This window comes from Neoarius graeffei, chromosome 7, assembly GCF_027579695.1.
Source record: "Neoarius graeffei isolate fNeoGra1 chromosome 7, fNeoGra1.pri, whole genome shotgun sequence".
NCBI lineage: Eukaryota > Metazoa > Chordata > Actinopteri > Siluriformes > Ariidae > Neoarius > Neoarius graeffei.
Genome location: NC_083575.1, coordinates 72,210,264 through 72,282,352, shown reverse-complemented (window position 1 = coordinate 72,282,352; position 72,089 = coordinate 72,210,264). Strand labels below are relative to the sequence as shown.

The 72,089-nt window shown below is 42.2% G+C and overlaps 1 protein-coding gene across 1 annotated transcript; it reads right to left on the bottom strand.

Annotated features, from left to right (window-relative positions):
* Window positions 1-28,131: 28,131 nt before the first annotated feature.
* Window positions 28,132-56,217, bottom strand: timm10 (translocase of inner mitochondrial membrane 10 homolog (yeast)). Its single transcript, XM_060924837.1, has 2 exons — window positions 56,007-56,217; window positions 28,132-28,835 (listed from the first exon to the last, which is right to left on the bottom strand). The coding sequence occupies exons 1-2, from the start codon at window positions 56,075-56,077 to the stop codon at window positions 28,640-28,642; spliced, it is 267 nt and encodes an 88-aa protein (XP_060780820.1). The 5' UTR covers window positions 56,078-56,217; the 3' UTR covers window positions 28,132-28,639.
* Window positions 56,218-72,089: the final 15,872 nt, after the last annotated feature.

Below are 72,089 nucleotides of genomic sequence, written 5' to 3'. Positions count from 1 at the left end.
GGGCAGACAATAAGAAAATAGTAGTAAACCCATGTAGGCAAATACAGTTAAAAGAGCTAGAAGAAATAATATTATTTGGTGTGGCGATTTTAATGCTCATAATACATTGTGGGGGGGAGATAGGATAGATAATAATGGGCAGGTGATTGAGGAGTTAATGGATGAGAAAAATTTAGTTTGTCTGAATGATGGTAAAGGTACTAGGTTTGATATTAGAACTGGGAAAGAGTCAGTACTAGATTTGACAATTATATCTAGCAGACTGGCATCAAAATGTGAGTGGGAAGTACATGGAGGAAATACTATGGGAAGTGATCACTACCCAATTATATGTAAGCTAGACATTGATGTAAGGATGAGTACAGACGACAGTCATGGGAGGTGGATTTTTAAAAAGGCAAACTGGGAGAAGTTTATGGAAACTAGTGATTTGCACATTAGTTCAGTCCAGTTAACAAATGATATAGAAAGGAATGAAATAGAGGTGCGTCAGAGTATTTATATGGCTTCAGTGACTGCAATACCAAAAAGTTCAGGAAAATTTATAAAAAGAGCAGTTCCATGGTGGAATACTGAATGTGAAGAGGTTGTGAGGGATAGGAACAGAGCCTTCAGGAGGTTAAAAAGAACACATAACTTTCAGCATCTAATTCAGTATAAGAAGTCCCAGGCAGTAGTTAAAAGGACGATAAGACAGAGGAAAAGAATATATTGGAGAGAGTATTGTAGTTCAATTGGAAGTAATGTTAGTATTAACGATGTATGGGGAATGATTAAAAAAATGGAGGGTAATAGGAGGGAGTAGAATTATCCTGTTCTTACAGATGGAGTTCAGTTGGCTATATCAAACCTGGAAAAAGCAGAAATGATGGTTAATACTCTGAGTAAGATACATAGTTCTATCAATTTATCAGAAGAAAGAAGGGGAAGGGAACAAACAAGGAGTATTTATGCTGGGGTTATACAAAAGAAAGGAAAATTAGAGGATAAATATAATGTTCCTTTTACAATAAGAGAGTTAAGAAATGCCTTGGATGGGTGTAAGAACTCAGCTCCTGGTAAAGATGAAGTGTGCTATAATATGTTAAGACATTTAAGTGATAAGGGAATTGAGGTTGTTTTAAAGATGTTTAATAAAGTTTGGGAGCAAGGAAAGATTCCTGCAGGATGGAAGGAGGCTGTTATTGTTCCAATTAGAAAACCAGGAAAAGATGCTAGTAATCCAGCAAATTATAGGCCTATAGCTTTAACTTCTCACTTAGGTAAATTGATGGAAAGAATGGTTAATTGTAGGTTAATGCACTTTATTGAAGAAAGGGGTTTGATGGTGAGCTGTCAGGGTGGTTTTAGGAAGGGGAGAAGTACTGTTGACTCAATCGTATGTCTTGAGGATGAAATAAGGAAAGCACAAGTAAAGAAAGAAACTGTTGTGGCAGTGTTTTTAGATGTAGAAAAGGCCTATGATATGCTTTGGGTGGAGGGACTTTTAATTAAAATGCATTTATTAAGGATTGGGGGAAACATGTTTAATTGGGTAATGGACTTTTTAACTAATAGAAGCATCCAGGTGAAAATAGGGAAAGATATGTCAAGAAGATGTTTGGTTGAAAATGGAACTCCACAAGGAAGTGTTATTAGTCCATTGTTATTTAATATAATGATTAATGATATTTTTTCTAATGTTCAGCCAGGGATAGGGAGATCTCTATTTGCTGATGATAGTAGCTTGTGGAAAAGGGGGAAAAATGTGAAGTACACCCTGAAGAAGGTTCAGGAAGCTTTAACCTTAGTAGAAGACTGGGGTAAGAGATGGGGTTTTAGATTCTCTATTGAAAAGACTAAAATAATGTTTTTTACTAGAAAGAAGGTACCTGAAAATATGCAACTACAGCTGTATGGTAGACCATTGGAAAGGTTTAAGAGTTTCAAATTTCTTGGTGTTATTTTTGATGTAAGACTTACCTGGAGAGATCATATTTCAAAAATAATAGACAAAAGTAAAAGAGTCATGAACTTAATGAGATGTCTTGCTGGAACAGAATGGGGAGCAGATGTAGCATCTTTGAAGCAGATTTATGTTTATTTAATTAGATCAAGAATTGATTATGGGTGTTTAGTGTATGGTTCTGCAGCCAAATCCGTTTTAGCTGGATTAGATGTAGTTCAAGCTAAGGCATTGAGAATATGCACGGGAGCTGTACGATCTTCTCCAGTGTGTTCGCTACAAGTGGAAACAGGTGAAATGCCACTTGGTTTAAGAAGAAGGCAGCTTCAAGCTAACTATTGGGTCAATTTGATGGGTCAGAGATGTGATCACCCTGTAAAATGTGTAATTGAACCATCATGGGAGAGGGAGGTGGCAAGACTCTCAAGTTTTGGGTGGTCTGGAGAAATCGTAGCACAGGAATTGAACATTCTTAATAAGAGCTTTTGTTCAGTAGTAATGTGGCCTTTAATTCCTGTATGGCAATTGGAGGGTCCAGAGATTGACTTGAAGTTGCTTGAAATTAAGATGAAAAATCCTGAGGTAGACTTGGCATTTGAATTTCAGTGTCATGTAAGAGAAAGATATAAGAACCATATATTAATTTTTACTGATGGGTCAAAAGACCAAGAAACAGGAGCTACAGGGTCAGCCTTTTTTGTTCAGAGTTTTAATTTTCAAGCTTTTAAAAGAACCTCAAATTTTTTAAGTGTATTTACTGTGGAGCTCTATGCAATCCTAATGGCAATACAGTGGGTTGAACAGATACAGAATCAGAAAGTACTGATATGTAGTGACTCTGTGTCAGCTATTAGTTGCATTGGAAAAGGTTCGTCAAAAAGCAGACAGGATCTCATTTATGAGATTTTACTGATAATTAGTGAGGTGAAAAGAAGAGGGATAGAGGTGTCGTTTATATGGGTCCCAGCTCATGTAGGTGTCACATCTAATGAAAAAGTGGATAAATTAGCCAAGAAAGCTTGTCAAAGAGAGTCCATAGATGTAAATATAAAGTTATCAAAATCAGAGGGCAAAAGTATTGTGTGGCAAGAAACAATTTTAAAATGGCAACAGAGTTGGCAACAAGAAACAAAGGGTAGGCATCTATTCTCAATTTCTAGTAGAGTAACTGACTCGGTTGTAAAAGAGGGAGTAATCGAAAGGAGGAAGTTATTTTTGCAAGGTTGAGAATTGGGCATACATTTTTAAATAGCACTTCGTTTTTATTGGGAAAGCATCAGAATGGTCTGTGTTCTTGTCAGGAATCTGAGACAGTTCATCATGTCATCCTCTTTTGCAGAAATTATGACAAAGACAGGAACTGCTCGCACAGTTGCGTGGACTTGGTTTGGAAGAGGTGACGTTGAAAAGCATTTTAGAAATAGGATCAAGTGGAAAGGGAAGACGATTTTTCTTAAGGTTTTTATTGGACACTGGGCTATATAGTAGGATATAGTGTAATTGGGCCTTAAGTAGGCATCAATCCTGTAGATGGCAGCAATGCAACTATTTGGATGCCGGATGCCGTAAAACTCCGAAGAAGAAGAAGAAGAACATGACTCTATGCAATTTCTTAGATAAACTATACAACATGGCAAACATGTTAGAGTTCTGTTATAATTACGTGAAAAGAAGCTGTTACGCAAATATCCAACTTTTAATTGCACAGCGCAAGAAAACTGGGCCCGTGGCTCGCGGCCATGCTGTGACGTCAGCGGAAGAACACGCTGCGGTTCACTGGCTGTTCTACTCAATGGAAATGGCGCATGAAAACGCCGGTGAACTCTCTAGTGCTAGCTCTTCCTCTGAACAAAAGAACAACCAAATACTGGTACTTTAAGCAGTGATCATGATGGCATGATTTTATCTGATTTTAAATATATGAGATTGATAATAATGTGAATGTTCACAACTAGTACATACAAACTCTGCAGCTTCTGATTCAGCAGCTGCGTCATACTCCGCAAAAACATCAGCAAGAACCTACAATATAAATGGAAATGCAATACACTAAGCTCAAATGACTTTTGGAAAGTATCATTTCTAAATTTTTTCTACATATTCTTGAAGTTGGTCATTGGGGTACTTGCTACTGTTCCCTAACAATGCATGGCAAAGGGTAAAGTGTAGTGTTGCTACGAGTACTTGCTAAAGCCTCCGGTGGAAGATCCTCGATGTGCTGATAAGACATACAGTTCTATATAACACACAAGTGTCACGATAATCACAAAACAGATGCAAATTGTTAAAATACCTAATTTTTAAGCAATCATGTGTTGATCTCTTCCGAATAGAATCTATGATAGCCTACCCTCTTTACCCTTTGCCTCTCGTTGCTAGGCGGCAGTTACATGAAAGCTGCAAGCTTTCACAAGCAAATACATGACTGATATCACGCCGACTTTATGATTACATTTACGATTATCATGAATGTGTACTCTATGATGTGTACTCTATGAGCGCTCTGGAGCGAGTCACTTCCAAGATGGCCGCGCAGACCGCATGGTTACTATTTTTAGCATCATGTCGGAGCACTCTATAGCTCTACGTACCTTTATCTTATGTTGTTTCTCAACACATGTTCTGACAGTTGGACTGTCTTTGGAGGAGTCGCCTTGTCCCAGGCGACTGCTGGATCCGGCATAGCTACTAGTAGACCCCCTCCGGAATACTGTAGGCACTGCTGATGGTAGCAACACACGTTTGTGCTGAACTGAACACCCAAGAGATTCTTTTAAGCTGGGAAAGGTGTCAAAACAATCCAAATCGAAGTGTTCAGAGCACAGGACGGATGTTGGTGAGGGCTCCCACTTGTCACGAGTGCGCCTGACTTGCTTCACCCACTTCACATGCAGCTCGGGATCTCTGGGAAACTTGAATAAACTTACCCCATCCTTGTGGGTTTTGGAGCAAAAGCCGGCAACACAACGCAAAGGCATAATAAATAAATAAATAAATAAATAAATAAATATATAATGATAAACTGAACACCTGTCGCATCAACAACAAACTGGTAAGTGAGGAGGAAGGTTCTTTCGCTGACGTCATATAGCCCCTCCTCCTAATTCGTCTCCTGGGTGCTGCAGCCCTGTCAAATTTGCCCAAATAGCCGTGTTTTTTATCATAACTTGTAAAATAGGCGCCTTCGTGAATTAATATATGAATCATCGGGAATTACTTTTTATGTTATAAAACATTGCCAAAGATGTCAAAAACGTGTCATCAGCCCTTTAAAGGAGATACGCAGACTCGACTCTTGTATGCTGCATAAATGGGAATAAAAACATATATATTTTTAAGAGTTAAAATCAACAGTGGGCGGCACGGTGGTGTAGTGGTTAGCGCTGTCGCCTCACAGCAAGAAGGTCCGGGTTTGAGCCCTGTGGCCGGCGAGGGCCTTTCTGTGTGGAGTTTGCATGTTCTCCCCATGTCCGCGTGGGTTTCCTCCGGGTGTTCCGGTTTCCCCCACAGTCCAAAGACATGCAGGTTAGGTTAACTGGTGACTCTAAATTGACCGTAGGTGTGAATGTGAGTGTGAATGGTTGTCTGTGTCTATGTGTCAGCCCTGTGATGACCTGGCGACTTGTCCAGGGTGGACCCCGCCTTTCGCCCGTAGTCAGCTGGGATAGGCTCCAGCTTGCCTGTGACCCTGTAGAACAGGATAAAGCGGCTAGAGATAATGAGATGAGATGAAAATCAACAGCAAAGCTGGCATTCGAGCTGCTGCACAGAGCCAGCCAGCCCTGAGTGGTTTTAAAATGCATATTCTGGACCAATTTCCTGTTTTTTTTATATGAAAGTATGTCCCTTTACACACTCATCCAGAAGGGTAATTTTGCACAAGGCCATCTGTCTACAGCAGAAAAAAATAAAATAACAAAACTCGTCTGGAAAAATCCCAAGGGAGTCTGGAGCCAGCTTCGTGACTTTACCTGCGGAAGCGCCAGCAGGCTGTGCGAGCTTTGCACGGTTTCAGTGCACAGCCTGTGTAGACCAAGCGCTCCCATTTCTCTCTCATTGTCCGGTCTTTTGGAAAACGATGAGTACTAATCCCATCAAGATTGGTGTTGCTACACCCTCCTACGATACATCTGTTAACCATTTTAATCATTACGTGATAACGTTGAAGAAATTTGCAGAAAACCACCAGGTGGTTTTCTCATAAACAAACCAGTGCTGACGTAGGATTCAGAGGGAAGCATCCCACACGCGACATCACGAAAATCAATGTTTCCCAGGAAATCCAAACGGCAAGTTTTTTCAGAGGCGGACCAATTCACCTCAAATGGCTTGATTTCTACTGAATTTTTCTGGTATTGCACAAGGTAAAAAAATTGCACAGAATGCAAAATGTGACAGATATTTGACTAAAGTTTAATATAAAATAGGAAAATTACATTGATCTTGCTCCTGAATTTACCCATGATATGCACTTTAAGGCCAAGGCCTTTTAGGGTAGTATCTCACTGGGCTGCGACAGCTTGCGAAAAATTGCGAACGTCATTCGCGAGAGAGTTTCAAAAGCGTCTTGAAACATTCACGGGGCTTCTCAATTTCCTCACATGAGTCGCAAAGTGTCGCTCCTTCATCGCTGAAATTTTGAACACATTCAAAAAAATTTGTGAGACAAAATTTCTCTCAAAATAGCCGCGAATGCATCGCTGGTGTCGTAAAGCCGTCACGGCCCCTTCTCAAGTCAGTTTCCGTGAGACAGGAAGTGCGAGTTGAGACAGGAAGTGCGAGTTGAGACAGGAAGTGCAAGCCAGTATCTTACTGGGCTGCGACAGCCTGCAACTAGTTGGAGACACAACAATTGCGGTAAAATATGCGAATATCAATTCAGTGTGATTCCAAGTGAAAATTGTCACTAAGTCGCATATTTTATCACAGTTGTTGGGTCTCCAACTAGTCGCAGCATGGTGAAAGTAAGAAATAGCATTACCGACTTGCTCAACTAAGACTGATTTGACTTCATTGATTGTGGGTTGACTCTCATAAAACAGGATGAGTGTTATAACTTCTGCGACGTACATGCATGCATTTTCACTGATAAAACGTAAAAGGCTAATTAAATAATCAGATGAACTGAGACAATCACATTCTGAAGCAAATTAAATAATCTTATACCGGTAACTTAAACACACAATACAAGTTATATGTATTAATCTAAATGCAGGTAAACAACGTGTTTGTTTGTTTTTTTATCCAAAGGAGAGTCGGAGCTTACCCATCTGTTTTCTCGCTTCTTGAAGGCCAATTGTTTTTGAAACAATCTGACTTTCAGTTGTTTGTTCAGTTCTCCGTTCATTCGCTTCTTCCATGTAAAAGCGAGATGGCAGTGATATCCAGTGGAGAAAATCAGACGGCTGCTACACTCATTCTCTCCATACTGTGTACTCTGCCATTACTTCTTGGCTCAGGCAATTACTAAAACCTGGTACAGAACGGGACGTCAACAGTTTTAGCAACAACCCTCGGCTCATGCTATGGGAGAACTGGTGCAACTGAACTCACTTTAAAAAAATAAAATAAATACTTTCCTTTTCTTGTTTTCTTTTCCTTTTAATTGTTGGTACTGCACTCTCTTTCAATACGGGCTTATAGCCAATGCTCCTCAACAGATCAGAGGTCTCGTATGAGTCCAGACCCGGCGGCAGAAGCAGTCTAGTAGCCGGGCATTGCACTGGCTGGGGGTGGGCACGCATCAGCGAACCCAATTTTACTAGGGGGGTCCGGGGGCATGCTCCCCCGGAAGAAATTTTTGAAAAAAACACTCTAAAATGGTGTATTTTGAGCTCTTCATACACCCTGTTCCGCTGCTATATTGTCCGTCACTGAGCGCATTTGCAGGGAATATTCCGTTTCATACGGAATATTGGCAGTATTCCGTTTGCGCACGAGTCATGTTGTAAACTCGTTCCAAATACCCAACACTGCATGCACAAACAGATGATTGTGATCAATGTTGACAGCAAATTAAGATTGATATTTACAATCAAGAGTGCGCAACAGAAGATTACATCACACTCATCCTCCCTGCACAAAGCTTAACTGCAGTAACTGAATCTCTTCTAAGTGAAACCATGTGCATTAAAAGTTTTATGTCTCAAATCTAGTTTTGTGAAGCATGACAACATTAATCTTTAATACAGATGTGTTTTGTAGGTTAACTGAAACGTCAAAACCAGTTTCTTACCTCCAGTGCTTAGTTTGCAAATCAAACGCCAAGTGCATGACAGCGCAGGGCTGACGAGATGGGCGCAGGCCGAAACGTTAAGAAAACAGTCTGTCATGTATACACATTTTAAATTAAGGACTTTTTCTTTAATATAATGCCCTTTTTAAAAAAAAAAAAGTGTTTAATTGTAGTAGCCTGCGATTCATTTATTTATTTAAAATATTGTGTTAAGCTGTTGGCCCTAGCCTATGACAGGGCGGGTCCACATGACTAAATGGGCGGGCCCGGCCCCCAAAGGCCCTCATCGCGCCGGGCCCGTATGAGTCTTCAGTAAAATGTGCAGAGCAGAGGAGATACCACTTCCTCGCTGTCCGGGCACCGTGAACTTCTCGCAAAATGTGTCCAAATCTTTGCAGTTTGAAAAACAAGGCATTTATAAATGAAAGTGAGGCCATGGCTCTGCGTATATGCTTTAAATCTGATCCACTGGAAATGTGTGGCTTTTAGAGAGATTGTATGGGGAGAAGCCTTCACGTGGTAGTCAAATTTTATTTTAAGATTTGCTACTATATCCATCCATCCATCCATCCATCCATCCATCCATCTATTTTCTATACCTCTTACCCTTCATGTGCAACCACATGACAAAATAGTGTGACGTATGCATCCACCACCATGTTGGATGATATATAAATCCAAAATGCTGTCTCGTGCAAACAATAACTGTGATGCATCTCTGACTTTCTTGAAATATGATTCTCTGGAGTTCTCTGCCAAGTCAAGATCCAGAGAAAAAGTTGAAATTTGTGGTTTTGACCTGTATATGTTAAAGCCAGGGTGGCACGATGGTGTAGTGGTTAACACTGTCGCCTCACAGCAAGAAGGTCCTGGGTTCAAGCCTAGCAGCCGACGAGAGCTTTTCTGTGTGGAGTTTGCATGTTCTCCCCGTATCAGTGTGGGTTTCCTCTGGGTTCTCCGGTTTCCCCCACAGTCCAAAGACATGCAGGTTAGGCTAATTGGTGGCTCTAAATTGACCGTAGGTGTGAATGTGAGTGTAATTGGTTGTTTGTGTCAGTCCTATGATGACCTGGCGACTTGTCCAGGGTGTACCCCACCTCTCGCCCAAAGTCAGCTGGGATAGGCTCCAGCTTGCTTGTGACACTGTACAGGATAAGCTGCTACAGATAATGGATGGATGTTAAAGTCGTTTGATTATACAGAGGATTTAGCCTCATTACCACCAATTGAATTCCCTTATATTGTGAATTATCTTGTTGTTTAAAAAAAAAAAGTGCATGAGTAAAACGAAGTTACTGGAACGGCATCACTAATATCTCACCTGGCAAAGTTGACCCACGTTGTTCTCCTTGTGTATCCAAACTCACTAAGGTTTGTGCTGCTTCTAATGTCTTTCTTGGCAGAGCTTTCATTTATCCTGTTGCTTCTTGATACTGTGAGATGAGCTTTCATCTTGATCTTATCGTGTCCTAATTTGAGTGTTGGTGCCCAATCTGGATTTGTTTTATTGCGTAGGTTTGCCGGTGCTCCTGCAAGGTGAGAAGCAGAGTGTTCACACTAAAGCTCAAAATTTCAATTTAATCGGCAGAAAACATAGCTTTAATTAGCAATGAACTCTTACCAGATATAAAGTGGTCACCACACACACACGTTGGTGTAATTAGCTTTTTCCACAGTTAAATTCTTACGATGTACGTTTTTGAACCACAGCGCATGGCATTCTCTGGACAGTTTATCTGTTTTGTTGCTGTTTTTAATTATTTTGGGAATTCTAAAGAACCGTTTCTCTTTGTCACGAGTAGCATTATTACCGCAATTATATCCCGCACACAAAGTAGGCATTGTCTTTCTTCAAAGGCAATGAAATCAAAAGAAAATCACGAAGCGTTGCAGCAGCTCACATGTGAAGCGCCGCTATCTTGGTTGTTGTTATCATCCAACATGGCAAATTTCCGGTTTGGAAAATAAGCGTGACGTCACATGCACACGAAGAATGCATTGTGACGAACACAGAACTGCATAGCTGTTCACACACGTTCACACCTATGAGCAATTTAGACTAGCTAGTTGACCAAATCCAGCCTCCCAAAGTCCAACAAAATCCAACCCCTCATCCAATGTCGTAGGAGAAGGAAACGGTCTGTCTGGGGGAGTCTTTTCCCAGGGCCGGCTCTAGGTCTTTGGCTGCCCTAGGCGAGATTGAGTTTTGGCACCCCCCCCCCAAGAAAAAAAACCCTCTTATAACATCTAAATAACACTTTAATCTAATCACTCTATTCTATAACTATTAAACAATGTACGGTGCATGGACAATAAACAAGAAGTAATTTTTATCTTTTTCATTATTGTTATTATTGTTATCATTAACAAGGGGCGGCATGGTGGTGTAGCGGTTAGCGCTGTTGCCTCAAAGCAAGAAGGTCCGGGTTTGAGCCCCGTGGCCGGCGAGGGCCTTTCTGTGTGGAGTTTGCATGTTCTCCCCGTGTCCGCGTGGGTTTCCTCCGGGTGCTCCGGTTTCCCCCACAGTCCAAAGACATGCAGGTTAGGTTAACTGGTGACTCTAAATTGACCGTAGGTGTGAATGTGAGTGTGAATGGTTGTCTGTGTCTATGTGTCAACCCTGTGATGACCTGGCGACATGTCCAGGGTGTACCCCGCCTTTCGCCCGTAGTCAGCTGGGATAGGCTCCAGCTTGCCTGACCCTGTAGAACAGGATAAAGCAGCTAGAGATAATGAGATGAGATGAGATTATTAACCAAGTGTCACAAAGTAAAATGACCACACAAATTCAATACATATCTCCATATAATGGGCAAAAACTCTTCCGCACCCTTTTCAAAGTATAGTGCATGGACAATAAACAAGAAATTATTTTTAGTTTCTTTTTTGCTATTAAAAGTTGAGTCATCTCTGAAGAATTAACAAATTAAATGAATAAAAAATTCTACATTTCTAAATTGTGCAAACTTAAGCACCCTGTTAGGACATCAATGGTGTGGGTGCAATCAGTTAATTATTGAAATTAAGTGATCAATCTCGTTAAATCAGTCTCATTAAATTTTGAAGGTCAATAATTAAAATGAATCAATCCCATTGAATCGTTTAATTTGACTCGTTTGAATTGAATCATACCATAGAATCAGTCTCATTCAGTGAATCATTTAGTGAATCGTTCAATGAACCGTTTAGTGAATCGTTCAATGAATCGTTTAGTGAATCATACCATTAATCCTGGTGCTTAATAATAAATTATCAAACAGCTAAATTATGGTATATTTCCTTATTATTACAATCACTTACCACATTACATAACTTTTATATGCATCCTTTTTGAATTCTTTGAGAAGATTGGGGACTTCAGATATTGTTGTTCACACAAATAAACACAGTTTGTTTAATAAATGAATTTATTATACAAAGATAAAAAGGTAAAATAAATCAATATATACAAGCAGTGAGGTGTGTGTGTGTGTGTGTGTGTGTGTGTGTGTGTGTGTGTGTGTGTGTGTGTGTGAAGGACTTGACCATGTGTTTAGCCTCGTGTAGCTAACTACACATGGTGGAGGCCTAGCTTGTTGGTAGCTAAACAAAAGAATGTTATCTAAACAGAACAAAGGATTAGCTCTGTGTTTAGCCTTGTGTTGCTAGTGTGAGTTTGCTAAAGGCCCTATGGCCTAGCTAAAGTGTGTTTGTTAGGCCTGGTGAGGCCTACTGAGCACGTGTTGCTAAAGACAAGGGTATTAGCCGTAGCCAACTAAAAGCTAGCTTGTGGATTTCTAGCTGAGGTGTGGTTTATCAGGCCTGATGGCCTGCTGAGCACATGGTAGGCCTTGATTAGCTTTGTGTTGCTAAGCAGACAAAAGGGAAGCTGTAGCTAACCCACTAGCTCATAACCATACTGAATCCACTGAAATCTTGAGATCAAGATGTATAATAAGAGAACTATATGTTAGTAGTAAAGAAAAGCATGCACAGCCTATCTATTAAAAAAAACAATTGAGAGAACATAGAACAAAATAAATCAACACGCTGCGTGTCTAACAGTGTAACATAAACCTGGGTTTAAATTCACACTATTTCAATAAAAGCAAATCCCTAAGACTATCCTAATTATGCCCAAATGCCAAAATCTTACTTAATCCTGCCTTTAGCAAGATATGAAGAACTATTCGCCGGTGTAGTTTCGGGCCTCGCCGTGGGAGCACGTGAGTCGCAGAGAACTTTCGGGTCCAGCGGAGCACTTGGGTGGTTCCCGTGGAAAGCAGAGGATTCTTGGTCCGAACCTCAGCGTTCGTGAGGAAAAGTCTCTGATCAGAATAAGATGCACAGCGCTTTGAGTTAAAAAGGATTCAATCGCTTCTTAACTTTTAACTGCCTGGGCTGCAGTCGTGACGTCACTTCTAATGCAAGTAAACCGGTTGTAACTCAGGTTGAGTTTAAAGATCGCGCGACTCTAGAGTTTACCTTTGCCAAGGGTAAGTAAGAAAATCGCGATGAGTGATGGATCTTGCAAGAAAGAAGACGTCTTTTGAGTGGAGAGCGCCTCTTTATACGTCCAGATTCATCGGAAGCCAGACGTGAGAGACAAGGATGGCGGAGCTTCCGCTTGGATTTATGCGTGCATGGCAGACTGACGTAGGTGATCCCGCCCACGCGTGACGTAGGTCACACGGAAGTTGCCTGGGAATTGTAGTTCTGACACAAGATGGCGGCATGATACCTACAATGGGCTGTATTTTCAAACAAAAGTGCTATTATGGGTACTTTGTTATTGAAGTCTATTGCTGTTTGCATCTAGTTAGCGAGGCAGACATTGATTCAGGCGTCTAAAATATTAATTTACCACTATAATGGTTGATATGAGAGATTAGATCAGACTTATGACTTCACTCTATTTGTTTCTTCCTGTAGCCTTCGTTTGCGCCCTTGCGCACCCGAGAGTTTGGATTTCTTCATTTAAGCACTTGTAGTCTGGGCTACTTTTTGCAGGATAGCCATTCTCATTCCCCGATGAACACCGCTCCCCCCGCCCCCCCTTATAGCATCATTGTGCATTTTTAGTAGGCATAAGGAAATCACCGACCACTACTGCGTAGGCTACACTTGTTTTTCAACCTTTTTGAGCCAGGGCGCACTTTTTTCAATGAAAAAATCTCAAGGCACATCACCAATAGAAAATGTTGACTGAAACTAAAACGCTGTTGCCAATATTTACAATATACAGTCATTCTATAATTTTCCACGGTACACTTGGTGATCTCTCACGGCACACTAGTGTTCCGCGGTACTAGAGTTCGGCAGCACAGTGGTTGAAAACACTGTACACCACTGATGCACTTGGTAACATCTCCATTCAATAACTCCATCCCTCCTTTTTGGTGGGGTTTTGGTCACCCTTGGCGCCCCTGGGCACACTTTGCACTTAGGCTATTACATGGCCAAAACAGAGAATAGCCGTGGATGCGCACTTGCGCGCCTGAAGACACACTATAGACAGGGCGAACCACTGTTGAGCGCTTATTGTTTCATGATTAACAACCACCACCACACCACACCCCGCTTTTTTTGACAAATCGCACCCTGACTACATGCTTTGCTGTACAATTAAATTAGGCTAAGACATTATAATGCTGACTCGTTTTCAGAATAGTGGAAGTCATAATTTTTCTCCCCCCGTTTCTGCGCCCCTGGATGGACGCAGCGCCCTTAGCATTTGCCTATATTGCCTATGCCATGGGCCGGCTCTGTCTTTTCCTTCCATGTTGCCGGCTAACAGGGCTCTGGTGAAACTTCAACAGGCCTAGCAAGCTGGAAGTGGATTCAAAATTGCTCTTGAAAATACAAGCAGAAAGATACTGACGGATCCAAATGGTAACTGGACTGGCTTTGGACACAGACAAAGAAAAGCTCATAAAAAGATAGGCACATGGAACATCTGCAGTCTAGGAAATAAAGAGATTGTCAATCCACCATCCAGAGCCTATAATATGAGAAGCTCAGAGACCCAAGCCTGAGGACGCCCTTGTAAATGCTGGATTAACGGCGTGAGAGAGACCCTCAGTATCCATCACCTGTCTGCTGTCAAAGCCACATACCGAGTCCTTGACTGGTGTCTCCATCTCCCCGCGACACCACCAAGTACAAGTGGAAGATAAAGTAAAGTTGATCTAATCTACATGTCTTTGGACTGTGTGAGTAAACCCACGCAGGCACATGAAGAACATGCAAACTCTACACAGAAAGGCCCCGGTTGGCTGGCAACTTGGCAGAACCAAGAACCTGCTTGCTGTGAGGTGACAGTGCTAACCACGGCACCGCCATGACACCCAAAGCAAAGGGCTGTCACACCAAATTTATTTTTTGCTTTACAGTATTAATTTGCATGTGCATAAGACCTCTATGAGTGTTCCTAAACTGAAAAAGCAATCTGGCTAAAGGTTTGTGGATTCCTGATCGTCACACCCATGCGTAGTTCTTCCCCAAACTATTCCCACAAAGTTAATCCTATTAATTATACAGTATGTCTTTGTGTGCTGGAGCATTACAGTTTCCCTTCACTGGAACTAAGAGGTCCAAACATGTTCCAGCATGACAACGTTGGCAATGTCTCTGTGCACAAAATGAACTCCTTAAAGAGACAGTTTGTTAAGGTTGGTGTGGAAGAACTCAAGTAGCCTTCACAGAGCCCTGACCTCAACCTGACCTTAGGGATAAACCGGAACATCAAGTGGTCCTCAGTGCCTGACCTCACTAATGTTTTTGTAGCTGATTGAGCACAAATTCCCAGTCACACTCCAAACTCTAGTGGAAAGCCTTCCCAGAAGAGTGGAGGTTATTATAACAACAAAGAGAGACTAAATCTGGAATGGGATGTTCAAAAAGCACATATGGGTGTGATCTCAGGTGTCCAAAAACATTTGGCCATATAGTGTCAATTTTTTTTTTATTATGTATTTCAATCATTTGAAAAATTCTAGCATTTGAAATCTTCCAAACATGAAAAGGTAACAATGAGGAAATAATCAATGATGATGTAATATCTTGAGTTCTTTTAGCCAAGTTAAATTTTATTCATGTGTTTTAATTGTTGTAAAGATTTTATAACTTGGTCTGCAGTTAGTGTGTAAGTGCTCTTCTCTGTTTTGATGACAATGTGACAGCACAGACGGCAACATCGCAGACATTTTGACAGCTAATGTTTGATTTAAAGCTGAATTGATTAGCTTGTTTCACGCTGACACATATTTTCTCCTATATTCATCTTGATTAAAGAATGAAATTAATTTTGTGAGGAAATCTCATACAAGGCCTTAGGCAGACTGATTGTTTTCACTGCTGCTGTTGCTAAACTGTTTCCTTACTCGACATGATCTCTGCAGGCAGACATTCAAGTAACCTAAATAAAAACATTTCCACATCATTTTTGTAATGTTTTCTTATGCTGCGCTTAAGGCGAAGTTGCATCTTGTAATTCCTTGCCTACAATCAGCAGAAGCCATTGAAAAAAGCCAATCAACTTGAAATTTCAACTCATCAACCTGGAGTAGTCTTCTCAACCACCAGGGGTAGGTTTCCCAATAACGTTACACTTCAGGGCTAAAGAGTGAGTTTCAAGATACTCTTAAGCAATGAACATTGTCTCAGCCCCCTATAAGAGCGTTCATGGACGACCTAACTGTCACCACCACATCTGTCCCAGGCAGCAGATGGATTCTCCAAGGACTAGAGAAGCTCATCACATGGGCAAGGATGAGTTTTAAACCTGTAAAATCAAGGTCTCTGGTGCTCAAGAAGGGGAAGGTGACAGACAGGTACCGCTTCTCTCTGGCTGGAGCCACCATCCCGTCCATCACGGAGCAGCCAGTCAAGAGCCTTGGGAAGTTCTTTGACTGTAGCCTCAAAGACTCCACATCCATCCAGAGAACCAGCAAGGAGCTTGAGGGCTGGTTGAGATGTGTCGACAGATCTGGCCTGCCAGGGAGATTCAAGGCCTGGATTTACCAACATTCCATCCTGCCCCGCATCCTGTGGCCTCTGCTAGTGTACGCAGTACCCATCACAACTGTAGAGGCCATGGAGAGAAAGATCAGCAGTTACTTGCGAAGATGGCTTGGCCTACCCCGAAGCCTGAGCAGTGCTGCCCTGTATGGCAGGAGTAACACCTTGCAGCTTCCATTCAGTGGACTCACTGAAGAATTTATGGTGACCAGAACTCGGGAAGCCCTGCAGTACAAGGAATCCAGGGATGAGAAGGTGGCGGCGGCTGGCATCCAGGTGCGGACAGGCCGGAAATGGAGGGCTGACGAGGCTCTGGAAGTGGCAGAGTCGCGACTGAGGCAGAAGGTACTGGTCGGGTCCATAGCCTCAGGACGTGCAGGTATTGGCTATTTCCCATCAACCAGGGTGGACAAGGCCCAGGGAATAGAGCGGCAACACCTCATTCAGGAGGAAGTGCGGGCAAGCGTGGAGGAGGAACGAGCTAGCAGGATGGCGGGAATGGGACAACAAGGAGCATGGACTAAATGGGAGAACATTCTGCAACGGAAGATAACCTGGCCCAACATCTGGAGAGCAGACTCCCTTAACATCAGGTTCCTAGTCCAAGCTGTTTATGATGTCCTACCTAGTCCATCCAACCTTCATGTCTGGGGCAAAGCAGAGACACCATCCTGCCCCCATTGTCCAGGACGGGGATCCCTGGAACACCTCCTCAGCAGCTGCCCAAAAGCCCTTGGAGAGGGGCGTTATCGCTGGCGCCACGACCAAGTGCTGAAAGCAATTGCTGAGAGCATAGCCAAGGCCATTAACACCACCAAGGGCCACAGCAAGCCTAAGTCCATTAGGTTCCACAAAGCCGGAGAGAAGCCCACCATTCAAGCAGGGGCCAGGTCAGGCCTCCTCACCACTGCCGCAGACTGGCAGCTGGAAGTGGATCTGGGCAAACAGCTGAAGATCCCAGCTAGAATAACATCAACACAGCTCCGACCAGACATGATCATTGTTTCAGATGCCACCAAACAATTGATCATTCTGGAACTCACAGTTCCCTGGGAAGAACGCATGGAGGAGGCAAATGAGAGGAAGCGTGCCAAGTACCAGGAGCTGGTGGAGGAGTGCAGGAGCCAAGGCTGGAAGACCTACTGTGAACCCCTGGAGGTTGGATGCCGAGGATTTGCAGGGCGGTCCCTCTGCAAAGTCCTCACCATGCTGGGCCTCACTGGTGAGGCAAAGAGGAAGGCCATCAGGTCTGCAACTGAAGCCGCAGAAAGAGCCACAAGATGGCTTTGGATCAAGAGGGCTGATCCGTGGATGAATGCTGCTGGGATACAGGCCGGAGTCTGATCACCTCCGGTTGGGTCGCCTGGGCGAGGGTGTCTGATGTTGAAAGACCCGAAACACCCAGTGACCCCAGGTTACATCACTGGTGATGTGTCCCAGCGCATCAGCAAGATGTATCTTTCACCTATCTCTGTACAGGGTTTTTCCAAACTCACTCGTAAGAAGGAGTCTTAAGAGCAACTTTGCAAAGAGCATTTTTGCAATGCGTGTCCTCGATATAGGCATTATTTAAGGAGAACTGAAGTCATTTTTAAACTTGCTTTATTTCTTAATTAACGTGTTATTCAATTACGTTTTCAGCTTTAGTAATCTTATCTCATGACTCGTATTGGCAACTAATTGCAATTAAATATTATACTTACCGGCCTGTTCGGTTTTTAGCCGTGTTGAATTTGGTTCGTTTGGTCCACGGCAGGCGTCGTTTATCCGCGCGATCTTCACGAGACTTGTGCGAGACTTCGAAACGTGAAGTGTCAGCCAGGTGTCAGTACCGCCATTTTGAAAACTGTTTTCCAAATGAAATATTGCACAAAAACGAGTTTAAATGACGATTACTGCCTACTTTTTACAAACTTTCCTGATTGCTATCAAAACAAACAAAACTTCCGGCTTGATTACATCAGCATTCGAAAGAGGGTGCGCGTGTCTTTTGACAACATTGGCAGATGTTGGTCACTTTGATTTCTGCTGTACGTTTTACTTCCATCCTACAATGTCTCGCACAGGTCTCAGCAAATCTCGTTTACGGCCATTGCCTTGACATATGGACTGATATATTACAGAGCATATTTCAAACACTCAACTTGCTATAGCAGTGACAAAATAGCTATCAAAAATGCATTCCTATATTTAATAAAATGAGATATAGAATGTTAATAATAAAAAATTTGCCTTCAGTTACACACACACACACACACACACACACACACACACACACACACATTAGAAGTGCAGAAATGTGTCTCATTTATGACACTAAATGAGATAATCACTCGCCTAATAGAGTTAAATTTGATTAAAATGTGGCAATATCAATGTGACATTACGATATCCATACATAATTCCGTAACATACTGAAATACTCTATGTGCATAATGTTTTGCATACATTTATTTAATAATTAACTTGAAGTACTTGCAATGTACAAGAAAAATAGTTTAACACCAGGAGCAGATTCAACACCAGTCTCCAACCATTGACTGTGAGAATCCCTCGGAGGTGCAGCGCATTCTGTGTATTTGGCTGTGAGGAAACACTCAGGGGTTAAATTGGGATTGGTTATGTGGGGGGGCTCTGCCTCGTACCCGCCCCTGCCCCCGCCGCCCTGCCCCAATATACTTTTTGGAAAATAACCCTCTAATTTGATAACCATATCATATTGCACAGAGATATACACCTTATCTGTGTGTTGTAGGCCTATGTGTGTCTTGTAGTGCCCCCCTACACATTATGGCAGTTTGAATGTAGATTGGTTGGCCAATGTAACAGATTGTACAGGTTGTTGTACATTGGTTTGAAGGAAATGATTAGTGAGGGGTCTGGGGGTCCTCCCCCAGAAGTTTTTTATTATCATACATGTTATTTGCTGAATTCTGGTGCATTTTAATAAGTTGTTAGCTGACTTTACAGAGGTAGGTTGAGCAATATCATGTTAAATCTTGTCACATGCCTACAGGTGAAAAATGTGAAGGAGAAATGTTCAGTGAGAAAATTTGAAGGCTTGCACAATCTTAAACCAAAACAGTTGATTTATTTTGGAGGATAAATGTTAAATATGCCAAAACACTGTCAGTCAAATTGTCAATCAAATATATTCGTGCAGTGAATGCAACCAAATACAAACAACACTATAACATTGGAAGCATTTATTATTATTGTTATTATTATGTATTCAATTATTTATTTGGCATATGGTGCTTTTTGTATTGTCTAGAACATACATAAGATGAGCATATTATAGCAGCAAAATAGAAGCACAATCATTTGAATGCAGCAAAACTTGCTGCATTCAAATGATTGTGCTTCTATTTTGCTGCTATAATATGCTCATCTTATGTATGTTCTAGACAATACAAAAAGCACCACATGCCAAATAAATAATTGAATACATAATAATAACAATAATAATTACACTAATAATACACTAATAATATTAACAATAAATAATAATAAATTAACATTAAATTAAATATTAACAATAAATAATAAAACACTAATAATATTAACAATACAGTGAACATAATCATTATCATATTTTTTATTATTAAAAACAAAATATCAAATAATACTGAGGAGGGGAAAAAATAATACTGATCTAAATATGTTGTGTTTTTATTTTTAGACAGTATGTGTTTTGCTAAACACATACTGTCTAAAAATAAAAACACAACATATTTAGATCAGTATTATTTTTTCCCCTCTTCAGTATTATTTGATATTTTGTTTTTAATAATAAAAAATATGATAATGATTGGATCGTATGCAGGTAAAAGGGGAGACGGTGTACGGAGAAAATTATAAACAAGTCACAACGCTGAAACACAAGCCCAAAAACCCGCAAACCACGACTTCTGATTTTTTTTTAAAGCGAGCTCACAAAAAAAAGAAACCCCAAAGTCGCTTATAAAAAGCGGAATTGGCAACCCACGCAGTGTTCCAGAAACCAGAATCTCTGATCGCAAGTTCTGTTCTAAATAGCTCTGACAGGTCGTCTTGTTATCAGGAAAACTATGATCTATCTCATAAAAGTCATGGGTTTATTGATTAATAAAACGATATTTAATTATTCAGAACTGAAAATCGTGAAAAGGGTTTGTTGCTTTTGATGTGTGTGTGATCATATGCCATCCGCTCCGAGCTTATGTGCCGGGGCTCAGCCCCGGACAGCCCCGACCCAATTTAACCCCTGGAAACACTCTTTGTTGTGAAAGAGTGATCCAGGTCCATTGTAAGTTAAACGCGAACTAGAACAGGGGTTCTCATCCTTTTCTGCTTTGAGGCCCACCTTTTCATACTTGTAACAAGTCGGGGCCCATTAAAAAAGATCCCCAATTATTTTGGCTCATCTATTCTATTAGAATCTAATAATCTATTGTAAAGTGTATTAATCGGATGCAACATCACTCCCTGTTACAGATGGGAGCCCAGGAATTAAATAAATGCAATAAAAACAAACTGTTTTTAATTGTAGGTATTGTATTTAAAACTGTATGGATGTACCAGAAGCCAGCATAAAACCCTGCATGCAGGGCATTCTCACTCAATAGGGATTAATGATCCAAAAGTGGAGTCTGGTCCATTAACACAAGAACTTATTGTCATGTTTGTGTAGAGCAAACAAGCAAGTTATTAAAACCAAGAAGTATACTGAAAAGAAGTGGATATCGAAACCACTCAATGGGATTAGATCCTTACACATTAACACATAAGTGATTTTTCCTGTGAGTTGGGAAATTATCCATCCATTGAGTTCCCCGACATCTCAAACTACCTGGTGCTGCAGACATGCTTCTACACAGACAAACTGATGAAAACCTGGAAGAGCATGGAGGAGTACAACTTTTTATATGTGGCAGAGTTAAAGATCTGGTGATCAGGACACTACAAGATAGACTGCAGTAGACAGATCTAAGTGCAGGAAGTGTGTTTATTAGCAGGCGTGATATTTACAAAAACAAAACACAAAGCAGAATATTTAAACAGCATTTTAAACCTGACTAGAAACAAACATGACCGTGATGATGATACTTCGCAAAGCCTCGATGAAAACAGCATCCGTATCTGTGCGTACTGACTGCGCTCAGTAACAGGTGTTTCTTATAACGACTGGGTCCCAAGTGCGCACACAGCACGCTCCATGAGTGCATGTGGCCACTCGAGCTGCACCAGACTCAAGCGCGCAAAGGCGTGACAGTCAAGTGTTCGCCTGCTGTGTGACCACAACTTTTAGCTCATATGTATATCGCCATCAAAATGGCTCATTTTCATCTATAACCCATCACAAAGCATCACAAGCTGTAGTGTGACTGTAGCTTAATGAGGCAGATGTGACATCAGATGCAACCCAGCAACTGTCCCCTACTACAAGTAAAAAAATTAACTTCAACTTGGAAAAAAAATTCGCAGCCCACTAGATGGCGCTTCGTGGCCCATTAATGGCTGCAGCCCAGTGGTTGAGAAACACTGAACTAAAGGACTACTTTAGCTACGATGTTGTTTGGTCAAACCACAGTAGTTTAACGATGGATCTTAAGAGGTAAAGATACTCTTGGCCTTAAGAGGCTTTTAGGAAACCCACCCCAGTTTCTTCCCCATTTTATAGAATAAGATCAAAACAACATGGCCACTCACACTGTAAACAGTGTAACCCTATTAGTTCATTAGTTTATAGCAGTATTAGTTTTAGATTAATTAATATACAGACACTTCTTGGTGCACTTACTTCATTTTCAGTCCAAGATGTTGCATTAATATCTGAAGTTCACTCTGGTAGAATAGAACCAGTAGCCACTCATGCTTATAACTGTAAAAGTGTGGATAGTTTTTATGGGATTTTGAAAAGGCATCCATGGTTTTCCCCCCTCTTCACACACAGACCATACCCAGGTGGGAATGACGTTATTACAACATGCAAAATACCACTTACAAGGCACCACAAACACAGCATATGCAGCAATGAGGGGAACATAACATTTTTTGGTACCATAGCTGACATCTGAAGAGGTTTCCCAGATCACCTCAAATTTACTAAAAACAAATGTATGTGTTTGTAAACTTGATGAACTCAAGAAAGGATCATGTGGCAAACTGATCACTTAACACTGATTTGGAGGTGGGTTTCCCAAAAGCCTCTTAACTAGGAGAGAGAGTGTTCATTGTGATGCTCGGTCTACCATTTAACAATGATCTTTGTGCTACGATGCTTTTGGGAAACCCACCCCTGATCCTGAGTATCACTCCTGGCCTTGATGTTTCCCTGAAACAAAAAAATGGGGATCAAATCAGACCATACTGTCAAATCCATCCATCCATCATCTAAACCACTTCTCCACAAGAGTTGTGGAGGAAGTGGGAGCCAAGCCTACAGTGGTGCTTGAAAGTTTGTGAACCCTTTAGAATTTTCTATATTTCTGCAATAAATATGACCTAAAACATCAGATTTTCACACAAGTCCTAAAAGTAGATAAAGCGAATCCAGTTAAACAAATGAGACAAAAATATTCTACTTGGTCATTTATTTATTGAGGAAAATGATCCAATATTACATATCTGTGAGTGGCAAAAGTATGTGAACCTCTAGGATCAGCAGTTAATTTGAAGGTGAAATTAGTGTCAGGTGTTTTCAATCAATGGGATGACACTCAGGTGTGAGTGGGCACCGTTTTATTTAAAGAACAGGGATCTACCAAAGTCTGATCTTCACAACACGTTTGTGGAAGTGTATCATGGCATGAACAAAGGAGATTTCTGAGGACCTCAGAAAAAGTGTTGTTGATGCTCATCAGGCTGGAAAAGGTTACAAAACCATCTCTAAAGAGTTTGGACTCCACCAATCCACAGTCAGACAGATTGTGTACAAATGGAGGAAATTCAAGACCATTGTTACCCTCCCCAGGAGTGGTCGACCAACAAAGATCACTCCAAGAGCAAGGCGTCTAATAGACGGCGAGGTCACAAAGGACCCCAGGGTAACTTCTAATGCCGCTTTTCCACTACAAACGCGGCTGAGTCGGGCTGAGCCGTGCCGTGCTGAGTCGGGCTGAGCGGGGCTGTTGGAGTTGCATTTCGACTACAACCACGCTGAACCGTGCTGGCTGGAAGTGGGTGGACACATTGGGTGGAGTTAGCGAAAGTGGGTGGTCAGGTGATGTCGTTAAGCAACGCAAACAGTGACATCAGTGATCTTTTAAGCGGTAGTCTCACGACCCGAATAGTAAACAATAAACATGGAGGACATGGAGTCGTTAGTGTTGCTGGTCTTGGTGCTGTGGCTTGTTGTCACCGACAACGCGGACAAATACTGGCAAGAGCGTATAGATGAGGCGAGGCGCATAAGGCTTCAGAAATTCTCGTAATTCTTCTCCTTCCGGGTTTGCGGTGTTTACAGATCCCAGCGCGCTCACGGGGCGTGTGTGGGCATGTGAGGACACTCCTCCTCACCAATCAGTGCACAGGGGAGTGTCTGCTCACGCCCCCAACCTCACTCGGCACGGTTTGGCTCGCTTCAGCCCTACTCCAAAACGGTGCGAGTTTTAGGGGCTAAGCAGGGCTGAAGCGAGCTGAGTCGTGCTGGTTTTTGGTAGTCGAAACGCGAGCCGTGTCGGGCTGAAGTGAGCTGAAGCGAGCTGAAGTGAGCTGAAAAAGGGTAGTGGAAAAGGGCCATATGCAACTGAAAGCCTCTCTGACATTGGCTAATGTTCATATTCATGAGTCCACCATCAGAACACTGAACAACAATGGTGTGCATGGCAGGGTTGCAAGAAGAAAGCCACTGCTCTCCAAAAAGAACACTGCTGCTTGTCTGCAGTTTGCTAAAGATTGTGTGGACAAGCCAGAAGGCTATTGGAAAAAAGTTTTGTGGACGAATGAGACCAAAATAGAACTTTTTGGTTTAAATGAGAAGCATTATGCTTGGAGAAAGGAAAACACTGCATTCCAGCATAAGAACCTTATCCCATCTGTGAAACATGGTGGTGGTAGTATCATGGTTTGGGCCTGTTTTGCTGCATCTGGGCCAGGACGGCTTGCCATCATTGATGGAACAATGAATTCTGAAATATACCAGCAAATTCTAAAGGAAAATGTCAGGACATCCGTCCACGAACTGAATCTCAAGAAAAGGTGGGTCATGCAGCAAGACAACGACCCTAAGCACACAAGTCGTTCTACCAAAGAATGGTTAAAGAAGAATAAAGTTAATGTTTTGGAATGGCCAGGTCAAAGTCCTGACCTTAATCCAATCGAAATGTTGTGGAAGGACCTGAAGTGAGCAGTTCATGTGAGGAAACCCACCAACATCCCAGAGTTGAAGCTGTTCTGTACGGAGGAATGGGTTAAAATTCCTCCAAGCCGGTGTGCAGGACTGATCAACAGTTACTGGAAACGTTTAGTTGCAGTTATTGCTGCACAACGGGGTCACACCAGATACTGAAAGCAAAGGTTCACATATTTTTGCCACTCACAGATATGTAATATTGGATCATTTTTCTCAATAAATAAATGACCAAGTATAATATTTTTGTCTCATTTGTTTAACTGGGTTCTTTTTATCTACTTTTAGGACTTGTGAGAAAATCTGATGCTTCAGGTCATATTTATGCAGAAATATAGACAATTCTAAAGGTTTCACAAACTTTCAAGCACCACTGTAGTTGACTTCAGGCGAAAGGTGGGATACACCCTGAGTAGGTCTATTGTCAAATCCATTGATCAGTTTTATACCACAGATTATTTTAAGGCATAATGTTCCACATAACTGGAGAGCACTTGGGGATGTGTGTATTAGGCAATGCTGAGAGCTCTTGTATCATACTGAAAATAGGATCGGTTAATCAATTAATCAAGAAATGCATCTTGGAGGAGAAAATAAATTGCATCGATGTTCAAGTTCATGCAAATCTAGTTCATCAGTCAAGTTTGGTATCCAGTTTTGCTTCTCCGCTTTCTTGGCATCAATCATCATGTAAACACACTGCCTGGATCACTCACATGCCAAAAATGATATCCTTTTGGGTGCATGCTAATGAAATATAAGTGGGATCATTTAATAATACAACTTGCACATTTGCAAGCTTAAAATTACAAATTGGTTGCAGAGTTAAACCTTTAAAATTACATCGATTTTTTTTTTCACGGCTTTCTTCATTTCCGTTGCCAGCAATATGTCCGCGTCAAAAACAGGCTCAGGCAAGTCTATGAGATGAATTTAGCGTGCAGTTCTCTCCCAGTGCTAATTAAGTGCACATAAAATTCAGTAATTTTCATAAAATGACTTGGTACTTGTACAACTCATCATTCTAAATTATTAAACAGGAAATTTTAGATATAATTTATGCCCAACTTGACCCCTTACAATTTGCCTATAGGGCAGGTAGGGGGGTCGAGGACGCCACAGGTAGTCTGCTCAATACAGTTCCTAACCACCTGGAAGGTGCAAAGAAATTTGCACGTTTACTGTTTATTGATTTTTCATCAGCTTTTAATTGTATTCAACCTCACATTTTAGCAGACAGACTTTTAAAGACACACAACATTGACCCAGGGCTTATAGCCTGGCTAGCTGACTTTTTAACCTCCAGATCCCAAAGGGTTAAAGTAAATGGTGTCCTATCTGGCAATCTCTTATCCTCTACTGGCTCCCCCCAAGGATGTGTCCTTTCCCCTCTCCTCTTTGTTTTATATACAAATGAATGCCGTTCCCAATATGATGGAAGTCAGATTTTTAAATTTGCGGATGATTCTGTTATTGTCGCTCTTCTGGATGAAAGTGTGATTGAACATGGACCAGTAGTGAAGGATTTCAACGATTGGTGCAAGCGCTCCTTTTTAAACATAAATGTCTCCAAGACCAAAGAATTAGTCATTGATTTTAGGAAAAAGTGCCCCCCTCTTCCGCCCACTACCATAGATGGTCAACTTGTTGAGATAGTACAAATACCTTGGCACAATAATTGACAGCAAGTTATGTTTTGAATCACACTCTGAGGTTGTATGTGCCAAAGCCCATCAGTGCATGTACTTTTATTGCAAATTGAGAAACTTTAACATTGATCCCACTTTTATGAGAATGTTTTATTCCTGTTTTATTGAGTCTGTTTTAACCTTCTGTTTTATCTGCTGGTTTGGTTGTTTGTCCATGAGAAACAAAAACTGACCAGAGAGCATTGTCAAGACATGTAGCAAGATTGCCGGCATTAACTTTCCCACTCTCTCCCACATCTATTCAAACAGAGTGGCAAAGAAGGCCCAATCTATTGCAGCTGATCCTAGCCACCCCTTGTCTTGCCAGTTCAAGCTACTCCCCTCAGGCCGCAGGTACTCCATACCCAGATGTAGGTCAAATAGACTCAGGAATTCTTTTATCCCATCTTCCATCTCCATTTTAAACAACTTGTCTGAATTATTTTAAATGTATATTTTTTTAGTCTTATTTATTACTGTGTTTTAGTATTGTGGGTATATTATGTTTTTGCTGTATTGTTGTGTGTCTTGTCTTGTCTGCTGGCTGCACAAATAATTGCCCTTTGGGGACAATAAAGTTACCTTTGACCTTTAAAATTAAATCGAAAATGGCAAAATGAAAAAGCTTTTTTTTTGTTGCCTATTTAGAGGAATTTATAGCATCTGAAAACAAACATCCTTTCGGATATTTGAGAAAAATCGTGCTTCAACACCGCTCAGGATATCTTTAACAACATGAGCGGTTAGTCTCAGAATGACCTGTTGATTTGTACAGAACTGATATGATTTGTGCTTTTGGTGAACAGATGAACCCTAAGACTAATAACTTTAGCACTTAATTTTAAAACATTAAAGCTAAACAGCCTTTCGATTTCATAAAATCGGTGAAATTTAGTTCCCTCTGAAATTTGGTCATTGTGATGCATGTTTATGTATCACAAAATACTGTATCAGGCCATTCTGTGACTGGGATATTATTTAATTTGAAGGGATTCCCGAGCAAATAATGTGCATGAAATCACTCGCCTCGTGCAGTCAAGCAGACAGAGGAAGTGTGTGTGCGTACGCACAGGTTTACCTTATTCTTCTTTTGGGTTTTACAGCAGCTGGCATCCACAGTGTTGCATTACTGCCATCTCCAGGTTTACCTTTGACTGTGCACTGACAGTTATATCATTCTGTCACTAAACAAACAGCTGATCACACCGAGGTGCTCGCTGACCGCCGATATTTATTATTTTAGCCCTGCATTTCCTTTCCTTCACAACATATCTTTTCTTCTCGCTTTCCGTTACTGTAGTCAGTCTTTCACATTTCATTCACACACTCCCGTCCTCCATTTTTCTCTCCAGTTTCAAATTTGTATCCCACAATGCCTTGCGCAAATGGGGAAAGCCCACCATGTGATGCATGATGTAGTATCTTGAATTAGGTCATGGTGAAGCAAGAAATAGCAGCGGAGAATTTAGGGCCACATGGCCCTAAATTCATCAATTGTTCTACTAAAAAGCTAATAAAATCGAAAGTCTGTGATTCGAATTCAGTAGCTTTCAGTCTACTAAACAAAAATAATTGGGTGTCGGGGAAAATATGACCTGAACTTGAAATATCTGAAAAAGGCAGTCTACCTTTAAACTTTCTGATTAGTATTCTTGTACTCTAGGTTTTTAAGTCGTTAATCATTTAAAACACACCCATTGGGGAATTAGGCAAGCAGCAAATGTATGCAGAAAAAGTGCAAGGCGGCGAGGATGTAGAGCCTCAATATCAAATCTATCTTACATTCTGAATATCCATATTTTACAGCTTTGCATATGAACACTTGAAACGTTGATCATACTTTCATGAATTGTAGAAGAGCCCTGTGATGTTTGTCCCCTGCCTCCTTTTTTTCTTTACCTTTCTACAATAATTGTAATAAGACACGAAAGGGTGCATATAGTAAGAGATTTAATTAGTGTGCAGCAAATATGAGTCATCCATCATGAATGATAAAACATATCTGCACGTTCTTTTACAGTGTTCAGCATGATTGTTAAAAAAAATATATAAAAAAAAAAAAAGCCCCACTGGTGAAAATCTGCACAAATGTAATGTCCATCATGCACAACGTGGTCCACATACATTTGGGCTTTTAGACGAAACACTAACTGATGAGTAAGTCAATCATGTCACAGTAACTGATTACCAATTCCAACAAGGATTCTGCAATTTGACAAGCAACCTGTGGGCAAATCAAATCTGGGTCACTTTATTACTCCAACCACAGCTTCAAACTCGGGAGAGAGATTTAACTGAAGACTAGTGAGGTGTCTTCTCACACACATTACTATACTCCAGCTCCATTTCGTTTGGACGTCTGTAATATGTTAGCGTGTTTCCTTTCCCTCTCCAGTCCACCCAAGGCCGCACGTTGTTGCTCTTTGAGAGTCCTTGTAGATCTAGCCAGTGCCAGTGGCTGCTTTCCTCATCATCTCCTCATCCTGTACAGAGAGCTCAGTGAGTTTGCGGCCCAGCCTTTCATGTAAGTCAAGGTATTTGGCCACGCAGCGATCCAGACACACTGCTTCGCCTTTCGACAATTCTGCTTCCTTGTAGTGAGGAGGAACACACTTCCTGTGACATGCGTTGGTCATTCTGCAGGAGGAAGAAAATATTTGAGAGATTTAAAAACACACATTGTCATGATGGAGCCTACCAACATTCCACTTCTGAAGCTTATTCATTAACTTGAATACCAACATTTGCATTGTCGTTCCCTGGAGACAGAGCTGAGAGAACCTGACTCAGGCTACGTCCACACGACAACGGCAACGAGATTTTTTTTTTTTTTAAATATCGCGTCCACATGGGCAACGGATCAGTAAAATATCAGGTACATATGGCAACGCAACGCTTGCTGAAAACGATGCAATACACATGCCAAACCTCTACGTGCGCTGTAAGACGGTCCCATCGGAGACACCAGAACAACAGAAGTAGGACGCATGCGCATAAACCCCTTCTCCTGTAGCATTAGCCACAAAGTTTTGATTATTAATCAGTAGCGTAAAATAGTATCTATTGTCTAAGACACTTATTTATATTTCATATTAAAACGTCTATGTAAATTAATACAGTACATAGAAAGCCTGGCCAGGCGCTGAACATTCTTCTGCCTTCACTTTAAGAGAAATTCAGGGCGAGCATGAGCCTAGGTTCTTCCCTGTCACTGTCACACGCATACACCTTCTCATTCCCTATCCTATAGATATAGTCCCTTTAAATCACGTGCTCGTTTTTTGAATGGAGACGCGGAAAGAGGAATGAACGGGGGTAGATGGAAGCCAGTACGTCAACATTCTGATATCCTCCAGAATTCTTTAATGGTCCGGAATAAATTGAATGCTACACGTTGATGGATTACTTTGTTCGTCTAGGGCAATTCCAGCGTTATGGACATGACACTTGAACTCAAAATGGCAACAAATGACCCAGTGCATGTTTTATTGTCTCCCAGTATTTAAACAGGTGTTGCATATTTTAAGGCTGTACCATACTGGAGAAGTGATAGAACAAGAACAATTCCCATAGTACATCTAGGGCATGCCAGAAAATGCCAATAAAAGATGCGTTATGGATGTGACAGAAAAAGTATCACTTTTCTTGGGTGACTGTACATTTTTATCAAACTCTGTGAAATTGTAAACCTAATGTCGAAATGGAGATATCCGTTTGATAGAGGGGTCCAAGGTGAATATTAAAAAATCTTTGTTTAAAATATTTTGTATTTCATGCAGAGTTTCGGAAGGAAAAGTCAGCGTTATGGATGTGACGAAATTCCGTTATGGATGTGACGCGTCTGAAATAGACATGGCATATGTTTAGAAAATCAGCAATTTAACCACCATAACCCTTTGAAAAACTCTCTAAATATCAGCTAAAACTATCAAAGTTCTTAAATAATATTTAGGATGGCTATTGTTTTGCTGTTTTGTGGATTTTAGCATATATTTCTGTGGTTTGTGGCAATAATATAGAATTGTACATGATCAAAGTTGATTTTAGCTTGGGTTTTACATTATAAGAAAAAGACTGACAGTGACATATTAGGTTGGTTACAAATTGGTTCAACTTATTCACATCTGTAAAATACAGGCCTAGGTGATATCTCTGGGAGTGGTTTTGATGTATTACATGTTGCTTTATTTTTGCATGGTGAGGTTGACATTTACATGGAATTGCCCTCTACGCCCTTTTTGAGGAATGTATTGTTGGACTTAAACCAACATCTGAAGAGGTGAGATCGCTCCGTTTTTTTCCCTATTTTTGTTGGCAGGATTGTTTTTGGAAAGCGCACGGGCGGTGCGCAGTTTTGGTTATACTGCTTCCGCAGTGTTTGGACTAAAGACTCTGCCCTAAGGGCTATTCTCTCACTCTCTCTCTCACTTTGCACCATTACACAATAAATATTCACAGTGAAAATATTTTGTAAGCGCGTTTCATGAACCAAGTTATAGGATCTGTTGACAACTTGCATCGAGTTTGTTACACTTCTACCCAGCGTGAAGCACATGTGGTTGTGACGTCATCGTAAACAAATCCATTCTACTCATCCAGATGACTTCGCAACGGCGCTGTTGCCAGATTTTTCCCCACTCTGGAACCTGTTCTCAAAAGATTTCGTTTTGGGGCACCCAAAACGCCGGTGCCGTGTGGACGCCAGGCCGAAACGATAAACAATTTTATCAGATTCACCTGAATCCATTGCCGTGTGGACAGGGCCTCAGTGTCTGAGGCTACATTCACACTATCAGGGCAAAGGCATATAATCCAGGGTTTTCCTTGGGGGGAGGGGTAGATTTGTATATCAGAGCAGTGCTACTGATGTGGAACCTAGCCCGGAAGGCCCTGAAAGACTTTGGGGGGGGGGGGAGGAGTCCAGAGGCATGCTCCAAAAGAAAATTGAAATTAGAGTTTAAACGGTGCATTCTGGTGACATCCAGGGCTGATTTTGGCACAATTCAGCATTATTAAATTTGCTGGGTTTTTTTACCTTGTCAAATATGCAAGAGGCAAAATTTTAAGGGCAAAATCAGATTTGAAATGAAAACGCTGGAAACCGTCAAATCAGAGAAATATTTAATTTTATTACATTACAAAAAAAATGCATAATATTGAACAACATGGCAGCTGAAATTAGAATATTAGCAATACAGCCATCAACTACAGACCTGCAATCCAACAGGCAAAAAAGTCACATACAAAAGCCTGTAGTATCACGCCAGGAACAGAACTGAGGTTAAATCACACGATACCGCCATCTAGTGACCAGCACCAAGAACATGGTTTTATGTATGGTTGTGAACGGCAGTCAGTGTACACAGCGAAACCCTTTATTTTCACTTCTGGATCGAGTATCAGGATAGTCAAGCTCTTGGGAGATATTTAGGTGTGGAAAGTATGCTGCATTGTTCAATTTTATGGTATTGATTTTTTTTTTTGGTGCATGCACAAGCGACAGCAGGGCGCTGACATCACACAGCGTAGCAGAGCACCATGTATCCATGATTTGGGGAATGCCCGGTCATATCTGAGCTTCCTGATTGACTTTCCATATTATATATTAAAAGATCTGATCCGATCTGTGTGTCTGTGTTGCAATCCTTATTTTCAGTCTTCTTCACATTGGTTCCTACAGCAAATGACATTACGCCCAGAAGTAGTACCCGACAAACAAACCAAAATGGAGAGGAATGAAATGGGTTTGCTTAGTTACCACATGGCACTGTGGAGCTGTGGTGCAGGTTTTATAAAAACAAGACGTGACAGAGGGAGAAGGCTTGTCTGCTCCAATTTATTTCCTGCACCACCAAACTAGCACATTTCCTGTATGTATGAATTAAAAGTGACCTTTACGTGGCATCAAAAATCACAGACATAAAAAAATAAATTAAAAAAACCACACCTGAAATCCTCAAAAAGGATTTGTAAAAATCCGATCATGTGACTTTTAGCTGTCCGGTCTTGCTACATATGATCAGATTTGCACAGGCAATCTGAACATGACCCGAGACATTAGCAAACCTACTTTTAAGCCCTGCATGTTAAAAGTATTTTACTCAAAGCTATACATTTCTTATTCAAAAACAGCACCACTCATCTCATTACAACCCTGCCACCATCTGATGTCAGACACTTTAACTGCAGAACAAAGTTTACACAGGACGACATGAATGACATCATTACTGTGTAAACAGTGGTGCCCCAGCAACCAAAGCCTAAGGTCTGCTTGATAACCAAACAACACGATTAATAAGCAGCAGCATGTAATGCGCACACACTGCAGGCCTAAAAATCCATATATTTTTTCCACCAGCCAGCCGGACTAGTTACCTTCCAAAGTAACTAGCCAAACAGAAAATCAACTAGCCAAAATTTGTTCATGTATGAATTTTACTTCGGTCAAAAATAACGCAAAAGACAGTAGTTACCATTGTGCATTTATTTCAAGACCTGAGTATTTTGATACGGTTGTTAAATACATAAATGAGAACAACAGAGCACCATAATCTCATCTCATTATCTGTAGCCGCTTTATCCTGTTCTACAGGGTCGCAGGCAAGCTGGAGCCTATCCCAGCTGACTACGGGTGAAAGGCGGGGTACACCCTGGACAAGTTGCCAGGTCATCACAGGGCCTATAATATAATAACAAATAATAATATATTGGAAAACTTGGCAACTTGGTGTACGAGTATTGAAAACAAATATACTTACTATCATGACTATAGCACCCAAAATATGTCCAACATGCTTTCTGTATTTAACCATTTATGAGAGAGAAAGCATTAGGAGCTTCATATTGACTAGGAATCAACTTGAAAAAATTAATTATTCCATAAAAATCGTATCGCAGCCAAGGCCTACCCTGCTCCCACGTTTGCTTACAAGTCCTTTGTTGATTCTCCTTCTCGTACGCTTTATCGGCAGCCTTTTTCTCCTCTTCAGACCAAGGTCGCTTTGTCCCCGTCTCTGGCGGTTTCTGTACACCTTTCAGAAAATTCCACATCGCAACGTAGCTTTGGCAGATGTAGATGTAAACAACAACAAAAACACGTGTTTAAATGGGCGATAATGTGGCCACATCTATTGAATTTGATAACGTGATTACTGCAATATTCAACGAGATGCGTTATATGCATGTGCAGTAGTGAAAAAACCGACAGCTTGACTCGTACACGATATGATTCGGAATTCTTCGGTATTTTCCGTCCTGCAGATAAACACATCGATTAACACAGACACGGCACACACTTAACATGTGGTAGCTTTAGTTGACGGTGTGTCTGAATCTTCGCTTCATATATACTTTTTATTTTCAACTAGCCAGCTGGGCTGGCTAGTGACAGGAATTACCCGCCAAATGACAAATTAAGTCGCCTTGGGCGACCGGACCACTGCGAATTTCGAGCCGTGAACTGTATAGAGTGTGACTGCACCTCTCAATGCTCTTACAGCACATACACACACTTCTTTGCATCAGTGGTTAAAGGCTCTGAGCTACTGATTAGAAGGTTGCGAGTAGCCAAGTAGCCCCTGGACTTATAAACTCCCACTGCTCCGAGGACACCACATCGTGTTTGACCCAGAGCTCTGACCCGAGCTTCCTAAAAGGTTAGATGATGTGAAAAATTTCATTGTACTTGTAGCACATGACAAAAGCAGTCTTCTTAAAAATACATTTATTTCAACTACCTCCATTTACCTGATCAGAAAACGTCACCTGTTATGAACAAGAAATTAGGAAATTACCGCATTATTGTTGAGTAATAAATCACCACAATAATGGACAATATTTTCATGAGGCATCAATAATTTAATACATATCGTGTATCACAAAACAGCACATACACATTTGTAGAGATCCTGTGGAAAACGTGAAGAAAGAAAAAAAATGAAACAAGTGATTGGGGGGGGGGGGATTACATATCTCCAGTCAGCTGTTTGTTTCTATGTGCGACAATGGCGTGTTATACAAGTACCAACATCACCTACAATTCTTATAGGAAAATGTGTTGAGGAAATTTCTTGACGTATATTGATAACTTAATGTTGTATTGAGATTCTGCAAATTAAGTCCAAAGGTTGTCAGTATTTAGTGAGAAAAGCTGGGCGTATTCAGAGTTGGTTTACCTGTTTAACGTGACTTTCTGGTTCCTTTATTGAAATTTATTCAAGTTAACCATGTATAGCTAACCTCACAGATTCTTCAAGTCGAGACAGGGTTTTTCAATAACATCCTGACCACTGCCTTTTAGACACAAGCACTTGACTTTAAAATAAATAAATAAATAAATAAATAAATAAATAAAGCCCTCAGAGGAAAGAAAATGAACTGAAGACGTAAAAAGTGTTTTTCCTCGCTGTCAAATGTAATAGAACATTAAATAAAAAATTAATTAAAAAAAAAAACCATTTGACTGAAAAAACGGCAAGCAGGCAAACATCTAATGGCAAAAACTTTCAATACATGAAAGGCATCTAAATGATGGTATTTAACTAGCTGAAGCAATTGGTCTACAAAAAATTTTTTTAAAATGTCCAAGCAGTTACTTGGTTCAGTGAACTGAGTACAGTGATGTTACCATATTGGGATTATTGCTATCGTATTGCGCAGCGGTTAACGCTGTCGCCTCCCAGCAAGAAGGTTCTGGGTTTGAACCTTGTGGTTGACTGGAGGCCCTTCTGTGCGGAGTTCGCATGCTCTCCCTGTGTGGGTTTCCTCTGGGTGCTCCAGTTTCCTCCCACCCTCCAAACACATGGATAAGGTCAACTGGCTACTCTAAATTGCCCACAGGTGTTAAAGGGAGAACTGAAATCAATAAACTTTAAGAAATAAAGCAAGTGCTATTCAATTCCGTTTTCGGTTTTAGTAACCTTATATCGTGACTCGTATTGGCAACTAACTGCAATTAAATATTATACTCATCGGCCTATTCGGTTTTTAGCCATGTTGAATTTAGTTAGTTTGGTCCACGGCAGGCGTCGCTTATCCGCGCGATCTTCACGAGACTTGTACGAGACTTCGAAACGTGAAGTGTCAGCGCCGCCATTTGGAAAACTATTTTCCAAACGAAACATTGCACAAAAACGAGTTTAAATGATGATTACTGCCCACTTTTTTCAAACTTTCCTGATTGCTATCAAAACAAACAAAACTTCCGGCTTGATTACATCAGCATTCGAAAGAGGGCGCGCGCGTCTTTTTTTGTGTGACCAATTGTTTATTTTATAATGATGCACATATTCATAATCAACACAAATACAGAGGTATAACACTTCACACACCCCCACCCCAACCAAGTAAGTGGTGAGCATCTGTAATCTTACGTGTTATATAAACATTTAAAGTACATTGGTATACAAGTGTATAGAAACGAAACAACATATTTTCCAGCAAAAAAGTAAATAAAGAAAAAAAAAAAGAAAAAAAGTTACAGAACAACTGTACACAGCACCTTAGACATGAGTATCAGCAATAAAGGTTTTGACCTCATCAAAAGCATGGTTCCACCTCCTTAGAGTTTGCGATCTGGCACCATGTATACGGGCTGTTGAGAGTTCCATAGATATAATATCAAGTAAACTTAGAGCCCATAGACATCTACACAACATGTGGGGGATTCCATCGGCTGACTAACAGTTTTTTGGCTGCAGTAAAAGCAGCCAAAAGTAGGCTGCTCTGGAAAAGCGTCAGTGAGAGGTTGGAATAATCACTTAGAAAAAATAGACTTGGAGTTATAACAATATCTGTGTCTATCAGAGTTGAAATATTAACAGATAGCCAATGCCAGAAAGGTACCAGTGCTGAGCATTCCCAAAAGAAATGTAAAAACGTTCCAGTTTTTCCATCTGAACACAAAGTACAATTGGGTGAGGTAGTGAGACGCATATGAAATCGCTTAAGTGGTGTTAAATATACTCTGTGTGCTAGTTTCCAATGAATCATTTGATGATTAGGATTCTTAGATGACATAATGATTGTCTCCCATGTCTGATCAGAAAAGGTATCTTTCAGGTCACATTCTAAATCTTTTGACCAAACTGCTACAACTCCAAGAGGCTTGTATAGCTTCTTCATCAGAAAGGAGTAAATAGATGAAGCAGAAGAAGGGATGAAGTCATTGAAATATATAACATTGCGAATACTATGCACTGGTAATTTTGTGTCAAGAGGAACACCAAGAGCATTAAGAGCTGATCTGATGCGTAAGTATAAGTAGAAAGTAGAGGCCGGTATATTGTACTTTGACTTCAGGTCCTGAAACGTTCTCAAGCCTGTGTCATCATACAGGTCTCCAAGAGTTGTGATGTTGCACTCTGCCCATTGAGAAGATCTAAATGGGGTACTCCCAGATAGAAACCCATTATTATTAAAAAGTGGAAAGCGATGATGCCATTTTGATATAGATCCTGTTTGTCTTTCTACAACCTTCCAAGTGGATAACAAATGGGTTATGATTGGACCAAAACGAAGGGCGCATTGCCAAGTAGGAACATTGCAAAAAACCAAATCTCTTAAATTATAGGGGGTGACCATTGACTCTTCAATAGCTCTCCATGCCACATTTTTATTTGAATTAAACCAGACTGATATGGGGCGCAACACAAATGCTTGGGCATAAACTTTAAAGTCAGGAAAAGATAAACCTCCATCCTGCCTAGAGCGTTGCATAGTGGACAGCCTAATCCTAGCACGTTTCCCATTCCAGATACATTTCCTTAGAATGGAGTTGAGGTGGTCCCAAAAGTGTGTAGGGGGTGGTAAGGGTATCATTGCGCTACAAAAATTAACCCGTGGCAAAACATGTAGTGAAAATTCATTATGTCTGATTATTATAACTATTCTTTAAGTTCGTTTCTTAAGACACATTTTTTAGTATGTTACCTCGTTTGTTGACAGTTTCGGCGAACACTTCCGCCTTCTTCAAAACAGTCACCAGATGTCGAGTGGTGACGTGCCTTATCAGCTGATGTTACTCTATGGAGGCGTGAACGTCCCGCCCAATTTGACAGGTAGTCCACGCCTCCTGCTGTCAGGTCGCTGCCCCAGGACGGCGCTCCAGGTGTGTGACAGCGCGTACGCTCCCTCATCCCTCATCTGTCACACACCTGTTACCTCGTTTGTTGACAGTTTCGGCGAACACTTCCGCCTTCTTCAAAACAGTCACCAGATGTCGAGTGGTGACGTGCCTTATCAGCTGATGTTACTCTATGGAGGCGTGAACGTCCCGCCCAATTTGACAGGTAACATACTAAAAAATACATGTCTTAAGAAACGAACTTAAATGAACCGTGGCAAAACGTTCATTTTAACTACAGAAATTTGTGCATAATGACTTGGGCAAACATGACCAGTTTGATAAATCTGTACTGACTTCAGAAAGAATTTTTTTTGAAGTTTTTGCTTGCAATATCATGCAATGAGGGGTTTAAATGATGTTACAGTAGGTGCGGTGCTAGGAAGAAGCAAGGAGACAGGGTCAAAATTTAAGGGAAGAAAACAAGATTTGTTCCAATTTATCTTATAACCTGAAAGATCACCGAAATGATTAAACAATGACAGAGTATGAGGCACTGACGAAACAGGGTCATTTACAAACAAAAGAATATCATCAGCATACGAAGAGATGTGATGAGATGCATTTCTTACATTAATCGGTAGAATTTGCTCTGATTGACGGACAGCCTGAGCTAGAGGTTCTAATGACAAAGCAAATAACAATGGTGAAAGTGGGCAGCCCTGATGCGTACTCCTTCCCAAAGAAAAAGAACATGAGCGTAGTTGTCCAGTTAACACAGAAGCTTTAGGATTACAATATAGTACTTTGATCATGTTAATGAAGTCAGGGCCTAAGCCCATATGCTCAAGAACAGACCATAAATAATTAAATTCCAAACGGTCAAATGCTTTCATTGCATCTAGAGAGAACACTGCACAAGGACTAACTGATTGATCAGCAGAATAAATGATGTGTAAAAGACGGCGGATGTTGTCAGATGCTGAACGTGATCTAATAAAACCGGTCTGATCTTCATGAATCAACTTGGTAATCACCGACTCCAAGCGTCGTGACAAGACTTTGGCATAGAGTTTAATATCTGCTCCAATCAGAGAGATTGGGCAATAATTAGCACAAGAGGTTGGGTCCTTATCTTTTTTCAACAGCAGAGATATAATAGATGTGTTAATGTCCTGTCTGAAAGATCCATGTTTAATTGAATGATTTATCATGTCTAATAATAGAGGACCAAGCTCTGTCCGGAAGGTTGAATATAATTCTGTTGGAATGCCATCCAGTCCTGGCGATTTACCTTTATTCATACATTTCAGTGATTCTTTCAGTTCTTGAAGAGTAATTGGTTGACCTAAGGACTCCGACTCCTCGGTAGATAGAGTAGGTAAATTAAGGGAAGAAAGAAAAGAAGACAGAGTTGCATTGTCACATGTAGATTCAGAAGTATATAGAGTAGAATAGAAAGATTGGAAAAGTGTCATTGATATTTTGTGGGTCAGTAGTAAGCTCACCAGAAGACAGCCGTATCGCAGGTATATTTGCAAACTTTTCATTATTATGCAATTGCAGGGCTAGAAGATGGCTTGGCCTGCTCCCATTAAAGTAGTAATTGTGTCTGGTCCTTTGAATAAGAAACTCTGCTTTCACTTTAAGTAATTGGTTTAATTCAGTTTTTAATACTTTAATTTTAGTGGCTGTTTGGTCGGAGAATGAAGCCTGATTTGCTGCCTCTAGTATTATAAGCTGAGATTCTAGATCAGCTATTCTCTTCATTCTGGATTTTTTTAAGATGTGACGCAAAGGAAAGAGAGAAACTACGGATGAAGCCCTTGACTGCATCCCAGAGTATGCGGGGATCCACCACTGTCCCTTGATTAATGCTAATAAACTCCAATAGCCCATTTTTAAAAGACTTACAAAAGTTTTCATCACGAAGTAGCGTCGAATTAAACCGCCATCATGAAGCACGTGGAGGTTGATTGATTAATTTGAGGTTGATGACATTGCTATCATGGTCAGATAGAGACATGGGGCAAATATCTGAGCAAAGACAGGATGAGGAAAGAGAACAGGACAAATATGAAGTCGATCCTGGAATACGATTTGTGCCTTGAAGAATAGAATGTATATGCCTTGGCAGTGGCATTAAGAAAACGCCATGAATCTACCAGAGACAGTGCAGAAATCCAGTTTCTGAGTTTATCAGTGCTTGTAAATGAGTTTCACTTTCTCCTGACCTGTCCTCATCATGAGACATGACCGCATTCATATCTGCCCCCATCACAATCTCATAGCCCGCCATATTGAGAAGATAGTTTGTGAGCTTTGAGAAGAATGCAGGATCATATGTGGAAGGAGCATAAACAGATAGAAAGGCCAGCTTCCTGTTTCCCACCAAAGCCTTAACATGAGTCACTCTGCCATCAGTATCATTGTCTTGCTCAATAATATCTATACCTAAATTCCTTCGTAGTATCATCATAACACCTTTAGTTTTATCAGTGGCACTAGAAGCAGAAATTACTTTGTAAAATTTATTGTTACATCTATGAACAGCTTTTCTGAGATGGGTTTCCTGAATCAAAGCTAAATCTATCTTTCTCCTTTTTAAGAGTTCTAGACAACATGCACGTTTATGAGGTCCATTCACATTCCAACTCAAAATATTTAGGTTAGTCATAACTGTCAAATACTTGCAATGAAGCAAAAAATAAAGACAAACCATGTAAATTTCCTTCATGATGCTCACCACTATCTCACCCCTCGGTCAAAGAACATAACCCCATATCTAACAGGGTCCCTCAACTCAACGCAGACTGGGTATAGAACAAGCCCACATCTGCCATGTTCCCTTATATAAATCCGTGACATCAGTAATGGTTCGCACGCTAGGTGCTGACACAAGCCCTTATAGTGAAAACCAAAAACTAAACAGCTTAATAGCAAAGTCTTAAGCATATATTGTGCATAGTAGAATTAAATGAGGGTTCATAAGAATGTAAACAAAATTCGCCTGTTCTCCTATTTTACTGGAGGAAGTGATAAAGAAAAGAGGACGAGAAGGGAAAAAAAAAAAAAAAAAAAACACACATTCTGTCTCAAATATAATTAGGATCTGTTGGTGTGTTACATCCTACAACATCGCCATAACCAATGACTCAATCATTTTGACTGTAAGCCAGGGTAGTATGTAGATATACACACAGATGCGTGCACGTAACTTACAGTGTCCCATGGAAGACAATCTCACATCATTCCGTGTCGCTCTCAGCAATGGGTTGGAATTCTGCCAGTGAGTCGCAAAAAGCACTGGCCTCCTCTGGCGTTTGGAAAAATTTCATTTCCCCTCCTTTCAAAGGTCACCTTGAGAGTTGCCGGATACTGGAGGAAAGTTTGGCACCCCTTTCCCTTAAGTTCCCGCTTCACTGTGGTGAATGCAGACCGTTTCTTCACAGTAGCGGGCGAGTAGTCAGGGAAAATACTGAGGGTCGTCTCACCATCGTCCATCTGAATGGTCCCTTGGTCCCTAGCTGCTTGGAGAATCATGTCTCGATCAGTGTAGCAGAGAAGTTTGAAGATGAACACTCCGGGTCTTTCAGCCCATGTTTACATTAGACCGTATCAGCGGATCATCAGATTAACGTTTTTAAAACAATTAGTGTGCACACAGCAACACCAATACACGATTTGCGTGCACACAGCAACACCAATACACGGATACGCTCGGCTCCGCAGGCATCCTGCGCTCCAAATCACTCCACCCTGAACAGCGAGTGCCCTCTGGAGGGTGCGCACTCCGGCCCTGCGCAGCTCACACAGCGCGCGAGTGAAGTGCACAAGCAATGATTCGGGACTGAGCCGCTGTGTGTGTGATCCCAGCGCATATCACTTACCACTTGCAAGTGGAAGGATGGCAAGCCTAAAGACAATCATAACTACACAATGGGCAGTATTTGCATCAGTATTTGCAGTATTTTCATACTTTTATACTCTTTAATGAAAGGTGATACAAGGCGGAAGTCCGCGCCGTTTTTCAGCAGTCGCGTCACATGACCAACGCCAGCAAATCAGGAAGGTGGATGTCACAGTGACGTTGTCCAATGACGACGCCAGCTAGAGCTCAGCACAGCGTATCCGCGTATCTCAATGTTTACACAGCACCAGAGCTGACACGATCTGGATTGAATACATGGACGCTGGCGGATTCCCGTTTCCCGGCGGTTTAATGTAAACGGACAGTGCATCCGCGAAGAAAACGAGACAGATACGGTCTAATGTAAACTTGGCCTTAATCTGCGGTGTTTTAGAGTTGCGTTTAGGAGGATTTGAATAAATGTGATGGGCTCTTTCGATTTCAATGTTTTTGTCCTTCAAAGAAGGAAACCAGACTGGCAACGACTGCTTGAGAAAGCCCACTGGATCGTCTTTTTCCAAGCCTTCGGGTAGACCAATTAAACGAAGATTGTTGCGTCGGCTACGGTCTTGCAGCTCAACAAGTTGTTGCTCAACAGTATCTAGACACTTATCATGATTGTGCAGAATTTTTTTCTGGTCTCTTTGCTCACCAGACAGCGCGTCGATTTTTGAACACATAGTCGCCATATGTGTCGATAGTTCACTTCTCATCGTAGCCATTTCGGATTTCAGAATACACTCCAGTCTTTCCATAGCGTCCTCCATACCAACGCTAGCACTTGCTGGCTTAGCCCGACCGTCCGCTGGCTTTGCTTTCCTCTTTTGAGAGGTGGAAGACGGAGTTAAAGTCAACTGCTTGCGCGCCACTGACATTTAGAAACGTTAACAGACGAAAATTAAGTGGTGTATTCGGATATAAGCCGGATAAATACTGAAAATAGGGCTTGATGTCAGGAGCTCCTTCAACACGCGTGCAGCTCCATCAGCGCGTCACGTGATCTCTCTCGCGCGCGTCTTTTGACAACGTTGGCAGATGTTGGTCACTTTGATTTCCGCTGTACGTTTTACTTCCGTCCTACGATGTCTCGCACAGGTCTCAATGAATCTCGTTTACGGCCATTGCTTTGACATATGGACTGAGATATTACATAGCATATTTCAAACACTCAGAACTTGCTATAGCAGTGACAAAATAGCTATCAAAAATGCATTCCTACATTTTATAAAATGAAATAGAATTTTGATTTAAAAAAAAAAAGTGCCTTCAGTTCTCCTTTAACGGGAGCATTACTGGCTGCTTGTCTCCGTGTTAGCTCTGTAACAGATCAGCGACCTGCCCAGGGTATACCCCACCTCTCACCCGAAGCAGGCTGGGACTGGCTCTAGCTTCCCTTGCGACCATGACAGATAAGCAGTATAGACAATGGATAGATAGATGGAAGTATTATGAATATTAATTAGCTGCACTCTGGCTGTGATTCTGACTTGGACTGTATAGGTTTATAATTATGCTTGCCACACTAATGCATTACTCATGGAAAGTTGCTCACCATTCCCTAATCAAGATGGCACTGTGGATGGCTGCCTCGGGGTGTTGGTGCACATTTTCTTATTTTGTTTGTAAACTCAGTTCACTGCTACAATACTTGAATCTCCAGTTCTCAGCCAACAACTCAAAGTCTGTCTGGAAAGGGCTCAGACAGATCACTAACTACAAACCTTCAGTCCCCCACTTTAACAACTTGCACCTGGCCAACCAACTGAATGAGTTCTTCTGTCGCTTTGAAAGACAATGGGACCGTCCTGATATCATCCCCTGTGACTCCAGCTCCTGCCCACTACCCCCACTGCTGCCGGGGCCTCTCTACAACCTCTCACCCTGGAGGCCCATCCGCCCACCACCACCATCTCAACTCTGTCTATTCTGGAGAGGGACATCAATAAGCTCTTTAAGAAGCTGAACCCCCGCAAAATAGCAGGTCCCGACTCTGCCTCACCATTTACGCTGAAGCACTGTGCTGATTAGCTGTCTCCGGTGTTCAGACATCAACACCTCACTGGAGACGTGCCATGTGCCAGCCTACTTCAAGACCTCCACCATTATCCCTGTCCCCCAAAAGTCATGGATCACAGGATTAAATGACTACAGACCCATCGTCCTGACTTCTGTGGTTATGAAATCCTTTGAGCACTCTGTGCTTTACCACCTTGAACCCATTGCTGTCCCACTCCTGGACCCCATGCAGTTCCCCAACAGATCTGCAACATGGTTCTTCATTTCATCCTCCAACACCTGGACTCCCCAGGAACCTATGCTAGGATCTTGCAGGGATGAGAGTGCATGTTGAGAAAAAAAAATCTGAAAAGTAGCGGCCCGCAGGTCCCCAGTGGGGTCCAGGGGCAACGTCTCGGTGAGGGACCAGGGGGCGAAGCTAATGGATTTTGGCGATTTAAACACCCAAAACCCATTAATTTTAGCAATGAAATATATGTATTTTTCTCGAAGTTGATATCCCAATTCAACATGCCATCAACTGAAACTTTTGTATCATGACAAGTGTTCTTTCTTAAATATCATATCCCACCTTGTTTGACTTTTTCAGCATGTTCAGTGCAACCTTTTAGGTTTTGGAACAATAGACCCATAAATCAGGGATGAGAATGAAAAATATTTTAAAAGTCTGAAAAAAACGTGGCGGGGCCCATGGGGCTAATGATTTTTGGCTTTTTTTTTTTACCCCAAAACCATTAATTTTATCCGCAAAAATTTGCAATTTATTTGGAAATAAATTCCCCTTCTTGGTGGACTCCCAGGTGAAAATGATTAATATGGTACAAGAGACTTGTTTTTAAATCAACTCACATTTGATGATTTCAAAAAATCAATGCACCTTTTAATATAAATGAGCTCTACAGTATTATATTTCTGCATTTTAGCTATTCATGTCTTTGAATACTCCAATCCTTTAAAATGAAGTGCAAACCAGAAAAAAGTTCTATCATATCATTCTCTTAAGCTTTCTTCTGATGTTATCATGGTAGCAGGAGGTCTTGCATATTAAGCAGGCAACATTCAACATCACTTATCACTTCCCTTTCAACTGTTGTGTGTACTAACTAGGATTTATCTGGACAGGATGCTGTGTAATGTAATACAGATACCATACGGTCAATTTGAAGATCGAGATGGTGATTTTGAATTAAAGAACAGGCATGTACAATGGGCATTACATATTGGAAATTTTTTTTAAATCAAAAACTATAAGTTCATCTCGGCCTAAAAAATTTGGGCAGACGCTCCCGCGCGGCACATTCCAGCAATCCCCCCCCGTCCCCCTATGAAATGAGCAATAAGTAGGAGAGTTATACATGCTATCATACTTAAAATTTCATCAGAAATATAGATATGATACTATGATTCTCCCCAACATGCTACATTAGATAAGCTAACCCCATTTATAAAAGATACACACATATATGACATGTAATTGATATATATTTTTTGGGGCGCGCTCTCTCTGCCATGCCGATCCTGTAGGCTGCACTGACTCAACTGAAAACTCCGGTCCTCGAGAAAAGAGATAAAAGCCCGCCCACACTGAAAGCTGATTGGCTTATTTTGCTGAGTAACCCAATCAAGATGCTCTTTGTCTGGCATGCGCTACATGAACAGGCACACAGGCAGTGTTGCCAGATTGGGTGGTTTTAAGTGCATTTTGGCGGGTTTTGAACATATTTTGGGCTGGAAAACGTCAGCAGTATCTGGCAACACTGCACACAGTCTCCCTCGCGCACCCCCTCACGCGCACACATTCTAAGATGCGTGATGCAGACCTTAATGTTGCGCGCGCACGCTCTTGCTCACTTCTATCAATATGCAGGAGACTCCCGGAACTTCCGGGAGACTTGGGATGTCTGCGTTATAAAGTGACCACAGATCATTAATCATACCCCCCCAAAATTTCTCAACGGATTTACATCGATCTCAAAAACGATCATTTTGGTCTGAAAAAGTCGGAAATCCGCCAATCGGCGGAAAATTCTCATCCCTGATCTTGTTTATGGATTTCAGTTCCGCCATCATCCCGGCTCTTCTGCAGGACAAGCTCTCCCAGCTGAGAGTACCTGACTCCACCTACAGGTGGATCATTGACTTCCTGTCTGACAGGAAGCAGCATGTGAAGCTGGGGAAACACGTCTCTGACTCTGGAACCATCAGCACCAGATCCTCCCCCAAGGTTATGTCCTTTCTACTCTTCTCCCTGTACACCAACAGCTGCACCTCCAGTCATCAGTCTGTCAAGCTGGCGAGGGCCTTTCTGTGTGGAGTTTGCATGTTCTCCCCGTGTCTGCATGGATTTCTTCCGGGTGCTCCGGTTTCCCCCACAGTTCAAAGACACGCGGTTTGGTTAATATGGGACGGCCTTGGGTTGAGGTCCTCTTGAGCGAGGCACCTAACTCCCAACTGCTCCCCGGGCGCTGTTAACATGGCTGCCCACTGCTCTGGGTATGCTTCAGATGGGTTAAATGCAGAGAGGACTTGCACTAGCATGTGATAAAGTTCTTCTTCTCCTAAAGTTTGCAGACACCACCACCCTCACTGGACTCCTCTCTATTTTTATTTATAAACTTCGCCATTAAAAACAGCAGGGAGTCCTCAACAGAGCAATAAGCTCCAATAACTGAGGTCCCACAAAATTAAATAATACAGTAAATAAATCAATCAACAATAAATAATACTAGTTAAAAAAAATTTAAGTTAAAACAGCCCAGGAGTATACAGACTAATAGCAGCACAAACTGGTGCCAAGGGTGGAGATTGGCCGACATGTATGACATTTTACACACCTAGATTTAAAAGTCTGTGGTCTGTCAATATCAAAATAAAGCCTAGTTAAATTACTATAATATGAAAAAAGGTCCTTCTTAAACTGTGAAAGTGATTGATTCCTATTCCTTAAGTGCAGGAGTAGAATGCTCCAGATTCTACGACCCTGAATATAAAAACTGGTCTGAAAAGTTACAGTATTAGCCTTGGGTACATTTAACATACACTATATTGCCAAAAGTATTCGCTCACCTGCCTTAACTCACATATGAGCTTAAGTGACATCCCATTCCTAATCCATAGGGTTCAATATGACGTCGGTCCACCCTTTGCAGCTAGAAGAGCTTCAACTCTTCTGGGAAGGCTGTCCACAAGGTTTAGGAGTGTGTTTATGGGAATTTTTGACCATTCTTCCAGAAGCGCATTTGTGAGGTCACACACTGATGTTGGACGAGAAGGCCTGGCTCTCAGTCTCCGCTCTAATTCATCCCAAAGGTGTTCTATCGGGTTGAGGTCAGGACTCTGTGCAGGCCAGTCAAGTTCATCCACACCAGACTCTGTCATCCATGTCTTTATGGACCTTGCTTTGTGCACTGGTGCACAGTCATGTTGGAAGAGGAAGGGGCCAGCTCCAAACTGTTCCCACAAAGTTGGGAGCATGGAATTGTTCAAAATGTCTTGGTATGCTGAAGCATTCAGAGTTCCTTTCACTGGAACTAAGGGGCCAAGCCCAGCTCCTGAAAAACAACCCCACACACAATCTCCCCTCCAGCAAACTTTACACTTGGCACAATGCAGTCAGACAAGTACCGTTCTCCTGGCAACCGCCAAACCCAGACTCGTCCATCAGATTGCCAGATGGAGAAGCACAATTTGTTACTCCAGAGAACACGGCTCCACTGCTCTAGAGTCCAGTGGCGGCGTGCTTTACACCACTGCATCCGACGCTTTGCATTGCACTTGGTGATGTATGGCTTGGATGCAGCTGCTCGACCATGGAAACCCATTCCATGAAGCTCTCTGCGCACTGTTCTTGAGCTAATCTGAAGGCCACATGAAGTTTGGAGGTCTGTAGTGATTGACTCTGCAGAAAGTTGGCGACCTCTTCGCACTATGCGCATCAGCATCCTCTGTCAGTTTACGTGGCCTACCACTTCGTGGCTGAGTTGCTGTCGTTCCCAAACACTTCCATTTTCTTATAATACAGCTGACAGTTGACTGTGGCGTATTTAGGAGCGAGGAAATTTCACGACTGGATTTGTTGCACAGGTGGCATCCTATCACAGTTCCACGCTGGAATTCACTGAGCTCCTGAGAGTGACCCATTCTTTCACAAATGTTTGTAAAAACAGTCTGCGTGCCTAGGTGCTTGATTTTATACACCTGTGGCCATGGAAGTGATTGGAACACCTGATTCTGATCATTTGGATGGGTGAGCAAATACTTTTGGCAATATAGTGTAGTTCCCCATAGACAAATCTAATCGCCTAGTAAAACCTTCTAGGCACACCTCATCAGAACGTCTCTGATAAGGAGGAGTCTGCCTACAGGTGGGAGACTGACCATCTAGTGTCCTGGTGCAGGCAGAACAACTTGGAGCTTAATGCTCTAAAAAGACAGTAGAGATGATTGTAGACTTCAGGAGGAGCTCTGCCACACCCTCTCCCATCACCCTGTTTGACGCTCCAATGGAGCACTTGCATGTGACTTCACAGCCGATCCAGATTGTGACAGACGCCATCGTGTCGGTCAAACGCCATATTCCGCCTTCTACTTCTACCTTTTCTTCTGGAAAACCCTACTATATAATACAATTCTATACAATTCTACTACAACGGCTGCGGCTACAGGCTCTCCCTACCTGTGCACGTTTTTTTATGTTTTTTGTGTGTATTTTTGCGTGTTGTTCGTCTGTACCGGACTTCAATATCCACTACAACCGTATGGACTTACTGGACATTGGTTTAGAGGGCTGCAACGGGACGGGACTCCCACGGGATGCGGCGCAAAAGCATGCGGTGCGGGTCATTATTTGACAGCCTCCTGCAGGAGCGGGCGGGAATGGAGAGGTGTAGTCGCGGGAGCGGGCATAAGCATGTTCTCTGGAGTCCCGCAATGTAAATACATTTCACAAAATTATTCACTGTGTATTTGAAAAGTGTTTTTTTTAACTGGGGAAGATATGTAGTAATTAGGTGATGAGCTAACTTCGGGTGTTTGAGCTACAAGGGGTAGTTCACACCGCCTGCTCTGTGAACTCTCAAGGGATCTGCTCTCGCGGCACACAGCGACTGCGAGATATTTTCAATTTATGCCCTGAAAGGGAGATTGCGCGTGCGCCTTGTCGTAAAGGTCTGTCGTTCATTGACTGTCCTGCCGTTAAGTTAGTGAAGTTACTTGCTTCATTTATTTAGGCCCACACAGACTGGACTAAAATGCAATGGTAACATGTTGAATTAATCTCATAAACGGCCACCACGGTTTAGAACAAGCTCGTTGTTTCCCGTCTGATTTCCCACAAAGTTCAAGTTTCTATGGAGATTGTTCAACTGTCACGTTCAGTCTGAAGCATGGCGGAGGAAACGGGTGCCCTTACAGCTGAAGCCGTTAGTGCTCTAGTGAAAAGGGGTACTTTTCACACCAAAAAGCCCTCTAGGGGTAAGTCAGACATATGGAAAACATTTTCGGTGGTTGTAGATGGCGATGGAAATGAAAAACCGTTTGCCTGTTGTGATTCATGCAAGAAGGTGCTAATTTTCGATGCGCACAAGTCAGGAACATCTGGCCTGAAGCGACATACATGTGTCTTCATGAAAGGACAAACATTACTGGACTTCAGAGAAACTGCGAAAATAACGAATGCTCTGAAAAGCAAAACAATTGATAAATGCATAGACTTTGTTGCCGCTGACCTTAGGCCATACGACAGCATTGCAGGAAAAGGGTTCATTAGTATGGCGCAGCACTTAGTGGATACAGCAGCTTCAATAGGCCGATTCAATGTCAAGGACATTCTACCCCATCCAACAACAGTTTCCCGACATCTGGACGAAAGGGCACAAACAGTTAGAACGGCTCTCGTTGACGAAATGCTCACTACCATTGAGAAACATGGATGTGCGGTGACCACCGATATTTGGACGGAAAATTACCGGAAAACATCTTTCCTATCAGCCACCATCCACTACATCGACTCTGAATACACGCTGGTGTCGAGAGTGCTCTTTGCTGCTCCATTTGAAGCAGACACTTCAAAAACGGGCGAAAACATTCGTGCCTTACTGTTCCAAAACCTGAGGGTCTTTGGAATTGACTGTGCGCTCATGGGAAAGAAAATAGTGTTCGTAACTGACAGAGGCGCGAACATGGTGGCTGCCCTACGTGGTTTCAACAGACTTAACTGTAGTGCCCATATCCTCAACTCCGTGCTTTCTCACGCCCTCTCCACTGCTGTGGTTGAACAGGTGCCCGAGGCCGCGCAGCTTCTGAATGATGTGAAAAAACTGGTCAGCTATTTCAAACACTCTGGCCTGCAAACGCTGCTTGGTTCATCGCTTAAACAGTCCGTGGAGACCAGGTGGAATTCAACTGTTGATATGTTGGAGTCTGTCTCCCAACAGTACGATACCATTACAACCATTCTGTTGGAGAAAAACCAGTACGACAAAATAAGGGGCATAAACAAAAACACTCTGGCTTCGGTAGTAGCATTTTTAAAACCATTCAGAGATGCTACTAACGATCTGGAGTCAGATAACACTGGCTTGAGCGCAGCCCTAGTTCTGCCGTGGTCTGTCAAGCTGAGAGATCATTGCGAAGTAGCCATGGCAGACCCCCTCCTAAACCATATTGCATCTGCTTGCGCAAAACGTTTGGATGACCTGCTATCACCAAATAATCTGCTAAATGGGATTAATATGCTGTACAAAATGGCAACATTTCTGACCCCTAAACTACGCCAGCTCAAGATGATAAATGACCATGAGAGACAACTTGTGACTGACTGTGTGAAGGAACTGATTGATGACCTCGGACTTAATATCCATGATGCCGAGGGGGATTCAGAGTCACTGCCAACAAAAAAGGTGACTTTTCAGGAATTTGCAGAATGGGAAGACGCAGGCACTACACGCCACTCGGAGATACCACTGGACACAGAGATACAGGACTATTTAAAAGTCAAGCTGGACGGTGAAGGATCACACGGCCCAAAAGATGTTCTACTCTGGTGGAAGAAGCATTGCCACGAATTTCCTACTCTAAGCAAATTGGCACGTCACGTGCTTTGCGTTCCAGCATCAAGCGCACCATCGGAACGCGCTTTCAGTATCTGTGGCCGCATTCTGGAGCAGCGACGCAGTCTACTGAAGCCCACATCGGTGAACAACATTCTTTTCCTCCATGGGCATGTGTAGAAGCACAAGACACCCTCGGGAATATCAGGTGCAATTATTTTCGTTTTATTAAAATGATAGGCAAGCTGTTAAAAGATGTAAACTTCTTTTGAAATTCCCTTTTCAATTCATCATGGGCATGTTTAGTAGCCAACACAGCCCCGCATAGTTTATACCTGCATTTTCGTTATTTTTCCATACTTATTTTTAATTTATTTAAGCACCTTCATTTATTAGGCTACTGATTTTTTTTTCAGTTTGTATTTTAAGGCTGTTGGCCAAGCTTTTCTAAATGACTCAAGCTGAGTCTACATCATGTAAACGCGTTTTGAGTGAGAATAAATGCACATTAAACAAATTGCAGTTGCTGTTTATTTTACTGGTTTTACTTTCTATAAATGCATTGTGCAATCAGTGCACATATTGTGAGGGAATCTCTGGCAGGCTAGAACGGAAGCACAACGAGCGTTTCGGGGAAATTACGGGATTTTAGCGGGGTGGGAGCGGGAGAAACCATAATATATGCAGGCGGGAGCGGGACGAAATATTAAATATTTCTGCGGGTGCGGGCGGGAGCGGGAAACAAACTAGCGGGAGTAAGCGGGAGCGGGAGGGAAAATCAGTCCCGCGCAGACCTCTACATTGGTTTCCAGCAGAAAATGACGGTTTGTAGCGATTTCCATCGCATGCACAACATTCCGGACGAGAAAAAAATATATATATAACATTCCCGACGAGATGGCGAGACCAGCGTGGTCTCCGTGGATTGTTATCGGAAGCAAAGCGAAGGAGGCGGCGCCGGGAGCCGAAGCAAAAGCGAGGCTACAGGCAGAGCCGGCCTGTTGACTAAGCTCAGAAAACAGCTACTCAAACCTCCACTGCCAAGCCTCTACCTCTCAAACGCCAGATCCATGTAAACAAGACGGACGATTTGGAATTACCTTATTCTATAATCGGCTGGTCAGTGCTATACTCAATACTTAAGTGACTTACCCATCCAATGAGGATTATTTTCTTGTTTACAAGATGCCACATCTGAGTCGCTGACAAATCCTGAATTTCTGTAAAGAAAACTGTCCAGAGATTTATAAACATGCAGTGCTTCACCACTGAACAGCGAGGGAAAGTTGATGAGGTAATCATACACGTCCGGGTATTCCGCTGGCAGTTCAAAATCCGGTCGTGAAAACTCCGTCCGGAAAGCCATAAGGGTCACAAATCTGTAGATCGTTTATTTTAGACATATATCTAGTTATCTGTTCATTAGAAAAATGAGACGTGTAGTCCGTCGGTTGAAATTGATCCATTCTGTACACGAGTGCAGCAGTATTCAGCGGTGTTTTTGACCGACAAGATGGGGGTTGTGTACTTTCCGGTCACGTGACTGCAAGATCTCTATAACCTCTGTGGAGTATTTCCGCTTTCTGGGCACTATAATCGCTCAGGACCTCAAGTGGGAGATGAAGGTTCAGAAATTTAAAAAAAAAATGAATGAATGAATGAATAAATAAATAAATAAAAACACACCACAATCCTTTAAACACAGTAAATGTTCAAGTGCATGTAATCACTGAGGTGCACAACACTCCTGGTACAGTTATCAGAGGTGGATAAAGTACCCAACTTCATTACTTAAGTCAAAAGTACAGATCCCACTGGTCAAATGTTACTCCGATAGAAGTGAAAGTTGTACAGTCAATTTTTTACTTAAGTACTTGCTTTTAAAAATACTTAAGTATTGAAAGTAAATTTTCTGTCAACGTGTTGTATTATTGCCACAACGCTTACAATACCTAATGCCGTTACCAAAGAGAGAAATGTGAATTCACAAAATGAACGCATGCTGTGCCATCATGGTGGTTTAACGTTAAGCTAGCTAGTCAGTGAAGCTCCACCTGACATGCTAGCAAACACTTTTCAAACTCGAAATCATACTGGGTAGCTAACGTTACTAGAAAAGAAACACGTCTACATTCTGTTTATTTGGCAAGATTATGCTAAAACATTTCTGAAAGGACTTCAGATAAGGTAATGTTGTTCATCTTAGCATAACTGTTTTTACATGCTAACTAACAGTGTCCAAGTTAACTAGCTACGTGTAAACATTAACCGTGGACAAGGCGACAGCAACTTGGCGGGCAAATCCATAGAAAGTCATCTGACGAACCAGACTGCATAGCTACGTTTGCAACATTATCGCTAGCTCGAAAAGCACATAAAACTTCATTGCAAGATTTATCTCGGAATAAACCCTTTATATACCTCAATATGCTTCTGGAGGTCGGACAGTGAGTTTTTGTAGGCCGTGATGTGGTTCATTTTCGGCAAACATTTAAAACGAAACGCATCTTTAATCCTTTCAGAAAACTGAAACATGGGTTCTACGTATGGCCATGAGCGCGTGCATTCCCTAGAAGAACTGCCTCCTTCCATTCTGCCATCAACTGATCATGTTCAAATAATGCTGTTGAGAAATAATCGAGTTTGATTTTATCCAGTCTATGGACGTGACCCTAGTGATTACTTATAGGCTCTCTCAGTGTCACCTACGAAAAACCATCACGCTTTAGAAAAGAAAGCACATCCACTTTCAAAGCCGCTTCATAGTAACGAGGACCTCGATAGAAATGTAGTGGAGTAAAAAGTATGATATTTGTCTTTCAAATGTAGTGAAGTTAAAGTCATAAGTTTCCAAAAAAAATACTCAAGTACAGATACTCAAAAAGTGTACTTAAGTGCAGTACTCGAGTAAATGTACTTCGTTACTGTCCACCTCTAACAGTTATTCAGGGTCAGTGGGAGGGTCACCTGAAGTAACAAACACTGCTGTGCCTTTCATACAGCAGTCTGTAACATTGTCACATACAAACACTAGAAAACTAAATTAGAGACGTACATCACGTGTATATTTTGAATTCGTCTCATAGTCATGTTTTGTGGTTACCAGCAACCACATTGTGAAGTTTGCGGACAACACGACAGTGGTGGGCTTCATCAGGGACGATAACGACCTGGCCTATAGAGAGGAGGTGGAGCAGCTGGTGGGCTGCTGCAGGGAAAACAACCTGATCCTGAACGTGGACAAAACTAAAGAGATCATTGTTGACTTCAGGAAAAACCAACCCAGCCACGCTCCACTTCCCAACAACACGGCCGTGGAAGTGGTCAATAGCACCAAGTTCCTGGGGGTGCACATCACATGCCCCTTTTCCACCAAAGCAGTTCCAGGGCTGGTTCGGGGCCAGTGCTTAGTTTGGAACCAGGTTTTCTGTTTCCACTGACAAAGAACTGGCTCTGGGGCCAGAAAAAAATGGTTCCAGGTGAGCACCAGCTCTTTGCTGGGCCAGAGGAAAGAACCACTTACGTCGGGGGGCGGCGGAGTTGTTAAGACCAACAACAATCGCAAGACCGCGAAAGGTCGCCATTTTTAAGCGCCGAGAAGCAGCAGCTGCACAAACGCGAAGTCATCCATTATTGTTGATGTTGCTGCTGCTGCTGCTTCTTCTCCTCCTCTGTGTTGTTGTTGCTTCGATATTCGCGCCAAGGTTTATGCAAACGCAGCGACGTAACTCACGTGGATCCCCTTAGTACCACAAGCTATGGAAAAGCAAACTGGTTCTCAGCTGGCTCGCAAGTTGAACAAGTTGTGAACCAACACATGCACTGGCCCCAAACCAGCCCTGGAACTAATTTGGTGGAAAAGGGGTAACAGACAACTTCACCTGGTCTGTGAACACAGCGTCACTGGTCAAGAAGGAACAGCAACGTCTGCACTTCCTGCGTAGGATAAGGAGAGCCCACCTGCCCCCGCCCATCCTCACTACATTCTACAGAAGCACCATAGACAGCGTTCTAACCAGCTGCATCTCTGTGTGGTGTGGAGGCTGCAGTGCCTCTAACTGGAAGAATGTGAGGAGAGTGGTGAGGACAGCTGAGAAAATCATTGGGACTTCTCTTCCCTCCATTCAGGACATTGCACCAAGGCGCTGCATACTGAAGTATGTAAATGTTTTATTCCAAGAGAAAGCTTGCATTGAAGTTGTCTCTGCTTTTGGAGCTAGTGATAATGTTGCAATAGCTATGCAGTCTGGTTAGTCAAAGGACTTTCTATGAATTTGCCCGCCAAATTGCCGTAGCCTTGTCCACAGCTAACATTAACACACAGCTAGTTAATGTGGACACTGACATTGCACCAAGGTGCTGCATGTCTCGAGCCAGAAACATCATCAGTGACCCCCACACCCTCACTATGGGACTATTCTCCCCTCTGGCCTCTGGAAAGAGCTCCCCCCAGGTCACCAGATTGCTGAACTCCAAATCCAACTTGAACATTCCTATTCCACAGGTCACTTTATACGATTGCACTTTATAATATTTTTGCTGCTGCATAATTTAATTTAATACACTTCGTATTTAATTCTGTGCTGAGCCAAATTGTAACGAAATTTTGTTCAGTGTACACTTGTTGCATACTAAATGACAATAAAGGTTGCCTAAAGCTGGGCATACACTGTGCGATTTTTGGCCTGATTTTGACACGATTTTCACTCGTGCGACTATTTTGGAGATCGGGCCGAGTTTTGGCTCAATCGTGCGTCTCGGATCGTGTAGTATACATGGGGTAACGACAAGCGATTAACACCTCACGACCTCCTCCCGATCAATCGGATGAAAATCAAACCTGTTTGAAATCCTGAGCATCGCATCCGAGCATCGGATCGTATAGTGTGAGAACAGGAATCGTAAGCTGCGTGCTGTTTACCCCTGCGATTCACTCGTACAGTGTGAGCAGCAGCCGAATACCGCGATTGAAAAAAAAAAAAAATCGCACAGTGTATGCCCAGCTTAAGTCTTGCACCTTTGGGCGGCACAGTGATTAGCACTGTCGCGTCACAGCAAGAAGGTTCTGGGTTCGAGCCCAGCAGCCGGCGAGTGTGGAGTTTGCAAGTTCTCCCCGTGTCTGCATGGGTTTCCTCCGGGTGCTCCGGTTTCCCCCACAGTCCAAAGACGTGTAGTTAGGTTGATGTGGGCCGGCCTTGGGCTGAAGTGCCCTTGAGCAAGGTACCTGACCCCTGACTGCTCCCCGGGCGCTCTAGTGTGGCTGCTCACTGCTCTGGATGTGTTCACTGCTTCAGATGGGTTAAATACAGAGGATGAATTTCACTGTGCATGTGACAAATAAAGGTTTCTTATTATGCTCTGCACCTCGGCTATACAAGTTATGATAAGGAAATGGCAATAAAACCTACTTAAGTTGTCTTAGGGTTGCCTAAGAGGACAAAACCCCTTGTCTTTAGACGTTACTTTTAAAAACATTCAGCATATTACTGGGTTTTAGGGAATAAACAGCTTCTTAAGGTGCAGTGAGAGGCAGCAGCATGGCACTTGTATGAATGAGTGATAAATGTCATGTGTTCTAACAGAAGCGTTAGCTAGTTAGCATGTCCAGAGTCCTTCCAAATGCAACACTTGATCATTTTAGAGATTTGTCTATTTTACAAACACACGATCAGACACTGTTTGACATATTTAAAGGGATAAAATGATCACTCGTTTTAACGTGAAAGCAGTTATAAATCCTCCATTAGCATGCTAGCAGATAGCAACCTTACCGGTTGTACATGTCTGCCATCATTTCCACCTCGAGTTCAGCCGCCAGTTGCTGCGCTTTCATGGGGTCCATCTTGGATTTTCAAGCCGTTTAAAACCCCACCAGGCTCCGATGAAACGCAGTGAACTAGCAGCAATGTTTAACCTTCAGTCAAAAGACAGCGACCAAACGCACATGGAGTCTGCCACCACCTTTTCAACGTCCTCTGACCAGACTGGACTGCGCATGCGTGAGCTCGTGCGCCTGCGCAGTGCAAACATTTTATTCCACTCCATACAGCATGACGCTTTTACACCATGTGGCTTGTTTACTTGTATTGTCTTGTAATACAATATGGCGCTTTCGAAGCTTTTTGGATGTCACCTGACAAACAAGGATGACTTCGAATACAACGTACATGTTTGGCCAAAAGTATGTGGACACCCAACCATCACACCTACAGTATATGAGCTTGTTGGACATCCTATTACAAAGCCATAGGCATTTATATGGAGTTGGCGCCCTCTTTATTAATAATAATAATAATAATAATCTCATCTCATTATCTCTAGCCGCTTTATCCTTCTACAGGGTCGCAGGCAAGCTGGAGCCTATCCCAGCTGACTACGGGCGAAAGGCAGGGTACACCCTGGACAAGTCGCCAGGTCATCACAGGGCTGACACATAGACACAGACAACCATTCACACTCACATTCACACCTACGGTCAATTTAGAGTCACCAGTTAACCTAACCTGCATGTCTTTGGACTGTGGGGGAAACCGGAGCACCCGGAGGAAACCCATGCGGACACGGGGAGAACATGCAAACTCCACACAGAAAGGCCCTCGCCGGCCCCGGGGCTCAAACCCAGGACCTTCTTGCTGTGAGGCGACAGCGCTAACCACTACACCACCGTGCCGCCCATAATAATAATAATGTTTAACTTATATAGTATGGCTGTGTAGTGGTTAGCACCGTCAACTCACAGCAAGAAGGTCCTGGGTTCGAGCCCAGCAGCCAGCGAGGGCCTTTCTGTGTGGAGTTTGCATGTTCTCCCCGTGTCTGCGTGGGTTTCCTCCGGTTTCCCCCACAGTCCAAAGACATGCAGGTTAGGTTAACTGGTGACTCTAAATTGACCGTAGGTGTGAGTCTGTGTCTGTGATGACCTGGCGACTTGTCCAGGGTGTACCCCGCCTTTCGCCCGTAGTCAGCTGGGATAGTCTCCAGCTTGCCTGCAACCCTGTAGAACAGGATAAGTGGCTACAGATGATGGATGGATGGAATTTATATAGTGCCTTTCACAGACCCATGGTCGCTTTAAAAAAATTAATGCCTATTTATTTATTCCCTCTTTAATAATAATAATGTTTAATTTATATAGCGCCTTTCACAGACCCAAGGTCACTTTAAAAAAAAAGAGTGCCTTTATTTGTCACGTGTATTCAAGGGTGGCACAGTGGTGTAGTGGTTAGCACTGTCACCTCACAGCACAAAGGTCCTGGGTTCGAGCACAGCAGCTGGTGAGAGCGTTTCTGTGTGGAGTTTGCATGTTCTCCCCATGTCTGCGGGGGTTTCCTCCGGGTGCTCCAGTTTCCCCCACAATCCAAACAGGTTAGGCTAATTGGTGGTTCTAAATTGACCGTAGGTGCAAATGAGAGTGTGAATGGTTGTTTGTCTCTCTGTGTGAGCCCTGCGATAACCTGGCAACTTGTCCAGGGTGTACCCCACCCCTCACCCGTAGTCAGCTGGGATAGTCTCCAGCTTGCCTGCGACCCTGTAGAACAGGATAAGCGGCTACAGATGATGGATGGATGGATGGAATTTATATAGTGCCTTTCATAGACCCAAGGTTGCTTTAAAAAAAGAGTGCCTTTATTTGTCACATGTGTATTCAAGGGTGGCACAGTGGTGTAGTGGTTAGCACTGTCACCTCACAGCACAAAGGTCCTGGGTTTGAGCCCAGCAGCTGGTGAGGGCGTTTCTGTGTGGAGTTCGCATGTTCTCCCCATGTCTGCGTGGGTTTCCTCCGGGTGCTCCGGTTTCCCCCACAATCCAAATAGGTTAGGTTAATTGGTGGCTCTAAATCGACCGTAGGTGCGAATGTGAGTGTGAACGGTTGTTTGTCTCTCTGTGTGAGCCCTGCGATAACCTGGCGACTTGTCCAGGGTGTACCCCGCCCCTCACCCGTAGTCAGCTGGGATAGTCTCCAGCTTGCCTGCAACCCTGTAGAACAGGATAAGTGGCTACAGATAATGGATGGATGTATACTCAAGCACAGTGAAATTCCTTCTCTGCCTTTAATCCATCTGAAGCAGTTAAAACAGGCATGTGTACACAATGCATGAGTAATGAGCGCACACACACATACCCAGCAGTGGGCAGCTATGCTCAGAGGTGGACAAAGTACCCAACTTCATTACTTAAGTCAAAGTACAGATCCCACTGGTCAAATGTTACTCTGATACAAGTGAAAGTTGTACAGTCAAATTTTTTACTTAAGTTAAAGTACTGAAGTACTTGTTTTTAAAAACACTTAAATATTAAAAGTACATTTTCTGGCAATGAATTGTATTATTGCCACAACGTTTTCAATACCTAATGCCTCTGAAGCAACCGACTGGATTTACAAAATGAACGCATGCTGTGCTATCATGGTAGTTTAATGTTAAGCTCGCTAGTCAGTGACGTGCCACCTGACATGCTAGCAAACGCTTTTCTCATCTCATCTCATTATCTCTAGCCGCTTTATCCTGTTCTACAGGGTCGCAGGCAAGCTGGAGCCTATCCCAGCTGACTACGGGCGAAAGGCGAGGTACACCCTGGACAAGTCGCCAGGTCATCACAGGGCTGACACATAGACACAGACAACCATTCACACTCACATTCACACCTACGGTCAATTTAGAGTCACCAGTTAACCTAACCTGCATGTCTTTGGACTGTGGGGGAAACCGGAGCACCCGGAGGAAACCCACGAGGACACGGGGAGAACATGCAAACTCCACACAGAAAGGCCCTCACCGGGCACGGGGCTCGAACCCGGACCTTCTTGCTGTGAGGCGACAGCGCTAACCACTACACCACCGTGCTGCCCACTAGCAAACGCTTTTCAAACTCAAAATCATATTGGGTAGCTAACACTACTAGAAAACAAAAGATTTGTACATTGCTTATTTGGCAAGATTATGCTAAAATGTATTTCTGAAAGGACTTCAGATAAGTTATTCATGTTGGCATAACTCCATTTTTACATGCTAACTAATAGACTTAGACAACCTTTATTGTCATTCAGTATGCAACAAGTGTACACTGAATTAAATTTCGTTACAATTTGGCTCAGCACAGAATTAAATGTGTATTAAATTAAATTATGCAGCAGCAAAAATATTCATCTCATCATCTCCAGCCGCTCCATCCTTCTACAGGGTCGCAGGCAAGCTGGAGCCCATCCCAGCCGACCACGGGCGAAAGGCGGGGTACACCCTGGACAAGTCGCCAGGTCATCACAGGGCCGACACAAACACAGGCAACCATTCACACTCACACCTACGGTCAATTTAGAGTCACCAGTTAACCTAACCTGCATGTCTTTGGACTGTGGGGGAAACCAGAGCACCCGGAGGAAACCCACGCGGACATGGGGAGAACATGCAAACTCCACACAGAAAGGCCCTCGCCGGCCCCGGGGCTCGAACCCAGGACCTTCTTGCTGTGAGGCGACAGCGCTAACCACTACACCACCGTGCCGCCCAGCAAAAATATTATAAAGTGCAATAGTATAAAGTGACCTGTGGGATTAGGAAATGTTTAAGTTATAAATAGAAGTTTAGAGTTTGGATTTGGAGTTCAGCAGTCTGGTGACCTGGGGGAAAAAGCTGTTACAGAACCTGGTGGTCCTGCACTGAATGCTGCAGAACCTCTTTCCAGAGGCGAGAACAGTCCCATAGTGAGGGTGTGAGGGGTCACTGATGATGTTACTGGCTTGAGACATGCAGCACCTTGGTGCAATGTCAGTGTCCACATTAACTAGCTATGTGTTAACGTTAGCTGTGGACACGGCTATGGCAATTTGGCGGGCAAATTCATAGAAAGGACTTTGACTAACCAGACTGCATAGCTATTGCAACATTATCGCTGGCTCCAAAAGCAGAGACAACTTCAATGCAAGCTTTCTCTTGGAATAAAGCATTTACATACCTCAAAACGCTTCTGCAGGTTGGATGGCGAGTTTTTGTAGGCTGTGATGTGGTTCGTTTTAGGCAAACAAAGCAAAATTTAAAACAAAACGAAGCTTTAATCCTTTCAGAAAACTGAAACATGGGTTCATGGGCCATGGGTGTGGGCATTCCCCAGAAGACCACCTCCTTCTGTTCTGACATCAACTGATCTTGTTCAAATAATGTTGCTGGGAAACCATTGAACTTAATTTTATACAGTCTATGGACGTGACCCTAGTGATTACTGACAGGCTGTCTCAGTGTCACCTGCGAAAAAAACATCACGCTTTAGAAAAGAAAAGAAAAGAAAAGAAAAGGAAAAACCATCCACTTTGAAAGCTGCTTCATAGTAACGAGTAACGAGGACCTTGACAGAAATGTAGTGGAGTGAAGAGTACGATATTTGTCTTTCAAATGTAGTGAAGTTAAAGTCATAAGTTTCCAAAAAAAGGAATACTCAAGTAAAGTACAGTACTCAAGTAAATGTACTTCATTACTCTCCACCCCTGGCTATGCTACATCACCCAGGGAGCAGTTGGGGGTTAGGTGCCTTGTTCAAGGGCACTTCAGCCATGATACAGAGGGAGGATAAAGTGCTGTTCATTTACTCAACTCCCCTCACATTTTTCCTGTAAATCCCAGGAACTGAACCAGCGACCCTTTGGGCCCAAGGCTGCTTCTCTAACTTTCAGGCCATGCCCCCCACCCTGCCTCCCATGTGATCTGTTACAAGACAATAAATAAATAATTTTTAAAAATGCTAGACAGAGGAGGAGGAAGAGAAGTATTCATGGAAAAGAAAAGTCTTTAAATCAGATTTGAAGGTTGAGAAAGAAGAGCAGTCACAGAGAGATTGAGGGAGAGAATTCCAGAGCTTTCCTCTCCCTCCAGAGGCCATGGCACTGAAGGTCTGGTGCCTGGAACAGTAAGTAGGTTGCAAGTCATTGGGATCTTTCGTAAGATCTATTCAACTGCCACTGTTTGCCTGGCTACATGCTTGATGTTATGCACCTATAAGCAGTGGGTGGGGCTGAATCCCCTGAGGTCAATAATTAAGAGTAAGATCCCATGTTTGAATCCTCTAAAAGTGATATGGCACATTATATAATCCTGCCCAGGGCCAGATATAGGCAGGTACCATCCTGTGACTTCCATGGTGCAAGGTCTGCATGTAATGTAATGTAGGCCACCATGGGTGACACGGTGGTGTAGCGGTCAGCACTGTCGCCTCACAGCAAGAAGGTTCGAGCCCAGTGGCTGACGGGGGCCTTTCTGTATGGAGTTTGCATGTTCTTCCTGTGTCTGTGTGGGTTTCCTCCGGGTGCTCCAGTTTCCCCCCCAGTTCAAAGACATGTGGTTAGGTTAATATGGAGCAGCCTTAGGCTGAAGTTTGAGCGAGGCACCTAACCCCCAACTGCTCAACAGCATGGCTGCCCACTGCTCTGGGTATGTGTGTGTGCACGCATGTGTGTGTGTGTTCACCACTTCAGATGGGTTAAACGCAGAGAGGAATTTCACAAGTGTATGTGTGATGAATAAAGTTGTTGTTCTCCTTCAATATCACTTCCTGGTTATAAGGAACACAGGTTAGATTCTCCCCCCCTGGAATGGGATGACAGTCCATCGCAGGGCACCACTGACACACTCATTCACACCTTGGGCTGCAGTTGGACCAATGTATCTTAGTCTGGGGGAGAGGAAACCAGAGAACCCAGGAGAAACATACAAATACACAGGGAGAATGTGCAAAACACTGTATAGACAGTAACCCAAACTCAGAATTGATCCCAGGACCCTGGAATAATATTCTTGCAATATTCTAAAATAATGATTGCTCATTCAATATTATGACAAATAGTTTTCCCCACAAACTATAGGCTTTACTTAATGACCTAACCAAGATACAAACAAAAATAATGTACAGTCATTGGTCTTTTTGTGAGGGCAAAATGCACACAAATGAACTGATCCAACTAAAATGGTCAACTCCCATTTGGATAAATTAAGCTTTTACATATACATACATAAGCTTAACAATAATAAAATAACTGAAAATAAACAATTTTACCAGTGCTAAACTTTTTTTGTTACACAGAATTGATCATCTGGGGAATGTTTATGATGCTTGCAACTTGGACGAAGGTCAATTTGATTCCTCTCCAGTCACATCAACTTCTTCTTCCTCCTCCTCCCTCTTTAATTCCTCTTCCGCCTCCTTCAACTCATCCTCCTCTTCCAGAATAGTGTTGCACTGAGTACTGATGACAGTGCATGGCTCAACAGCAGAGTCTGATATGTCATCCACAACAAGCTCCTCTTCAGCACCGCTGTAGTCCTCTGCTGACTCAGTGTTCACATCAGGCAGAAACACTACTGATGAACCGAAGGTGTTGACTGAGGAGCTGCTGAGATCAGGTTCCTCTTCACATTGAATAGAGGATGCTTCAGTGTTTCTAATTTCTGAAGACATTTCAACTGTAGCTGTTTAAAAGATAGACAGGCAGACAACAACAAAAGTAAAAGTTCAAATTTGGATAACCTAATTGAAGAATTTACAAATGATATGTTATGTTAAACACTATCCATTAGCTAATATTCTTGAAATGAAGTCTCTCTTCATTTACATTCAGAAACATTTTTTTTTCATTTAGGTTTAAGATAAGTCTTTATTAGCATGCTTGCAAAAGCACACTATTGTTCTTAAGTTTTATTATTATTATTATTATTCCGTTTCACCCATTTTTTGGATCCACTACTTCTCCTAGGGCTTTCGAGATAGAGACACTGTTCCAACGCTGAAACGTAGGGCCCGATCTGGAATGGCGTGTTTGTTAAAATGGTTGCACTACCCCTTGTCGTTCGTTTGGGATTCCCGTTTTTCAGCAAAATTCCGTGCCATTGAAATAAATGGGTAGAACTTTGGAGTGATTATGTCATAAGGAGCTCCTCCACTCTAGTATGCTAGCTGTTCGCATGCTAGCCATTAGCATGTTCGCATGCTAGCCGTTAGCATGTTAGTATGCTAACCGTTAGCATGTTAGTATGCTAACTGTTAGCATGTTAGTATACTAACTGTTAGCATGTTAGTCTCATCTCATTATCTCTAGCCGCTTTATCCTGTTCTACAGGATCGCAGGCAAGCTGGAGCCTATCCCAGCTGACTACGGGCGAAAGGCGGGGTACACCCTGGACAAGTCACCAGGTCATCACAGGGCTGACACATAGACACAGACAACCATTCACACTCACATTCACACCTATGGTCAATTTAGAGTCACCAGTTAACCTAACCTGCATGTCTTTGGACTGTGGGGGAAACCGGAGCACCCGGAGGAAACCCACGCGGACACGGGGAGAACATGCAAACTCCGCACAGAAAGGCCCTCACCGGCCACGGGGCTCGAACCCGGACCTTCTTGCTGTGAGGCGAGAGCGCTAACCACTACACCACCGTGCCGCCAGCATGTTAGTATGCTAACTGTTAGCATTAGCATGTTGGCATGCTAGCTTTTAGCATGCTAGCATGATAGTTGTTCTGCTACAGCTCAGCAAGCACACTTTGCATTTTCTCTGCGGAAATGCAGTCTAGTTGTCATTGTCACTTTTCCAAAGGTACAACAAAATTGAAGGTGCTGTTGACTCATTATGAGTTAGAAAGAAAAAAAGAAAAAAGGGGAGAACAAACAAAGTATAAAAATAAACAGTAAAGTATACAGAGTTGCACTGGTAAAATGGTATAAACAGACTATAAACAGAAGTCTATTGTATGGTTCTATATGTAAACGGATTGCACTTACCGTAAAATAGTATGAACAGAATTGTTTTGGTTCTGTAAGTACACAGATTGCACTGATAAGAAAAAATATACACCCATATATATCACAAATTGCACATTGGCCAAGAATAGTACTATTGCACATTTGAGTTTAAAGCCATGATTGCTTTGGGATAGAAACTGTTTTTAGGCAGTTTGTCCTGGTTTTCATTGCTCTGTATCTCTCGCCTGATAGCAAAAGCTGGAAGAGACAATGACCGGGGTGTGAAGAGTCTTTTGAAATGTCCATTGCTTTCCTGCGGCATCTGGAGGTGTAAATCTGTTCCAGGGTGGGGAGGGGGCAGCCTGTTGTTTTCTCTGCTGCCCTAATGACCCTATGGAGCGCCTTCTTCTCTGAGGACGTACAGCTGCCGTACCATACACACAGTCCGTACGTGAGCACACTCTCTATGGAGCAGTGATGGAAGGCCTGGAGCAGATTTTGGGGGAGGCAATTTTTTCTGAGGATTCTCATTAGTTTAAAGGAACAGTCCACCGTATTTCCATAATGAAATATGCTCTTACCTGAATTGAGACGAGCTGCTCCGTACCTATCCGAGCTTTGCGCGACCTCCCAGTTAGTCAGACGCAGTCAGACGCGCTGTCACTCCTGTTAGCAATGTAGCTAGGCTCAGTATGGCCAACGGTATTTTTTGGGGCTGTAGTTAGATGTGACCAAACTCTTCCACGTTTTTCTTGTTTACATAGGTTTATATGACCAGTGATATGAAACAAGTTCAGTTAAAAAAATTGAAACGTAGCGATTTTCTATGCTATGGAAAGTCTGCACTATAATGACAGGTGTACTAACACCTTCTGCGCGCTTCAGCAGCGCACTGATACGGAGCTCAGATATCAATGCGCTGCCGAAGTGCGCAGAAGGTGTTAGTACGCCTGTCATTATAGTGCAGACTTTCCATAGCATAGAAAATCGCTACGTTTCAATTTTTTTAACTGAACTTGTTTCATATCACTGGTCATATAAACCTATGTAAACAAGAAAAACGTGGAAGAGTTTGGTGACATCTAACTACAGCCCCAAAAAATACCGTTGGCCATACTGAGCCTAGCTACGTTGCTAACAGGAGTGACAGCGTGTCGGACTGCGTCTGACTAACTGGGAGGTCGCGCAAAGCTCGGATAGGTACGGAGCAGCTCGTCTCAATTCAGGTAAGAGCATATTTCATTATGGAAATACGGTGGACTGTTCCTTTAACATTAGTTTGTTAATATAATTGTCAATTAAATCTTAGCAAGTTGTACATTACCAACAGAATAAAAAGCTTTCCTCTACAGATTAAAATAGCAAACGCATCCAAGCAGAGTTTCATTCCTCAAACCTGAAGTCAAGAGTTGGGCATTGTGCTTGTTTAGCAAAATTTTACTTAACTCTATTTTAGCCAAGTTACTAGGATGTATGAATAAAACTAGAGACCTGTGTAGGTCTAAGCTCAGCCTTTGTTTGATTGGGAGATACAATGGTGCTTGAAAGTTTGTGAATCCTTTAGAATTTTCTAGATTTCTGCATAAATAGGACCTAAAACATCATCAGATTTTCACACAAGTCCTAAAAGTAGATAAAGAGAACCCAGTTAAACAAATGAGACAAAAATATTATACTTGGTCATTTATTTATTGAGGAAAATGATCCAATATTACATTTCTGAGAGTGGCAAAAGTATGTGAACCTCTAGGATTAGCAGTTAATTTGAAGGTGAAATTAGTCAGGTGTTTTCAATCAATGGGATGACAATCAGGTGTGAGTGGGCACCCTGTTTTATTTAAAGAACAGGGATCTATCAAAGTCTGACCTTCACAACATGTTTGTGGAAGTGTATCATGGCACGAACAAAGGAGATTTCTGAGGGCCTCAGAGAAAGTGTTGTTGATGCTCATCAGGCTGAAAAAGGTTACAAAACCATCTCTAAAGAGTTTGGACTCCACCAATCCACAGTCAGACAGATTGTGTACAAATGGAGGAAATTCAAGACCATTGTTACCCTCCCCAGGAGTGGTCGACCAACAAAGATCACTCCAAGAGCAAGGCGTCTAATAGTTGGCAAGGTCACAAAGGACCCCAGGGTAACTTCTAAGCAACTGAAGGCCTCTCTCACATTGGCTAATGTTCATGAGTCCACCATCAGGAGAACACTGAACAACAATGGTTTGCATGGCAGGGTTGCAAGGAGAAAGCCACTGCTGTCCAAAAAGAACATTGTTGCTTGTCTGCAATTTGCTAAAGATCACATGGACAAGCCAGAAGACGACTGGAAAAATGTTTTGTGGATGGATGAGACCAAAATAGAACTTTTTGGTTTAAATGAGAAGCGTTATGTTTGACGAAAGGAAAACACTGCATTCCAGCATAAGAATCCCATCTGTGAAACATGGTGGTGGTAGTGTCATGGTTTGGGCCTGTTTTGCTGCATCTGGGCCAGGATGGCTTGCCATCATTGACGGAACAATGAATTCTGAATTACTGTATACCAGCGAATTCTAAAGGAAAATGTCAGGACATCTGTCCATGAACTGAATCTCAGGAGAAGGTGGGTCATGCAGCAAGACAACGACCCTAAGCACACAAGTCATTCTACCAAATAATGGTTAAAGAAGAATAAAGTTAATGCTTTGGAATGGCCAAGTCAAAGTTATCGAAATGTTGTGGAAGGACCTGAAGTGAGCAGTTCATGTGAGGAAACCCACCAACATCCCAGAGTTGAAGCTGTTCTGTACGGAGGAATGGGCTAAAATTCCTCCAAGCTGGTGTGCAGGACTGATCAACAGTTACCGGAAACGTTTAGTTGCAGTTATTGCTGCACAAGGGGGTCACACCAGATACTGAAAGCAAAGGCTCACATACTTTTGCCACTCACAGATATGTAATATTGGATAATTTTCCTCAATAAACAAATGACCAAGTATAATATTTTTGTCTCATTTGTTTAACTGTGTTCTCTTTATCTACTTTTAGGACTTGTGTGAAAATCTGATGATATTTTCGGTCCTATTTATACAGAAATATAGAAAATTCTAAAGGGTTCACAAACTTTCAAGCACCACTGTTGAAGCTACAGTACATAAATAGAAAAAATAGCCCACTCAGAAATATGTCAACACCAGGATTCAAACCAAAGTTGCAAACTCTGTTCTTTTCCTGGACAAGGCTCTAGACCACTCAGCCATAGAAGGTTACATTACAAACTGTCAGTACACAGTGGCACGGCACCACACCACAACTGAGGAATCGCTACCTGAGTCTGACATGCCAATTACATTCTTAAACACGCTTCAACTCGGTTAAACACATACAGACAGGTGCCTCTATAGGCTTCAGCCAAAGGCTGATCCAAAAAATTAAAGTCAAGCAGTCTTCTAACTAACCAAGAAGCAAATTTACTATAGATATTACATAAACACACTTATATAATAAGATGCATACAGCATCCTAGGTAAAGCTTAACCTTACCGAGTATATCTGTGTCACAGCATTGATAATAGCAAAACAATAACTTAGTAAATGCTAGTAAATGCAGTCCATGCTATGTGCATGTTAAAACTACATGCTGCAGGTTTCTCTGTGGTTCCATCACTGAGATCTAAGGAATAGTGTGCTGTTCTAGGAAAATTATCCTATTAGGAAGTTAATGTTTTATTTATTTACCATTATTAATGTTATCATTAAGATGATTATTTATTCAGAACTATGCATCTTGAAGTATTTTATACTTCTTGTACAAAACCAATTTGTCAATGAATTTTTTAAAACTATAATTTTTAGTTAAAAAACTATATAATTACATTTAATATTTTGAAAGTTAGTTCCTGTTATCACTCACATTATAGCAGCTATAAACATCCATTCCCTTACTGACCTCTCTTCCCCCCCCCATCACTTGTGACTTAAAAAAAAAAGTCTTGCTATGTTACAGAGAAACCAGAAAGCTCCTCCATTCATATTGGAAAATCTTAAGTTACAACATTGCCTCTGACTGTTATATAGTGCCAACACTGGAGCCTCCTTCCAAAAATACTGAATGAATGTCTCCTCACAAAAAAAATTAAAAATCTGTGTGTGTCATATCCACCATATTAATAATGTGTATGCTGTTACTATAGAAGCGCTATCATGTTCGACAGCATGTGGTAATCAGAACTGAGCACTTAAAGCTATATGGCCTTTCGATTTCATATAATCTGTGAAATTTAGTTTCCTCTGAAATTTGGTCATTGTGATGTATGTTTATTTCTGTAATATCTCACAAAATATCAGGCCATTCTGTGGCTGGGAAGTTATTTAATTTGAAGGGATTCCCGAGCAAACAATGTGCATGAAATTGCTCGCTTCGCGCGGTCAAGCAGACAGGGGACGTCCGTGTGCACAAGCGCAGGTTTACCTTTGACTGTGCATGGACAGTTACATCATTCTGTCGCTTAACGAACAGCTGATCACACCAAGGAGCTCACTGACCGCCGATATTTATTAGTTTCGTCCTGCGTTTCCTTTCCTTCCCAACATAATGTCTTTTCATTCTCGCTTTCCGTTACTGTAGTCGGTCTTTCATGTTTCATTCACACACTCACATCCTCCATTTTTCTCTCCTGCTTCAAATTTGTATCTCACAATGCCTTGTGCAAACGGGGAAAGCCCACCACGTGATGCATGACGTAGTACCTTGAATTGGGTCATGTTGAAACAGGAGAAATAGTGGAGAATTTAGGGCCATGTGGCCCTAAATTCATTAATTGTTCTATTAAAAAAAAAACCCTAATAAAATTGTAAGTCTGTGATTCGAATTCAATAGCTTTCAGTCCACTAAACAAAAATAATCGGGTGTCAGGGAAAATTCTTTTTATGACCTACACTTGAAAAATCTGAAAGGCAGTCGACCTTTAACAGTACTATGGTGTAAAACACTGGCATTGACCAGGTTGAATAATGCCAGATTTGTGGTAAGAAACAGAAACCATCAAGACACAAATGGCAAACTATCATGCCATGATAGTATATAAACTCTCAACTGGCCACACCCAGACAGCCTATTAAAGATCTCATGAGGAAGACACAATTTGCACTTTCACATAATGTACATTTAAAATATAAGAAACTCAATATTACCTTCGTCTGGGGGTATGAGCTCAACTTCAGTCCTTCGACCCTGCTGTCTCTTTAATTCTTCCTCACGAGCAAGAGCTTCTCCAACATTATCCATCTCAACAGACAGCTGACTTTCCTCTACATCAATATTTTCATCTTTTCCCCCTGTAGAAACCACTTCATCTCCATGATCTATAGCAAGCTGAGCATTTTCATCCATCACATCCACCTCAATATCACTTATCCCAGCTTCATCTTCATTCATTCCGCTGATTTCTATACATCCTGTTTTCCTTACTGTATTCTCCTTTTCCCAATCTTCTTGTCCTTCCAGATTAACAATTCGAGTGCTCACAGTCGCTTCAAAATGCACCTCTTTGGTCTTGATTATTTTTACCTCAGTTGGCTTGTTAGAAACTGGAACTTCACAAAGTCTTCCTGGAATTTGGTCAACTGTTTTTGTTTTTTCCTTCATGTTTTCAAGTCTAAAAGGATGGAGTAATGTTGAAGTTGATTCATACTGCAAGTTATTTTCCATTCCAAAATTACTGTTAAAATGCCTCGCTGGTGGAACTGTACCCAAATAAGAAGCAGCATTCAGATCAACAGCCTCATGATTGGATAAACCAGAATTCACACTCATCTCAGCTTCTTTTACCAAGTTTCCATTCACCAAATATCCCTTTACATTTCTGGATGAATTTTCAACTCGTTCACTGTCAACTCTGTTTTCTGAATCCACTTTTTTGTCTTCAGATTTGTCTAAAACTTTGCCAGGTTTATCAGTCCCTAGTACACCTCTCTCCATTTCATTCTCTTCAGTTGTATCTTTCCTTTCTTGTTTATTGTTGTCCATCATTAACTTGGTACTCATATGTTCAGGCTCAGGAGGTTCTCCAAGCTTCTTACAGGTGAGACTTGGAGGTAGACTAGTCCTGATTTTTCTATCAGTTGTCTGCAAAATTGATCCTAGTTGTTGATTAATAGGTAGAAAATGCTGAGTGACAGTGGTACCTACACTGAAAACAGTCTGATGGAAAATCTTATCAGAAAAACCTGCGAGACTAGCATACTTTTTGGACTGTTCGTTTTCTTCTGTGTTCAGGTTCACATCCACAATGACTTTCTCAGGCTCTATGAAGGGACTTTCCATTTCTGGTTCTTTATTCTTTTCACATTCATTAATTAAATCCTTTATGTTAGTTATGGTTTGTGCCAGGCCTAGTGGATGATGTACATTAGGAGGCCTCCCACTCCTATGTCTTGGTACACACTCCTTGCTCATTTGTGTTAACTGTAAGTCACGATGACTTGAAGATGATGAAGTGTTAAGGACTGTAGATGAACTGTTAAGTTTACTAATTTTGTTCAAGTCTTCCATCAGGGCTTTAGTGCATGGTCTTTTTTGAAGGGGACTTCCACGTCCACGCGTTGCCACTAAAAAGGTCGGTTGTTTTGTACCCCAAACATCTTTTTGGCATGCCTCTTGACGTTTACACTTGAAAGGCTGATTTATCTGGCAGAGTGCCAGGCTTTTTTGAGATTTCAGATCTATTGACACAGCTTTCTTTGTCTTGGCAGCCTTCAGGCAATCCATTTTCTCGGAGGTTACAGGGTTACTAATATCTTTTATGCTATCAGCGTGTCTTATATTCTTGATCTTCACACTGTCGGGATTTACTATCTTTACCGCTGGTGTATCAACTCCATTTGAGGAGCCAGCCATCTTTGCTTTTTTTCTATAAGGCTCAATAACAGCTTCAACACTGTGCCTTGCTGTAGATATTCCTCTGACTAATGATTCATTCATCCGTCTGTCCAGTATGTTGTCTTCCGTCCACTTTCGCAGGTCATTCTCAAAATCTGCCATTTTTGTCTTTTTCTCTTCTGATTTACACGCACTGGCCTCTCCACTGTGATTTATACTTGATCTTAAAGGGCATGAATTCTTCCCTACCACTGAACAATGTAACTCATTTACATGTAGAGAAGTACATGATGGATTCTGTTGGTTAGTTTTGCCAGGAAGTGCTTGTGGTTGAATTGGAGAAGATGTGTATCTCAATGCGGGCTGGAGGTTGACATGTGATGCAGAAAGGCATGAAGAAAATTCCAGTGGTCTAAAAGGATCTTCGGTCAAAATACCAGTTGTTTCGCCTGCTTCTGATGTAAGAGGTGAAAGACATTTTGGGAGTCTCATCTCGCTGAAATCTGCCCAAATATCAGAACTGGGGATTTGACCAACATCTGATGATTGCCCGACTGATGCTTGATCCGTTGCATGAAGCTGCTCTGGACACTGTTCTCCTACTGGTGTGGGATTATCCTGTGATGCATTACTTGTACCTATTCTTGAGATTTGAGTTTGTATATCACAGTGTTCTCTGGCATCACTCACGGTCTGCTTCCCTGGCTGCACATTACTATCTGCCCCCAAGAATAAATTATTAAATACAGTCTTCAACTCAACTACATTTTTATGCTCAAGACCTTCGGTACCAGAAGTAAGTTTGGATGGCACAATGTCTGTTACAGGGCATGGTGGTGTAAATGATGAATCAAGATTTTGCTCTTGTGTATTGCATGGCAACATAGAGGAAAACGATGTTGGATAACTTGCCAGTGATGCAACATTCTTTAGATCCCATTCTCTGCAACTAGATAGTTCCTCAGACCCTACAACAGGAAGCATAGTCACAGCTGAGCATTTAGGCATATTAAGCTCCCCAGACAAAAACAATATTGCCACATCCATCAATAGCAGTGTGTTACTAGGGAGTGTGAATAGGGTGTGCACCTGGATGAAAGTACACTATATGGCCAAAATTATGTGGACACCTGACCATCACACCAATATGTGGTTTGTCCCCAAAACGTTGTCCCAAAGTTGGTACCCAAACCTGCTAGACCATGACCATTCCCCTATGCAAAAAGCATATAGAAATAGTTTGCTGATATTGGTGTAGAAGAACTTAAG

What these genes read in the sequence shown, in the direction of transcription:
- timm10 (XM_060924837.1), bottom strand. Translation starts at nt 56,077, where the DNA reads ATGGACCCCATGAAAGCGCAGCAACTGGCGGCTGAACTCGAGGTGGAA. An exon ending in ATGGCAGACATGTACAACCG is followed by an intron (nt 28,836 to 56,006) that starts GTAAGGTTGCTA and finishes TTCCTCCTGCAG; the next exon opens with AATGACCAACGCATGTCACA.